Source organism: Eucalyptus grandis, chromosome 8, assembly GCF_016545825.1.
Source record: "Eucalyptus grandis isolate ANBG69807.140 chromosome 8, ASM1654582v1, whole genome shotgun sequence".
Classification (NCBI taxonomy): domain Eukaryota; kingdom Viridiplantae; phylum Streptophyta; class Magnoliopsida; order Myrtales; family Myrtaceae; genus Eucalyptus; species Eucalyptus grandis.
Genome location: NC_052619.1, coordinates 24606883 through 24669197, shown reverse-complemented (window position 1 = coordinate 24669197; position 62315 = coordinate 24606883). Strand labels below are relative to the sequence as shown.

The following is a 62315-nucleotide window of genomic DNA, read 5'->3' as shown; positions in this document are numbered from 1 at the left end:
ATTACTGACGTGGATGGCCAGCGCTGACGTGACACTTTTTTTTAATGAAATTTTCAATTTTTATGAATATATATTATTATTATATATATTTTACTTTTCTTTGCCCTTTTTTCCCCCAAATTTTGGAGCTATGTGAGGGTCAGCCGGCAACCCTTGCCGGCCCTAGCTCCAAAAACTAAAAAAAAGGCAAAGAAAAGTTAAAAAAAAAAAAAAATCATCAAAATTCAAAATATTATTAAAATATTATTTTAAAAATGCCACGTTAGCTCCGACCGTCCATGTTAGTAACTTTCAGCCAAAATTGGCCGGATGGACTCCATTGAAAAATGTGAAAAGGTTAATGACTCAATAGGCAAAATTGAAAAATTTATGACTAAATTGATAAAAGTGTAATAGGTTTAGGATTTTTTTTTGACAATTTTCCCCACATACCATAGACAAATCGATATATAATGGGAGCAAAGAAATCCAAAATAAGACAGAAGGCCTATTGGATAATTCAAGAGGATAGCTTTGACATGTAAAACAATTCTAATATGGTGAAAGCGTTTTGATTTGAGCAGATCTTCACCAAGAATTGTACATTTTCATTTGTAGCTTGGCCACAAAAAATTAGATCAAGCTTCTTTTTCTGAGTTGATTACTTCGTATGCCAATGGCTTACTTCCCATCACTTTGAAGAGAAGGATTTCTCGCTCCGATAGGGCATTTGGCCCTCACTACAGGGCCTTTCCCATTGGATGTTTTTTTTGGAATTCATTTGCTTAGTAATTTCACTCCCTATCAAATCAAAGTGTAAGTCATTATCAAAATAATCAGATATTTCCAACGAAAATTCGTAAGGAAGACTTCGTCTAGGTGTGAACTGAGACATTGCATTCAGATTATGTTGTCCAAAAGGATTGACGCGTTTGGACTTGGAAAAAGAATGGCACTTCAAGAGGGTAAAGTGTCCATAGACCAAAAAGAAAGGAGGTAAAAATGTCCACTAAGGTTGGATGTGACAGGCATTGTGTCTAGAATTTAGCTTATTCTACTACGGTCTCCATTGATGTCGTAGATGGGGTTAAGAATATCACTAATGCTAATCGAGCCTACTAATTACTCCGATTATTACAAATTCCACGTGATATGATCATAAGTCTTATTGATAGGAAAACCGGTAAGTAACTGGATTTAAATCGATCTTACCAAGCCTTGCTTGTCCATGTATCGACAACTTCATATATCTAAAGAATTTCTTAGTTTTTTAGCCTGCTTGGTAGGATTGAACAAAAAAAAAGTGCATTTGGAGAGAGTTGATGAATTAATGAGTTTTGAGTTTTTCTAGTTGAACTATATTAGAAAGTATATTTAACTTTCTTTGTAAAGTGTAGCCAAAAACAAGAAACTCCAATACACACTACATTTGCTTAGTAATTTCATTCCCTATCAAATCAAAGTGTAAGTCATTATCAAAATAATCGGATACTTCTAACGAAATTTCGCAAGGAAGACTTTGTTTAAGTGTGAACTGAGATATTGCATTCAGATTATGTTGTCCAAAAGGATTTACGCGTTTTGACTTTGATAAAGAATGACACTTCAAATGGGTAAAGCGTCCACAAACCAAAAAGAAAGAGGGGGAAGGAGGGAAGAGGGAGTGTCCACTAAGGTTGGATGTGACAGGCATTGTGTCTAGAATTTAGTTTATTCTACTACTATCTCCAGTGACATCACAAATGAGGTTAAGAATATCACTAATGCTAATCGAGCCTACTAATTACTTAGATTATTATGAATTCCATGTGACTTCATCATAAGTCTTATTGATAGGAAAACCAGGAAGTAATTAAATTTAAATCAATCTTACCAAGCCTTGTTCAGCCATGTATCAATGACTTCATATATTTAAAGAATTTCTTAGTTTTTTAGCTTGCTTTGTAGGATTGAAGATTGATTAAAAAATAGTGCATTTGGAGAAATTTGATGAATTGATGAGTTTTGAGTTTTTCTAGTTAAATTATATTAGAAAGTATATTTAAATTTCTTCATAAAGTCTAGTAAAAAATGAGTAACTCCTATAAGCACTACATTTGCTTAGTAATTTCATTCCCTATCAAATCAAAGCGTAAGTGATTATCAAAATAATTAGATATTTCTAACGAAAATTCGTAAGGAAGACTTCATCTAAGTGTGAACTAAGATATTGCATTCAGATTATGTTGTCCAAAAGGATTTATGCATTTGGACTTCAAAAAGGAATGGCACTTCAATAGGAGGGTCCACAAAGAAAGGGGAAAAGTGTCCACTAAGGTTGGATGTGACAGGCATTGCGTCTAGAATTTAGCTTATTCTACTATTGTCTCCATTGATGTCACAAATGAGGTTAAGAATATCACTAAGGCTAATCGAGCCTACTAATTACTCCGATCATTATGAATTCCATATGATTTCATCATAAGTTTTATTGATAGGAAAATCAGTTAGTAATTGAAGTTAAATCAATCTTACCAAGCCTTGGTCAGCAATGTATCGATGACTTCATATATCTAAAGAATTTCTTAGTTTTTCAGCCTGCTTGGTAGGATCAAAGATTGATTAAAAGAAGTGCATCTGGAGAAATTTGATGAATTAATGAGTTTTGAGTTTTTCTAGTTAAACTACATTAGAAAGTATATTTAAATTTCTTCATAAAGTCCGAAAACAAGAAACTCCTATAAGCACTACATTTACTTTAGTAATTTCATTTCTTATCAAATCAAAGTGTAAGTCATTATCAAAACAATTGATATTTCTAAATGAAAATTTCTAAGGAAGACTTCGTCCAAGTGTGAATTGAGACATTGCATTCAAATTATGTTGTCCAAAGGAATTTACACATTTGGACTTCGATAAAGAATGGCACTTCAAAAGGTAAAATGTCCACAGACCAAAAAGAAAGGGGGGAAGTGTCCACTAAGGTTGGATGTGTTAGGCATTGCATGTAGAATTTAACTTGTTCTACAACTATCTCCATTAATGTCAGAGATGAGGTTAAGAATATCACTAATGCTACTCGAGCCTACTAATTACTCCGATCATCATGAATTCCATGTGATTTCATCATAAGTCTTATTGATAAGAAAATTGGTAAATAACTGGATTTATATCAATCTTACCAAGCCTTGCCTGGCCATGTATCGACGATCATCTAAAGAATTTCTTAGTTTTTTAGCCTACATAGTATGATCGAAGATTGATTGAAAAAAAAAAGAGTGCCGGACATCTGGAGTGCCAAAACTTGACACGGAGGGACATTTAAGTGCTAAAAGTTAGGAAAGTGACACATAAGTACCAAAATCGAAGTAAAATAAATCACTTAAGTGCCAACGACGAGAAAATCCAGTCAAAATGCAGATGTAGCAATTTTCCAGCGAGGTAAGTGCAAAATGACATCGTTTTGCACCCTAACGTGGTTAGACAAATGCAAAAATGACGTTGTTTTGCCTCTGACGTGGTAAATAATTAATATAAAAATTAATTAAATTAAATTTAAAACTAAATTTGTTTAAAAATTTTTAAAAAAATTAAAAAAAGGGAGGGAGGAAGAAGGCAGCTGAGGGTTGAGCCCTCGCTACCACCGCCGCCGCCTCCCTTCCTTTATTTATTTAATTTTTTTATAATTTACTTTAATTAATTTTTATATTAAAATTCAAATATGTGTCAAAACGGCATTGTTTTTGCATTTCTTTACTAAGTCAGCTCTTTGACGAGCTACGTAGGCAAGAAAAATAATAAAAATTATCACGTAAGATTTTTAGCGAGGTTCGTCGGAGGTGGCATTTAAGTGTTCTATTTTTCAAAAAAAGTGGCACTTAAGTGTCCCTTCATGCCAAGTTTTGGCATTTGAAATGTACTTCTTCCGGAAAAAAAAAAAAAATGTGCATTTGGAGAAATTTGATGAATTAACAAGTTTTGAGTTTTTCAAGTTAAATTATACTAGAAAGTATATTTAAATTTCTTCATAAAGTCTAGCCGAAAATGAGAAACTCTTGTAAACACCACATTTGCTTAGTAATTTCACTTCCTATCAAATCAAAGTGTAAGTCATTATCAAAATAATCAGATTTTTCTAACAAAAATTCATAAGGAAGACTTCGTCTAAGTGTGAACTAAAACCTTGCATTCAAATTATGTTGTCCAAAAAGATTTACCCATTTGTACTTCAAAAAAGAATGGCATTTCAATAGGATAAAGTGTCCACAGACCAAAAAGAAAGGGGGGAAAAGTGTCCACTAAGGTTGGATGTGACAGGCATTGCATCTAGAATTTAGCTTAGTCTACTATTGTCTTCATTGATGTCACAGATGAGATTAAGAATATCACTAATGCTAATCGAGCCTACTAATTACTCCAATCATTATGAATTACGTGTGATTTGATCATAAGTCTTATTGATAGGAAAACCGGTAAGTAATTGGATTTAAATCAATCTTACCAAGCCTTGGTGGGCCATGTATCAACAACTTCATATATCTAAAGAATTTCTTTGTTTTTTAGCCTGCTTGGTAGGATCAAAGATTGATTTTTTTTTTTTTTTTAAAGTGCATTTGGAGAAATTTGATGAATTAATGAGTTTTGAGTTTTTCAAGTTACATTATATTGGAAAGAATATTTGAATTTCTTTGTAAAGTCTAGCCAAAAATGAGAAACTTTGGTAAACACTACATTTGCTTAGTAATTTCACTCCCTATCATATCAAAGTGTAAGTCATTATTAAAATAATCATATATTTCTAATGAAAATTCGTAATGAATATTTCGTCTAATTGTGAATTGAAACATTGCAGTCAGATTATGTTGTCCAAAAGGATTTACGCATTTGGACTTCAAAGAAGAATGGCACTTCAAAAGGGTAAAGTGTCCACAGACCAAAAAGAAAGGGGGGGGAGTGTCCACTAAGGTTGGATGTGACAGGGCATTGTGTCTAGAACTTAGCTTATTCTACTGTTGTATCCATTGATGTCATAGATGAGGTTAAGAATATTACTAATGCTAATTGAGCCTACTAATTACTCCGATCATTATGAATTCCATGTGATTTGATTGTAAGTCTTATTGATAGGAAAACCGGTAAGTAACTGGATTTAAATCAATCTAGCCAAGCCTTGGCGGGCCATGTATTGATGACTTCATATATCTAAAGAATTTCTTTGTTTTTTTAGCCTGTTTGGTACAATTGAAGATTGATTAAAAAAAAAGTGCATTTGGAGAAATTTGATGAATTAACGAGTTTTGATTTTTTTCTAGTTAAATTATATTAGAAAATATATTTAAATTTCTTCGTAAAGTCTAGCAGAAAACGAGAATCTCCTGGAAACACTACCCCTGATTCCCTTGGATTCAAGAAGAAAGAACCCAATTACAATGCGCAGTGAGGAGGAAGAGGATGGTTCAGAACCTCTGGCTCATTAGGAAATGCATGGAAAAGAGTTTACGCAGGTATGTTCAAGGTCTGGCAGTGACATTGGCCAGCTAAAACTCAAAGCAACAACTCAGATTAGTGTAGAACATGGCATGTTGTCAAAGAAATGCAGCAAGGGAAAAAAAAGTATCCAGTAAATGAGAAGTCAAGAAGATACAACCCCTATGGACTAGCTAGGGTTAATGCAATAAATGAGACTTAGCTACTTGAAATTTCAATGCATGTCCCAAAGGGCTCAGATGAACAGGTTTTGGTGGCTAGCCCTAGGAAGGAACCGGGTGTAAATGAAGATTTTAAGCTGAAATTGTCAACAGTTGGACAAACCTCGACAACTCAAGCTGTGAAAGCTTTAGTGACTAAACAAAGGCCTAATGTTCCTGCTCTTATGGAGAAAAACAATGAGGAACATCTTGTGCAGTGTATAAAGAAACGACTAAATTTTCAGCATTATTTAGTGGTGAATCCAGCGGTAATCGCATGAGTATTAGTAGTTACGTGGATTCATTTGGTATTTCTTAATGTTGAATCGGCCTTAAAAAGTTCATCAACGATATGTGTAGAGAACAAGATCACGAGGATTGCTTTGTTCATGCGTCAATGCATTTCAGGAAATTCTATTGCTGTGGATAGAGTAGAAAAGAATAAAACCACTAACCAGCTTCCTTGAATTTGTCTAGGAGAATTTAGTGAAATTTCTCTACCATTAGGGAAAGATGGGGAGGCGAATTGCGGACCATTAATGATCAGTAGCTTTTGAGATTTTGTAAAAGACTGTTCACTATTGATGTTGAATGTAAGTGCATTTACGTGGGCGAATAACAGAGAGGGATAGGCCTTTGTTAAAGAAAAAAAAAACATATTAGATGGAGTGTGTTGCAATGTGGATTGGTTGGAGAGTATTACTCCCCAACCAATGCATCGAGGCTATGAGGTCAAATCACAGCCCAATTTTGTTGTCTCTCTCATCTGAGCTAGTGAAAAGGACAAATTTAAAATCAAAGCTTTTTAGCTTGAAAATGAAGAATATAGTGGCATTGCGGAGTCTGCATGGCATTCCCCAGACATGAAACATGATGAGAGCAAGAGCTGAATCAATGGGAAGAAATTTTGTAATGCATATCATTAAATTAATTCCTTGAAAAACAAACTCCGGAAAAAAACTAACAACAACATAGTTGAGAATGACAGAGCAAGAGTACAGGAATTGACGAGGTAAATTGAAAAATTATGGCAACAAATAATATAGGGAATGAGATATCTAGTTGGCTGGTTGAAGGAGGGTGATAAGAATACCCAGTATTTTCATGCTACATTAATACAAAGAAGACAAAGCAATAGAATATCAATGCTGAAAGTAGCCAATAAGGAATGGTGCTGAGAGCCCGGTCAACTAAAACAGCCTATTGTTGACCTTTTTAAAGTCTATGGGCCTTGAAATTTTTAGCTGTTTTTAGACCAATGTCCTTAATTGTTCTCAGATGAAATGAATAAATGTCTGACCACTGCAGTAACTTGAAGAAAAGAGAAAGAATCTGTTTTTTCCAGTTAGGAGCTTTCAAAGCTCCAGGATTAGATGGGCTCTATGATCAGTTCTATCAGCATTGTTGGAAGAAATTTAGTCACATGGTTCCAACATGATGAAAAGCTTCTTTGATACATGAAATTTTAGTCCCAGCCTCAACGGAACACATATCTCTCAATCCCTAAAATTCTAAATCCTAAGAGCCTAGATCAGTTTCAACCCATTTGTTTATGTAATTTCATTATAGAATTATTTCCATGGTTATGATTAATTGCCTTAAACCTTGGTTGAACTGATTGTGGTAAACTAAAGTGCATTTGTTAATGGGAGGCAAATTCAAGACAGCATTTGGATAGGGCAATATGTTTTCCATCAACTTAGTGTCAGAAAATAAAAAAGAAATTTCAAGCTATACTCAAGAAGGATAGAAATAAGCCCATGATAAAGTTGATTGAGATATTTTGGAAGCATGCATGATGAAGATCGAATTTGGTGCCAAATGGATTTCTTGGGTAATACATTGTGTTACAATTGTCTCTTTCAATGTCAAATTTAATGGGGAGCCGTTGTCATTTTTCCAACCCTCTCAAGAAATGTGATAAGGAGATCCACTTTCCCCTTATCTTTTCATTATTGTGGCAAATATACTATCTTTCCTCATCAATAAAACAATTGAAGATAGAAACATCACAGGGATACATTTTAACAAAAATTGCCTCACATTATCTCACCTCCTATTATAGATGATCCATTTTTCGTGTAGACGGACAGCTTAAAGAATGCTCAACCCTCAGTGCTATCCTACCACAGCATTGCTCAGCAACGGGTCAGGCTATCAGTTTGAATAAATCTGGATTTATTGCAGAAATGAATGCCCTTTAAGTCGAAGAAGAAACGTGGCTTAAGATTGAGAGTGCATGAAAAATAGAAGCAGGGAAATATTAAGGAATTCCTTCAGATTAGGGTCAAGATGAAAAGCAGATGCTTGCGTGAATTTTGGCAAGAGTCCATATGAACCTAGAAGGTTGGAAAGAGAATTTAATTTTTAAAGCTAGGAAGGAGATCTTAATCTAAGCAGTTATGCAGGCACCTACATCAATATGCCATGTTCATTTTTAAAGTCTCAGTTTCTATTTATTGAGCTATTGAACAGAAAATTGCTTTGCTCTGAGTGGAAAATCAGTGGTCAAAGTCAGGGCTTCATTGGATAGATGGACGTTTCGAAAACAAAACAGAGTTGTGGTGCGCTAGGCTTCAGTGATTTAATTGCCCCCAATAAGGTCATGCAATACCAAGCAAGGTTGGAGAATTTCCCAAAATCCTTCAACGCTATAGAGTGAAATCCTGAAAGGTCTCTATTTTCCTAACAACTTGTGGCGTGCAGGAAAGGGATCCCATCCTTCTTGGGGTTTATCAAAGTTTATTGACGGGAAGAGTCTCCGTCTCCGTGTCTATGTCTAATACCGTGGGATTTGTGAGTAATGGTAAAGATATCAACATTGAGAAGATAGATGGCTCAAGATCAGAGTATTTTTTTTTGGGGGGGGGGTTGGTTGGTTTCACGAATCAGGGTAATCAGAAAGTAGCTGAATTAATCAACAAGAATCCAGATGGGTGGAAAAACGTCATCCAGAATTTGTTTGATGAGCTAATTTTTAATGAAGTTTTAGCAGTTCGTTTGCGGATGAATGATGAGAAAGACAAACTGATGTGGACCAACACCAAGTGGGGACCTATTCGGTGAAGAGTGCATCCAACCATCTCAAAGACACAAGCTATTCAGCAGCAAATGCACGGAGCATCATCATCATACCAGACCCCTAAATCCCTGTGGCATTTGATATGAATGTTGAATAACGCTCCAAAAATCAGGTTTTTCGTTTGGAATTTGTGCCAAAATGCACTTCCCACATAAAAACGAATATGTTCAAAAGGAAAATTTTACCCGCCATCTTGCCTTCTGTGTGAACGAAGCCTAGAAACCTTTGAACGCCTCTTCCTTCACTGCGGATGGACGAATGAAGTCTGGTCGAATCCTGCAATAAAGCTGCAGACATCGGTCAAGGGTCTCGAAGGAATGGAAGAGTGGTTCTTAAACTACCAAAAGATTTGCCAAAATTGTCTTCGGCTGCACAGTGAAAACAGACATGGCAAATCTAGCGTATGTGGGCTGCACAGTGGGAAATCCTAGCATATGTGGCAGCCATTAAACTTATTCGGTACACGAACTAAAACTAGTTTTCGAATTCGATAATTGCGCATTGAGAAGTGCACTTACCGACCACAATCTACCAGCATGGGATGTGGAACCTTTCATCATCTAATGCAAGAGTCTATTAGGATTCGTCACATAATCACAAAGAAAATAAAGAGTAAAAGCAAGAAAGAGAATTTGAGACGTTAAGTTTTATCCCAGTTCATCCTTAAACTAAATCTACGTCCATCTGAAAATTTCACTATAATTAGCACCTTACATCTCTTTATTACGTCTCATAATTACTAGAGAAAAATAATATATATATCAAGTAGTTATTCATGGGCCCAAAACCAAACTACTAATAAAACTAGGGCTACGTGACATTTTATCGATGGAGCATACCAATCACACCCCAATAGAGTCTGACAACCCATTTCCAAGATATTCAAATAGTCCATTGTTTTAGGGAGGCCAATCAAACATCAGATTAGGTCGTAATAACCCAAAGGTGCAAAATACATGTAATTGGCTTGCTAATCCTTCTCAAGTTATATGGGACCTGTTATGCTCTAATGCCCATATAGCTTGTACTCGTAAGATTACTTGAAGAAAGAAAGTGGACTGATTCGGACCAAGAAAACAGAAGGGCGTGAATTGTCGCGTGTTTGTCGGATAGTTTTACTCAGCACTTTTACTATCAGAAAGATTCGAAGCTCTCTTTGCTTTGCTGTGTAATTAATTTTTTCTAGTTGTGCTGCATATTATTGGACTAAGAAAGAGATTATCATACCAGGTTCCAACTTACACTCGCACCATCCCATGATGAAGTGCAATAGAACTCCATTACATCAAATATTCACCAATGTCTCGATCTCTGTTCCTAAATGAAAATAATAGTGTCCAAGGTGGTTGCAAATTGGTGGACTAACTTTTCCAAAACTGGCTTGGCCTGAGTAACAGTGAATAAGCGAAGGCCAATGACATGAACATCTCTCACTAATTCCCCAGGAAATATTTGTATCCTCTATAAATTATACAGACCAAATCCATATCCATCGTCAATCACCTCTGAACTTGGCATACCTCTTAGTTTAGGAAACAGAACAAAGAAGATTGAGAGACAACAATCTCCTCAAATCTCATCTTATTTCACATTAAGAGCATATACTCTATTCATTCTGATTTAATCATGAGGGCTATTTGGCCTGAACTCCGCAGAAGGAGCTGATAAAGGCTCTCACCCTTCATGCGGTTGTCGGCAAAGTCATAGTAGCAAAGGAAATCCATGCGAATAAAGGGCTTGTATTGCCAAGGGTGTGCTTCGTCGATGAACTCCTTTGGCATCTCGATCATCCCTGAGACGTGCGAGAATGTAGCAAGAGAGTATCTCACTTGATTCTCTTCTGTAACCACCACACAAGCCTTGATCCTTCCATTGCTCAATACCTAATCAAGAATGAACCCCACAAAATTACAAATAATTTCAATGAACTAGCGCAAACTAGTACTAAGAAGAATTTTCTAGCAAATGAAAGACTCACCACACATGGTTCACCGGCAATGACCATGAAAATCGGAGCTGAGGGCTCAAAACTGAACCACTCGCCATCTTTGGTCCTCACATCCAAGCCCCCTAATGTTGTTCCGGTGCAAGGAGGAGAAAAATCTCTTGTCCATGTGACCGATCGGGTTCTCACTGACCTTGATGCCTTCAGGTTTCTTGGACTTCAAGAATCGTAGGAGGTACGAGTTAGAATTGATGTAAGGGTCGCAGCATTTCTCAACACCGTAGCTCTCGCAGACTATCCTAAACACTACTTTCTCCATCATAGCTATGAACTTGCCATAGTCGTAAGCAGCTTTGTTGCATACATATATATGTGTATATATACACATACATATAAGAGAAATCAAATTAGAGAAGTCAACTTTAGCACTAACTTTTTATTTATTTTTCTCGATATCCTATAGCCTTAAGTTGACATGCTAAAGTTGGTTGGAGAAACATGTTTATTATGCGGGATCGTTTAAGAAAGTAAGAAAATTCTTAGGTGCACTAGCAAGGCATATAAAAGGTGGCGTGAATAATGAATAACACGGTTCAAATTAGAAAGGTGTTCGAGAAGTGAGCATGGAAGCATGACATATAACAAGCTTGTTTATATATAAACTAGGCACAATCATGGGACTTTATTGCATATACCATTTTTCAAACTTCTTCCTGGTGATGGCTGGCGAATTCATAAACCAGTAGGAGAAAGATCAAGACATTGAAGTGGGACGGGGAGTCGTCAATAAATTCAAAAGTACAGTGAATGTAGATGTGCAAATAGAGGATTAAGAGTGAAGGAAATAGAAGAAGGCACTCATGTGATGTCCCAGAAAACAGGAAAAAAAAAAAAAAAATAGACAATATATATATATATATATATATATATATATATATATATATATATATATATATATAGTACCAGGAGCGGTCGTTCCCAGAGGGTCACATGAGGAGGTGAACTTTTCACACTCTTCAAGCTTCTCGGGGCCAACAATGGCCAGGGCCTCGATAACAGAAGTCCGGGGATCTGTCCGGTATAGCCGAGGTGAGGCTTCAAGTTAATGTTCTTAATCTTGGTTTCATGGGGGAGGTCGAAGAGATCCTCCGCGACGCTAAAGATAGAGTCATGAAGGCCAAGAGGGACACTGGGGTGATCAACAATGAAGCACCCGTGATCCTCAAGAGCCTAAACAATCACTTCGGAAGCTTTGGCCCAGGAACTTGTCCCCGGTTTCCTGCATTCCTCGGAGAACACTATAAGTGGGACCTGGGTTGTTCCTACCGTCTCTCTTAGCTCTCGATCTCTCTCAGAGCACACACACCAGGAGCAAGACTCTGTTTTTAAGCTGGTCTCTCGATCGGGTGCTCTTCGCAGGATGAATTGCCAGGACGTGTTCGCTCTTTTTATAGGCGACTGAGGGAGAACGTTCGTTACGTCTCCTCAATCCACGCTAAGTGAGGCCAAAAAGGGCATACTATATGTCGGTGTGTCCACACCGACAAAGCTGTCCCGAGTGGAGGAACTGCTCCAGTGGACCAGCTGATCAGCTAACCAGATCTAAACCGTTAGATCTGATCAGAACCACGTGAAAAATAGATGGACTTCACTATTTGCAATGATTCAGATTCAGTTTAGTACATATGTTACACTCATGTAACAATTTCTCCTATACTGGACACGTATTTAGAAAGTAGAATATCTATAATGACTTCTCATATTAGTATAATATCCTTTCACCTTATAATTTAGGATGGGCGCTTACGTGTGTTTCCTTGAACACTGTATTGATACAACTTCACAAAAATAAATGGGATATCACGCGGGGGAGACGAGTACCGGTGCCGTCGCACTGGGACTTGCTTCAGATTACGCCAGACCTCTGTAGTATCTCAGGGTGCGCTTATTCTTCGTTTTCATGCTCTTGTCCCACTCGAGATCACAGATTCTTGAAGTACAAAAATTATCTAGCAAGCAGTGCCAAGGTAAGTGGAGAGTATAATATTCAGAATTAAGAAACATTATCATTCGCCAAAGGCTTTCAAGGTCCAATGGGGATATGCATGGAACCTTGTCACTTTGAAAATAAACACTAACTCAAATTAAATCCTTGCCATTATTCGTTATGAAGTTAATATTTGCTCTGTCACTTACAGATAAAAAAAAAAAGAGGAAGAAGGTGAAAAACAAAGGAAGATGGTTCCCAGAGAGCTCACATGCGAAGACAAGTTCATGCTAACTTTGAGACCAAGACATGATAACGGTAGATTTTGATAGCTCTTTCTTTTCACTGTACTCGGAGATGCAAATCTTTGCTTTTCTCCTCCTCTCATGAACATCAGCCTTCAACTGAATCATGTAAATCTTGTGTCGTCTCTTGGTTCTTGATTCTGTTTTTAAGGCATTTTGATAGCACACGATCTTGTTTTAGAAATTCAGTTTGCTGATGTGTAACTAAGCATGTTTGTGCATAATGAGACAATTGGCAATGAGATCATTGATCAGATTGACAAGGAAATATGGAACAACAAGCACTTGCTATAAATTTTCTCGAGTTTAAATATTCATTTACAACGATTTCTCTTGATGGACTTATCACGAATCCATCACTGACTCGTGATTTCACCTTCAAATCAAATGAAGCAGGCAAAAAACAAGTAACAACAGATCAGCTCTTACGTTAAACCCACCTTAACAATAAAATAAAAAAAGAAGAAGTTCCCTTCCCTCAAAAGTCGTGATCAAGCCATCCAACAAAACCAGACTACCATAAAAATTAGTGCGAATTGCATTCCGAGCCGCTGCAGTGATGGTTATCATGGCTTTGCTGAGGAAGAAGACGATCTTCCCTTGCATCTATGTAGTTTAACCATGCCGTCCTTTGTACTCTCAAAGTGTGTGCAACAGTTTGGATCACAAATATGTTCCGCTGGCTTGATGATTGCTTCCTCACGAGGCATTAGCCAACACTGCTGCATTCGTCTCTTCCCATTTAATCTGTTTCACTGTCATTGGCTTCCCATTCCTCTATCCATAGGCGACATTCGCGGACCTCACAGTACAACTGAAACGACTAACTGATGGTCTTCAAGCACAACCTTCAATCCTTTAGGTGCCTACATCTTATCACATATCCAAACTTTTTCATGGTTCCACCCTATACTCTAGGTCTAAGGCTAAATCATAAGAAACTCTTGTCAAATCGACCAAAACCAACTCCTCCCTTTGAAACTCCCCACAGAACATTTGATATAAGATACTGAATCCACACGTGATCTGAATCAAATGAGTCAAGAGTTTCTGATAACACATTCTGCCTTTGGCCATTAACATGGAGCACAATGTGGAAAGATACTTCCCTTATCCATCTTCTACACAGGAAAAAAAAAAAAAACAATCCTAGGAACTTGTCATACAAGTCATGTGAAGCCATGAAAGATACAATACTGTGGTCAACAAGATTGAACTCCTCTAGCATCTCTCTTCAAGGAAGAACATTTCGGTAAATTAGGAAAAATTTGAGAATAGCATACTTCTGTTATAAGGGTAAACTGCTATAAATACTCAAGTTTGTAATTAGTTCAAGCCGAGAGTTTGATTTGAGCATATTCCTCCTGATTCAACCAAACTAGAGTTCTATAATAATCACACATAGTTATCATTGTATAATAATTAGACATATCAATTTTTGCTTATGTTATATATGATACTCATGCCATAAAAACCATTCCCTAGCAAGTGTTGTAGCCATCCCTATGGCAAATACGTGCAGAATCGCTTTATATTAGATTTCTTTGTTTGTCTAGAATTGTTGGCTTTTACAGTATACAGACACAGTGTACCCAACACACTCGCCATCAACACACGCAGACACATACAGGCATGCACAGAGAGAGAGAGAGAGAGAGAGAGACCTCAATTGAAAAGTCCGCCATGTTCCATCCTTTGTGGACAAATTGGCTTGAACTATCTTCCTCTGTGCTCATTTGACTATCTAGTAGATTTTCTGTTTCAGTTGAACTTTCTTCTTCTGTACTCATTTGACTATCTGCATATCAAATCTCGTAAAATAAATTGGGATCCAGCAACTGATTGCCTTGAAACAGAACCTCCAAATCGTTCTTTAGCGGCTGCGCGTTACTCAGAATCCGCACTTCTTCACAATTCCACCGCCCGATGCTCTAATGCTAACTTGGAAATCTACTCCCCACAGCTCCCTTGCTTCGTAATAATGAAGCCACAGATGACACAACTGAAAATCCATGGGCGCGCAGCACTAATGTCTCCATCAACGGATACTTCAATCGCAAAGTTATTCTCTCTTCCTTCTTTCACTGGTAGTACAACGTAGAAAGTTAATCTTAGAAACTTGTGATATAAGTCCTTCGAAGTCATGGGAAATCTCACTTTTCTTAAGAAATATGTATTTCGTATGGGGATCACTTGAGTCCTCCTCCTTCAATGGAAACTTGATTAGTTTTGAGCAGCCATGAAGCATCAGGGTTACAAGATTTCGCAACCTGCAAATTCTGGATGGAAAGATTGAGCAGAGCCATGTTTGGCCCTTTGCCACTAAATTGTTAGAACTATTTTCCTCTGTGCTGGTTTTATTATCTAGTAAATCTTGTGTTTCTCTTTAACTTTCTTCCTCTATGATCACTTGACTATCTTCATGTGAAACCTCGTAGAGTAAAGCTGGATCCAACAATTCATCATCTTGAAGCAAGATCTCCAAATCGTTCTCTAGTGGCTTGCACATTAGTCGGAATCCACACTTTTTGACGATTACACCAGGTGGTGCTCTAATGATAAACTGGAAATGACTCCTGTCATTTGGACCAAAAGGGTCTCCTTTCCACAGCACCTCTGGTACGCAATACACAAGCCATACATGACCCAAATCCAATGAACCGAAAGTGCTTGAGCCTTCCATCGTCTTCTTGCCATTAACGTATGCTTCAAGCTTAAATTCTTCTTTTTTTCCTTCTTGGAATACAACACAAGAAGCTAATCCTATGAACTTCTTATACAATTCTCTTGAAACCATGAAAGAAATAGAACCCTCATTATCAGGAAGCAACCACTTTGGCATCTTTTCTCCAGGTAAAAGAAGTTCGCAAGCAATTTTGGCATGAAATTGCTGTCACAGATATAGATTGTTAGATACCTTATCAAAATTGGCACCTAAAAGGAGGTTTTTCAATGAGTTAAGTGGGTAGTCCTAGAGTTTAGCTATAGTTAACTATAACATTACAAAGATTTTTTTTTTACTTAATTGGTGGAAACAAGACACGTGTTGTTGAAGATTTTGTAATTGGATGTACATCTATTGTTGATATTTTTAATTGGGCGATCCTTATAATTCCACAGCGAACTAGAGCTAAATAAATAGAGAGTATCCTTTGCATAACTCTATAGCCACCTCCACTACATACATGCAGAATCACTTTCAATACTTGCTTTTCTTAATTAGCTCACTGATGCAGGACTTTTAGCCTTTCACAATATAAAACAATCGTGCAACAACAGTACAAGACTCCATATCAAGAGAAATTATTGGGAGACAATCTTTAATCTACAATGAAAATAATAATTTGTTCTAAACCACAAAAAATCAAATAACAAATAATTAAAAATTATTATAGGACACTCTCCTTCAAAAATTTATGACTCACAATATGCTTTTATTTCACAATAACCTAAAAACTGTTATGCTAGCAAAACTACCATATTAATTAGGAGGGGGTGAAAGAGTCTAACCTCAAGCTTGAACAAATCATTCATGGTGAAGCCATTACGTAGCAGTTCATAACATGAAGAGAACTCAACAACATCAACGTCAATGTTGGAGGGAATTTTGCTTAGAGACTCGCAATTACTTGCAGATAGATTATTCAATCGCCGCGGAATCTTGAGGATCTCTTGGAGTTGATGGCAATACGAAACATCCAACCATTCCAACTTATTTAGTCGCTCGCATGCAGGAAGGCTAACAAAATTGTTTCCCCTCAAATACATATTTCTTAAGAAGGGAAAACAGAAATCATTCTCCAGAAACTCTACTTCTGATAGACTGCATTCACTAAGGTCTATAAACCTTAACTTAGGAAATCCAGTCTTCATGTGGGGATCACTTGAATCCTCCTCCTTTGGAAACTTGATTAGTTTTGAGCAGCCTCCAAGCCTTAGGCTTGTAAGATTTTGCAACCTATAAATGCTAGATGGAAGGATTGCCAATTTCTTGCAATAACTTAAATCCATTTCCTCCAAAGAGACAAGATTTTCTATAGATGTAGGAAGTTCTTCAATTGAGGTCCCTTTTAAATCAACTTTTTGCAAGCCCTTGATTTCATCTGGAATATTAGGGAATCTTTGCAATTTTGAGCAATTTTTAAGAATGAGATGTCGAAGATTCTTGGACTGGAGAACTGCAGGGAGATTGTGAAGTTTAGAGCACCCACCTAAATCCAACAATTGTAATTTGTTGTGATATGCAACTGATGTGTGGGCATGCTCTAAGTTTTTGCACCCATGAAGATCCAATTGCTCTAGATTTGGAATACAATCGAGGTTTGGCATACAAATCAGCAGCTGGCATTCACTAAAGTTAATGAACTTCAATTTTTTAAAGTCCTGCAAGAAACATTCCGGACGAAAAAAAGAATGAAAGAACTGTGATAAATATTCAATTCAAAATCTGGCTCTAAGTTTTTAGTTAAAAGAACTAGTGGTATGTCCACATACCAGGAAACTATATACAAAAAGTTTCCACACATGGATGAACTAGTAACAACTTCTTTTTGTTCACAGGCAAATAAATTATCCTTACAATTTTCCTGAATAAATTACGTAGGGGCGATTCTGCTGTTCTGAAGTGCAAAATCGGAACATTGTTCCGTGTGGGTTAAAAGGTGAAAGAGACATATGTAACTGTCAAATTCCATTGCTAACAATATTTTGACTTAACAAGAAAAAGAGATTTACCCATTACCATCCAAAGAGTTCTAAAGACGTGGCTTCTCAATTCTCTCATGGGAAGGGTCTTTGAAAGCACATAGACCATTACCAACTATATAAAAAGCCTACAAATCAAATTAAAAGTCTCATGGTATATCTTAAGCACTCAAATGTTAATTTTACAAGCCAAGAAGCTTTTGTTTCAATTTTCTTCTCAAAATCATGATTGCTTGAGCTCCTTGTTGTCATTTTTTGTGTAAGTAAGGAAAATTTTTATTTCATCTGGTGCGTTTACTTTTTCTAATAAACTTTCTGTACTTTTGATTTCTATAATCAAATCCTTCTATTTACATAAATTATCTAATCATTTCTCTCCAATCCTGAATCTAGCCAAATCTAGTTGGCGTGGCCTTTGGATGACTCCACACTGTAACGTGGATTAAATATCGTACATATGCGGGCAATCATCCACTATCTATGATGGGTGTTCATGTAGGCAATATTCAATCCACATCATACTCCAATGATTGCATTGACTACATTTGGCCAATATGATGTCAGAGAGACTTGATTAGACACTTTGTAAAAGTAGAATGACTAGATCAGTTAGAAAGATTAAAAACGCATGGACTTGATCAGAAAAACAGATGAAGTACAAGGATGAAAAATGAAATCTTTGCTACAGGTGTTTCGAATTGTAACCAACAAGTTGTCAGTTAGAAGGCAGACTATCTTCAACTGGAAGATTTTAACTACATTGGTTTATTTACTAGATTGATAGACTACGTTTGATGTTTTAATATATATAACAAATATAGTAATTGTAGATGTTTTCCTAGGGACAACAACAAACATCATCCAATTATATAAATATAAGCAATGAAAAAAGGACCAAGTAAATACGCACCTTTAATTGTTCCCCCACTACTTTGATCTTGCTTTTTCGCATATCAAGTCCAACTAACTTCTTTGGACCACAGCTAAAATCTGGAATCCATGCACAATTAGGCCATTCAAACCACCTTAACTCATTAGGGAGATGGATGGGACCTTGTAAAGAATTATCTACATTAAGCAGGATGAGCAACCTTAACTTTCTCATCTTTATGAAAGCATTAGGACCGATATACATCTCTTCTGGTTTTGGTAGCTCCAAAACTATAGCTTTAATCGCATCTGTTCCCTGTATATTTATTCGAATATATTAACATTATCCTGTAACAACTAGTAAACAAGGTCAAAGATAAGAATTGAATATGAATTCTTATAACAAGTCTTACCATATCTCCTGATAGAACATCAAGAACATCTTCATAAAGACATAACCTACTGCGTTTTCCGGGGTCATCACGACATTCTTCTTTCACAATATCTAAACCCATTAATTGCACTAAGTCATGCATTTCTAAGGTCCTATACTCTTCACTAATCAAGCAACGATCAATGAGAATCTGTACTCCAATAGTCGTGTCAAAATTACAACTATCTAGAACTTTCTTAATGTACTCTGTACTCCTCCCCTTGAAGAAACAAGCAATGTCCAAAAAGATCTCCTTTGCATAGTCCTCCAATCCATCATAACTTACCTTTAAAACATCGTTGATCTTTTTATCAGGACTTTTGGCAAGTTTTTGTAGGGCACTTTTCCATTCAAGTTCTGTTCTACCACATAAGAAAGCACCCAACACCTCAAGAGCCAAAGGAAGGCCTCTCGCATAATGTAATACCTGATCAACAAGATTACTGCTTATTTCTATTTCTTGATTTCCTCGAAAAGTATGCTTTCTAAAAAGTTCAAGAGCGTCACCATTCTCAAGAGCTTTAACTTCATACATATGGTCGTGATCTATCCCATGAGAAGTTAGTAGATGCTTATTTCTTGTTGTGATAATTATTCTACTTCCTTCACCAAACCACTCACAATCTCCAACTAAAGCATTTAATTGGCACGCATCATCAACATCATCAAGAATGATGAGAACTTTCTTATTACAAAGTCTATCTTGAACTAATTGACTCCCTCCACCAACACTATAGACTGTTAATTTCTTCCCTGATAATACTTGCGATAGCATTTTCTCTTGCAAAGGAACCAAATCAATGGAATTTCTAGAATTTTCTCGAACACGTTCCAAGAAACTAGCACCATGGAACTCTCTAAAAATAGCATTATGAATGGCTTTAGCGAGGGTTGTCTTCCCTACACCTCCTTGTCCCCATAATCCTATCATAAGTACATCATCCTTGGATTGTAGATTTAAGATTGTTTTAAGCTCTTGTACTCGGGAATCTATCCCAACCGGATACTTGGCTACACTTAATGGTGTTTGATCTAGTTGAGTTGAGATCTCTTGTACAATATGTTGTATGAGCCCCGCTTCATATCTGAAATGGGAAAATTAGTTGAAACTACTTTTAGAGCAATCCAAAAAAAATTGATAGTACTTAAAGAGAATTGTTGAATAAGAAACTAGTCTGACATATAATTGGAGATGAATGAACCAGTATGTTCAACCAGCAAAATGCCCGTGTCTACATAGGTCTAGACTATATTTTTCACGTTATTCTAAACGTTATGTGTTCATTTATTTTACATTTATTTAAAATTCAAGTTAATTATCGGATATGCTAAAATGCTGATTGACGCCCTGATCTCTTTCTAAAGTTCATTGAAATTATATTGTTTTCCTTTAATTGTCGGAATGCCTACCAATTTATCTGGTATTACTCTTAGCAACAACGTGATGAAAATTAACAACGTGAAGTCTAAGTTAGCATTGCCATGGGGTAAATCCTAATAAAAATCGAGTATTTTACCCTTTGGGATGACTTAAGTCCCCCTTCTGAGAGTGGACAAACAAAGACACGTACGCCTGTCTTTGGGACAAATATGGCCAACTGTTAGTTCCCGTAGAGAACTGTTTTTTAATCACCTTTTCGCTCTTTAAAGCTTCAAGTGTTTACAAGAATGTCATTACCGCTGTATTTCCTTTCAAAAAACTTGTTTTTCATTCTTTCTTCTTATAAAAACTAAAACAAACATTTCTAATAAATAAATAAAAAGGTGGATAGAGTACCAAATTTGCCTTGTCCTATATATAATGGGTTACATAATGAGGTAAATACTCTCTTGACAAAATATTTTGCTCGAGAAAATGGCTGTGGATACAAAAGAAGGGAGAAATGCTCTTGCAAGAGAGGTTCCCTTAATGGTCAGTGAAAGGCTTTATGTAATTGAAAAAACAAACGAATTTAAAGAAGCCTGAGGGACAAGCTTAGTCCTTGAAGTCCAAAAAATGTAGAAAGAAAAGCTAACATCATTAATTTTATATCCTGTAAAAAGAGCGGCTAACCTTAGTGGCAATGATACCAGAAAGTTAGCCCAAGATCTTAGGCATTCTTTAGGATTGGCTGAAGAAGCTATTGATGATAGTAACAGCGAAAAGGACATTATATAAGCCTGATTATCCACATAGAACAAATTCAGAATTTGTCCCAAGGATAATCCATTAAGGCCTAGGGTCAGTTTTAAATTCTTTCTTATCATCTTTGTATAACTCGAGTTTATTTAATAACTGAATTTAATCATGTAAGGAAATAAGATACATTTTCAGTTAGAAATAACTTGATAAGTAATTCTTTAAGTATTTCGTTTGATTTCCATTCTATTTTATAATTTATACTTTTAATTTTCTTCAAATGATTTCATTGTAATAGTTCAATTAGGCTAAATACCAAATGAAGTTAAATCATATCATCAACTAATCTATATTTCGAATTAGGAGTAGTTTCCTATGATTTATGTGTATTGTTCACATATTTATATCACGATTTATATTCACAGTAACTTGCATTATCTTGTTAAGGACATAATGAGTTGTATTTCTCATACTTTTATAGCGGATATAGATTAGTATACATTAGTTTTTTTATGTATTATGTACGGTCTTTACTATCGTAGACTCTTCTTATAGTTGACATCTGTGCAATTTTCCTTTTAAAGTATATATCAATCTGCAAATTCACAATTTTGGGTTTTGTAGATTCATTTCTCATATTTGTCTGGAATTTTAATATTTAAATTTACTTAAAAGAACGAAAAAGGGTATGAGCTAGCCCTGCCCAGGCCCTCAGCAGGGGAAAATCCCATGCCTGGCCTGGGCAAGGCCCATTGGCCACTACTCATTTTACCCCAAAAGGCAAACACAAATTTCCCCCTCCCCTCGCTGAGCTCCCCTCCGCCTTCGCCACTGCCACGCAGCCGCTTGTCCCCGCAATCGTGGCGTGCCCGTCAAGCCTCAGCCGTCGTAGCCAGCCTCCGGTGACCATCGCCCAACACTACCAACCCCAATATGGGTTCAACGCCCCAGCTCTGGGGTCACGAGTTATCGACTAAGCCCCTTGACCCACAGAGACGAAGATGGGCTGATGTGACACGGTCGTGCGGACGTAGCAATCGGGCGGCGGCGTGGCCATAGATGAGATATGTGCTGTGTGAGTGTGTTCGCTTGGGAGAGGGAGAGAAAGGGCGCAAATTTACCCATAACTTTATAGGATCCTAAATCTCAGAGAAAATTAAGTATCGAAAGATTAAGACTGACTGGAGCAACTTACCCATCAGTAAAATCCCACCCAGATAAGCTACCAGCGTCAAATAGTGCTTTCCTCCATCTCTTTACTTTCTCTGAGTCCTTCCCAAACTTGACTTCATGCTTAGCCATAGCTTCTGCATAACTCTGTCTCTGCCCTCTCACCTCTCTTGGTTCCACTTTGTAAAACACCGGAAAGACCATGAGTTTTCTTTCCTCCCTGCACTCCATGACTTTTGCCACCTCTTCCAAACACCATGGCGAAGAGGCATAGTCCTCAGAGAAAACCACTATGGCGATTCGCGATTCCTCAATCGCCTTCATAAGTGCCGGCGATATCTGTTCTCCCTTCTTGAGTTCTTCGTTGTCGATGTAAGTGTATATCCCTATTTGATCTAGAGCCGTGTAGAGATGACCGAGAAAGTGGTTGCGGACGTCCGGACCTCTGAAACTCAAGAAGACATCGTAACTCCTTCTGAGCTTGGAAGAAGAAGCAGCAGCCATTAGGATCAGGAAACAAACAGGGGAGGTTAAAAATGAGCAATGAGGGACGAACAAGCTTAGGCCCTAGATCTTTAGTCCTTTGTTTTTCTTTTTCTTAGACGGAAAGTAAAGCATCTCATCTCTTTAGAAAAAGTTAGCTTTCTCTATTGGCTTCCCAATAAAAAAACTTCACGTGGCCTGCAGGAAATGGCATTCGCAATCAGTGAGTTTTTTGCCTCTCTTTTTTTTCTTTTGCAAATTATAAATAATCATTGGTGACTACGCACATCAAAGATGTACTAGCAATTGCAGTGTGCTACACAAGACGAGTCAATTGTGCAAGTATGATGATACTTGTGCAGATTTGAGAAAAGGGTTTGATTCATAAGTATGTCTTCTTTTCACAATTGGTACATTATATTTTATATGCATTAGGCATGCTATTTGAAAAATAAATAAGGATTACCATTAAATATAGATCAAGATTTATTTCTCGATTGAAAATAATGCAATCAATTCTAATGTATAAATTAAAAGAAACGAGAAATTTTCCAGAAGAACACCTCTGCGTGATTACTCGGTACACCAATAGCTCTTTTTCATTGGGTGCTTGTTTTTTAAATTCATTTTGCTTTAGTAATTGTTTTCCCAACCAAAGTGTAAGTCATTGTCAAAAGAGTTGGATACATCAAATGAGAATTTGTAAGAAAGACTTCGTCTAAAGTGCAAGAGAACACATTCATTCCATGTAGATTATTTAGTCCAAAAGGATTTCTGCATTTAGACTTTAATAAAGAATGGCACGTCAAAAGTATAAAATATCGGTGACGTAGGATGTGATAGACATTGCCTCTATAGTTTAGGTTATTTTGATACTATCTAAATTCACGTCGAATATATGATCAAAAACATAACTAATGTTAATCGAGTGCACTATGCTACACTTATCATTATGATTTCCGTGCGAATTGATCATAAGTCGCCATTAGGAAAATGGATAAGTAACTTGATTTAAATCAATTCAATCAAGGCTTGGTCGACCACATATCAAGAACTTCCTAAATACAAAAGGAAATCTCCTAGATTCTTAGGCTGCTTGCTAAGATCCAAGATTGATAAGATAACGCGCTTTTGGAAAAGTTTGCTGAATTAACAAGTTTTAATGTTTTCTAGTTAAAGTATAATAGCAAATATTTTTGATTTATTCATAAGCCGTAAATGGGAAGATCGAACTTGAACTTACTTGGAGAATATCCTATGACATGGTACAAATTTTTCACTAAATAAGGACAAAAAAAAAATGAGTTCTACAATGGGAAAAAAATCGCATAGAGAATAGTGCATCAGAAGTATGCAGTTGAGACCTCGATTTTTTTTATTGGTGCAATCAAGTCTGTATTTTATTTTAAAGTTCAAGGAAAATATTCAAGAACTACTCATGTATTCTTAGCTTATGTTTATGAAGTAAGTGCACTTTTAAGCAAAGATTTAGAGTTTGGTTGTATACATTGGAGGTTTTTACCAATCAATTGCATTTTTTTGATACAGATTTGCCACCTAATTGCATCATTTAGCAGTCGATCTCAGGGGACTTATTTTGGATGAAAGCTCTATTCCAACTCAGGCCTCGTGATTTGTTGTCATAAATGCAGTTGATGAGCTCAGAGATCTTGCCAGGGCCCCAAAAATCACCGAGACTCACTTGTGGCAAATATCAAAGCCGCGAGACCAGTTCTTGATTCTTGGTCGGGAACTGATCTACCTAAAATCCATCACGCTTGAGCCATGCCTGTCCATGTACGAATGCCCCCAGGAGAAAATATTTGGTGATTCCGGTTTTCTATGTCACTCATAGGCATCTCCACTCATTATCACCTGTCCAAATGGGGCTCACTTTTCATGGTGATTCCGGTTTTCTATGTCACTCATAAGCATCTCCACTCATTAATTATCACCTGTCCAAATGGGGCTAACTTTTCGTGTTTGTTCTCTCCTCCGTTACCTCACTCACTCTCTCCACCGTTACTCTTTTTCCTTCACCCTTTCACCCTGCTTCCGTTTCTACGCAATGCCTATTTCCCATTGAAGCACCACCCCCCCACGCCAACCTCGCTTCGCTACCATTACAAAGATGCTCTTACCAAGTCCATCCTCTTTTATGAAGACCAGAAATATAGGAAGCTCCCTCCTTGCGAGGGGTCACTTGGAGGAGAGACTTTAGATCTGGAAGTTAAGAGGAAAGGTAGCTGCCGATGGGCACGGCGACCTCGGTGCGACGAGGGGTTTGCAAATGAGATTGCAGCGATCTTAACCTTGCCAGTCTCTGCCGTGGAAGAGCCGGTTGCAGCTAGATCTAAAGTGGATTATGCGTCAAAGTTGGACAGCTTCATTCACGGCGTGGCGCATGGCGTGGCGCATAAGCATGAAAAAGAAAAGAGAAAAAATATGAAAAGTGACTCGTCACGACACATGGCAATAAGTGAGTAGAGCGGTCCATGGCTAACTTCAAAAACTGAGGACTAACTAATATTTTCTCATGCCCCTAGACCTGAAGTCAACCTACCTAGGATAAGCCTCAATGAAGCCCATGTCAAACCCCTACAAAGAAGTATAATTTTCGCAAGTCATTGCGGAATCCAACTCGATGCTTGGAATTCGAAACATAATGTCATGTTACTAGGATGGTCGGATCAAGAAAATCCATACGTCCAACTTGTGGGCATTACAAAACTTCTCCAGCAAGCAAAAATAGGATAATTTTGAATGAAAAAATACAACTAGTCTTGAACGTAAGCTTCCAAGACACTGCTGGTTTTGACCTTTTGCCCAACATGCGCCATCCTTAACCTTCAAGTAGTACTATTGGTCTCCGAAAACTTCTCCGCAATGCACAATTTAAGCAATGTATTACTTTGACGGAGTTGGGTTCGAGAAACAATGAGATGAAAACTCTCATTTCAATAAACTCAATTGGTTTCCATTGAAGCTAAAAACCCATCAGATTCCCATTTAGTTGACAAATTCAGAAATTTGATAAATTCGATCTTTTGCAATCTTCGACATCTATTCTCAAACATATAATGAGGACACACTTCCACAGTAGCTGCCTACCTATTGGATGATATTGATCAAGTGAAAAGTAATATTGCTTGATAAATCTCAATCCTTGGATGACACGATATTATCTAAAAAAGGACACTAATTTTTATTGAAGATTTTGTTGTCAATTTTGAGGGCATTTGTTAGCTAACTAAAGAAATATTAATGTCATTTTTTATTGAGTATCCGCGTTGTGAATCATGAATATTTTGAAAATGATATATTTCCTCGATGAGCTCGACAAAATTCTTGGAGCAAATGTAAAAAAAAAAATAAATAAATAATTGGAAAAGTTAAAATAAAAGAACGCAAAATGGAACGGTCATCATTGACTTTGGACCGACCATACACCATAACCCTGATTACTATAAGCCCCGCGACCCTCTCTCCTTCTCTCTCTCTCCAAAAATATCCGGAGACTTAGCTCGGAAGGAGAGCGCCTCCGCCCCCCGATACCCCCGTTCGACGGGGCAGGGGTCGCGCTCCGCCGTCTCTCCACCATGTCAGATGCCCCCGCTCCACCATCACCACCACCGCCGGACGAGCTGTCGTTCCTAGCCTCGCTGCCGCCGCCGCCGCCTCACCTGGCCGGACGCTCGTCCTCCCTGTACAAGCAGCGATCTTGGTCGCCGGACATGTGCCGCGAGGAGGCGTGGCTCCGCCGCAAGGGGAACAGCAAGAACCACCGCACCCGGAGCAGGAGCGTCACGGACGACGACCTCGACGAGCTGAAGGCGTGCATCGAGCTGGGCTTCGGGTTCGACTCGCCGGCGGCGGATCAGCGCCTTGTCGGACACCTTGCCCGCCCTGGAGCTCTACTACGCCGTCAACAAGCAGTACGCCGACGGCGTCTCGAAGCCGTCGCCGCCGCCGTCGACCGTCCCCCACTGCGACGCTCCTCCTCCTCCTCCTCCTCCTCCGCCCGCCGCCGGCAGCCCGCAGAACAACATATTCAGCCGCGGTAAATTCTCCCTCCTCCTCTCTCGCTCTTCGTCCAAACACCAACCGGCCCGGCGAAAGACTCGCCGGCCGCCATGTGCGTCGCGTGTTGATTAGAAAGTGGCGTGTGTAAAATTTTGGAGTTGCAGGCGACGATCCGCAGGTGGTGAAGACGAGGCTGAGGCAGTGGGCGCAGGTGGTGGCGTGCTCGGTGAGCCTGGGCCGGGACAGCCCTAACCAGGGTTAAGGATTACGAGCTAAAACCCTCGATTCGACCGCCGTCGATCAAGCCGGAGATGCTGCTTAACCAGGGTTTGGTTTCCCACTGCAGCGTGCAAAGTCAACGTCAGGAAGGAGGCGACCGAACATTCTGTTCCCCAAGTTGGTAGAGAAATGATTCCTCCCCCTACCCCCACTTTTGTTTTGTGGTTGGCATTATCATTAACAAAGGATGTAAGAAAAAGAGACGCCGGATTAGCTGGGAACCAACTTTGGGGACTTTTTGGACGTGGGGTGATGACCTTTTTTCTTGTGTCCTAATTATGATCTTAGCAGCGTTTTGAAATGGCTGTTTTTTTTTTTTTTCCAATTTTTCTGAGGATGATTAGGGTCCTCTAAGATGTGTTTGGGGGCTAGATAGAACGAACAATCTTGAAGAAACACCACATCTATGCATGAAATATCGGGTCAGCTCGATATGCCCGCATCGTTAGATTTGATGATTCCCGCGCGATATTCTAAAGATTAATATGCTCAGGATATATGTTGTGCCTGGTGGTATTCTTTTTGCTTTTAGATTTCTGAGGAAAATTGATAGGCGGGCGTGGTAAAAATATATAATAAATAAAATCAATGTGTGTTTATGTGAATCCCTAACTTCAGACAATTGTCGAGCAATCGCAGATCGTTTCATGATTCCACACTCGATAATAAGGGTGTGTGCATACGTTTTGGATGAAGCACAAAGAAAAATAAATTACACTGAAATGGAGAGTACGATGAATAGAGATAGACGAAATTGAAAAGACAACGAAATTGAAAAGACATTGAAACGACAAGAAAATGCGAGGTGCGGTGGTCGGAAGGTGCGTGGAAAAGCAAAAGATGGGACTCCGCGGAGAGTACGTGTTGATTTGATCGTGTCCTCTGCTCTTCGTCCGTCCAAAAAGCCTCACAATTTCCAGGTATTTGCCGATGGTTGCTTCCTCCGCGTCCCCAAGATCTTTCAAGACCAGCTTTCACGAGTTCATGTACTTTTGTAATTTCCTGACATGCGCAAGGAAGCTTCGCACGTTTTCAATTACTTGTCCAGACGTGGATCAGATGTTCCACCCTATCATTCAATCTACCGTTCCTCTTGCGAGATCGAGACATGTGACCCTTTGATTTTAATCCTTACCGCACCCAATCTAAATCTCCCAACGCCCGATCAAAACCTAATCCATCTGTTCCCTCTCTTCTTCTTCCTCCTTCCCCTCGCTCAGACTCCACCATGCCTGATCGCCGTCGCCTTCGCTCGACGTCGCCGCCAGCGAGGCAGCTTTCTTTGTTTCTTAACGCAGTAGCCATGGCCCACTGCGCCAATTCATTTCGACAACTCAAAGACTTTGACAGCACTCAAAATCAGTATTCTATTGTTCCTCTAGAATAGAAGCTCCCATATACGAGAAGTCCATGGTACTCACTTTCTTCCCCTCCTTTACGTTTCTTTGGAAAAAAAAAAAAAATTGACGAATAATGGAGACGAAATTCTAAATTATAACTTTGTCCTTCCATTCTACTAAACCTTTTTTTATTCGTTTTAGAAGGAGAAAATCTCCACTGGAAAAATACCTTCAAAAGAAAATTATGCTGTAGTCTTCTTGTTCTTCAAAAAAAAAAAAAATCAGGTGTGAGGATAATCATAATAAAGAGAAATTACACACTCAAACGACCTGATTCCTCTTATTTATGATTTTTTTCTTTTTTACATGAGAGTCATCTCAAAAAGTAATTTAAATCTAAACAAATATTGCCCCAAAAAATTATCAGAGCGACGAGATACACACTTTGAAAGTTTTGTACTCTCAAACTCATCGAAATAAGACAAATAACGTGAGACACGCTTTAATAACATACCACGCATGCTTATCAGAGGTTTAAAGGCATTGACTCCAATTCATCAAAAAGATTGAATATTCCAATGACACAATGACCACTCATGCTCAAATAAAGACAACTCCCACGCTCAAATGACTTGATTCCTTTTATTTTCAAAATTTTGTTTTTATTCCATGAGATTCATCTCGTAAAGTAATTCTAAATGAAAGCAAATATCGTCCAAAAAAATTATCAGACGGGATATGCACTTTGAAAGTTTTGTACTCTCAAAATCATCGAAAAAAGACAAATAACGTGAGACACATTAATAACATAAAATGCATGCCTAACGGAGGTTTAAAGGCATTGACTCCGATTCATTAAAAAGATTGAATACTCCAATGACACAACGGCCACTCATGTGCATTCTTCAATCCTAGCGGCTCTCTCTCTCTCTCTCTCGTCCAAAAAAAAATTATCAGACGGGATATGCACTTTGAAAGTTTTGTACTCTCAAAATCATTGAAAAAAGACAAATAACGTGAGACACATTAATAACATAAAATGCATGCCTAACGGAGGTTTAAAGACATTGACTCCGATTCATTAAAAATATTGAATACTCCAATGACACAACGGTCACTCATGTGCATTCTTCAATCCTAACAGCTCTCTCTCTCTCTCTCTCTCTCTCTCTCTCTCTCTCTCTCTCTCTCTCATGTGAATACTTCAGGATTTTCTAGGCACATTTTACTAGTTGGTAGAAACTGATGAAGATGGTAGTGCTTATTTCTTGTCTTTTGCCCTCTCGTGTGTTGTGCCACCCCAACCACGAGTTATCATGAATATCACGTGTTCTCCTACCTACAAGTCAACTCATGTATAATTCTAGCTAAAAAAACAAAAAAGACTTAGTATGATATGTTCGTTTTTTGAATCCTGACTGAACCAAAGTATGTATATATAAAAACTTTTGAAGTCACTAACTAATGTATTTACAAATATTTGACATGTTATTCCTAATTCAATGACTAGCTTAATATTTCTTTAGATAAACGGGTATGACTTTAAGTTCTTAGAGCTTATTTTGTTTCTCATTTTATCTTTCTTTGAATGGTGATTTAAAAAAAAAAAAAAAAAAAAAGGTTGTGGAGGCTCCAGATGATACTATCACTATACATAAAGTTGATAAAGATATTGAAATTAGAATTGCTAGGATCTGGAGTGCTAAGAGGACAAAAAGAAAGTGGTAGCAAAGGAATATTGTGAAAATGCAAATTTCTTTATAATTGTCAACAACACTTTCCACCCATTTCATCTCATGAATAATAAAGATTTTTTAGGATAATGAAGAGAGCCAGATATCAAATTCCATTAAATTCAAAATTAAAGATGGAGGCTATGTGAATGCAAAGTTTAGGGATGTTCATAATCATCATTTCATTGATGATAGCTAAAACATCCGATACAATTGTGCCAGCACATAAAATATCCTTGTAAAAGTGTTCTAACTTATATGGGAAAGCCGGTATAAGAGCTATAAAAGCATATTCCTGCTTCAATGCTGAGGTAGGGGACTGGAGAATGTTGGCTTTATATTGCTTGATTGTCAAATTATCCCACCATCAAAGATAAGGAACTCAATTAGTGCAAGTGATAGTCAAAGTCTCATTATTCATTTTGATTGTTTTAAATCAAATGGAAGCAATTTTTATTATCGATTTCAATTAGATAAGGAACAAAGATCAACCAATTGTATAACAATGTATACAAGCCGGATTATGAAAGTTTTGGAGATGTGGTGGTACATGATCATGTTTATTGTAAAAATAAGTACATTATAATATGTGCACCCTTTTTTGGCTTAAATCATCATAGATTATTGTCTTGCATCTTCTTCTTTTTTAACAGAGTCTTGCATCTTCTTGGAAAGCCAAGTTTTTGCAATAAATATTAGCAAAAACTTTGATATCGTTGTGAATTTAAATTCAAAATGGAGAGCACTGGGCAAGTTTCATTCAAGAGTGGAGCTTAGGAGACAACAAATGGTTGGATAATCCGTCACCTATGTCATAAATGATTTCTTGCCTTTGGCCAAGGTATCTTTGCAAAGCAATTTGATCCACACAAAGAAGCGAGAGCACAAATAATGTCTTTCAAAATTTGACGTGTAAGATCATGACTTTTGTTTGAATTTGTCAATCACTATGAGAAGCAAGCATAAAAGAAGCGAAACAATGTAGTTTTTGATAATTTTGAGTGTACTCGATTATGGTTGAAAATAGCAACTATCTAAAACCTTTCATGAAAGTGAATACTCTTGTCATTTATAGGAATCCTAGGCTGATTTCTTCCACGCTTCGGGAAAAGTACCAAAAACATCCAAAATATATTGTATTAGTATCAATTTAGTCTTAAACATTTCAATTATATCAATTTAATCCTAAATCTTTTTACATTGATATCAATTCAGTCCATCCGACCAATTTTGATTGGGCAGTGCTAACATGGACGTTGGCCGGTGGCTAGACACTGATGTGGCCATTTTTAATATTTTAATTTTTATTTTTATTTCTTTTTTTTTTTTTTTACTTTTTCTTTTCTCTCTTCTTCCTCCTTGGGCTTTCCTCACAATGGGCAACGAGTGCTGTGAAGCCCTCACCGGCTATTTAGGGTTGCAACCCTCGCCCATTAGCCTACAGGGCTCTGACACTACGAGGAAGGTCCAAGAAGGAAGAAGAGAGGAAAAAAAGAAGAATAAAAAATTAATAAAAAATTCTATAAAAAATAAAAATTACCACGTTAACATCTAGTTACCGACCAATGTCCACATCAGTGTCAACCAATCAAAATTGACCATATAGACTAAATTGGTACAAATGTGAAAACGTTTATGATTAAATTTATTTAATTGAAAGGTTTAGAATTGAATTAGTACCAATGTAATAGGCTCATGATTTTTTTTCATACTTTTCCTTGCATACTTCTATCTAAACATGTTTTTATATTGAAAACTAATTGGTCATTACACAGTTATGTTGTGGGAACCGAAAGTAGTGAAAGGAAGTATACTATCCATTTTTGTCCAAGTGATTCTATCTTTGCATGTAATTGCAACTTATTTGCAATACAAAGATGGTAGTGTGAGCCTACTTTATGCATCTTGACACATTTGGTAAGTGTTACAAGCATTCAAACACAACATATTGTGAAGAGATGGGCAAAAGCAACAAACAAGTGGCTTATTGTGATGATGTTAAGCAAGAGCTACAAAGTTTAACTAATATAACCAACATCCCTCAAGATAGTAGTAGAATTCAAAATATACAAGAGGAAATTGAAAATCTATGGAGGAGAGAGGAAATGTCTTGGGGTTTAAGGTCTAGGATTAAATGATCAAAATGAGGGAATAAGAATACAAGATAATTTCATGCCACCTTTGTCAAGATGAGGCAATGAAATAGAATTTTGATGCTAAGATTCTCAAAAGATAACTGGATAAATGATAAGTAGCAACTTCAAAACTTGACAATCTCCTTCTTCAAGGACCTATATACCTTGGTAGGGCCAAAAACTTTGAACCTATACTGAACCTATGTCCCATAAGAGTTGGTGATGAAATGAACAATTTTTTGGTGGCAAACTAACCATGGAAGAGGTGAAGACGGCTACGTTTCAACTTAGAAAGAATAAGGCTCTTGGTCCTGATGGTTTAAATGGATTATTCTACCATCATCATTGGGAAGTGATAAAAGAGGATGTTTTTATGGCCGTTAAAGAATTTTTCACATCAAGAATCCTAGATTCAGCTTTGAGCAAAACCCATATAACTCCTGTACCAAAAACCCAACCCAGAAAGAATTGAGTAGTATAAGATAATCTCAAAGATAATGGCAAATAGGGCTTAACTCCTGTCCAATTAGCCTTTGCAATTTTACGTATAAGATAATCTCAAAGATAATGACAAATAGGGCTTAAATCCTTGATGCCAGAGTTGATTTCTAGAGAACAAAGTGCCTTTGTTAATGGCAGGCAAATCCAAGATAAATATATCTATTGTGCAAGAGATGTTGCACCAATTGAGAGTAAGGAAATGAAATGGAAAATTTCAGATTATTCTAAAATTGGATATACAAAAGACTTATGATATGGTGGAATAGGATTTTTCTGAAGGCATGTTTGCTGTAAATGGGTTTTTATGAGAGATGGCTATGTTGGGTTATGTAATGCGATACTAGTATCCTTTAGTGTGAAATTAAATGGAGAGCCTCTCCTTTTTATTTTCTTTTCAACCCAACTAGAGGCATTAGACTAGGAGATCCTATGTCTCCTTACCTCTTTGTCCTGGTTTCAAATTGTTTATCCTCTTTGATAGAGAATGTTATGACTAATTGAGATATAAAAGGAACTGAAATGAACAAGTTCTATCCAACCCTTTCCCACTTATTATTTGAGAACGATTCCATCTTTTTCCCAGATGGAACCATTTAGGAGTGCAAAAATGTTTCGACTATTCTTAACTAGTATTGCTATGCCACTAGACAAGTCGTAAACTTGAATAAATGAAGTATATTTTTCAGCAAGGGTTGCCCTCGACGATAAGAAAAACAACATGGTGAAAGCATTAAGAATACCAAAAATGGTCATACTAGATAGTATCTTGGCATTCCATGTGATTAGGGAAATTCTAAGAGACAAAGGTTTGCTTGGATTTTAGTAGAGTAAATATGAAGTTGGAAGTATGGAAGGAATAAATTGTGTCCAAAGTAAGCAAAGCAAATTTTATTGAAATTAGTGGTTCAATTTTTACCATATTATGCAATGTCAATTTTTAAAATCCCGATGTCTATTTGCAAGGCTATTGAGCAAAAAATTGCAAATTTCTAGTGGAAAAACAGTGAAAAAAATTGGTTTATATCGGAAAAGATGGGAAGTCATGAAAACAACAAAAGACAAAAGAGGGATGGGTTTCGGGGATTTAATTATTATCAACAAAGCCCTCTTGGGAAAACAAGCTTGGAGATTGACGAAAAACCCAGATGCATTATGAAGTAAGTTGGAAGCATGGAAGGAACATATTGTGTCCAAAGCAAGCAAAGCAAATTTTACTGAAATTAGTGGTTCAAGCTTTACCATATCATGCAATGTCAATTTTTAAAATCCCAATGTCTATTTGCAAGGCTATTGAGCAAAAAATTGCAGATTTCTAGTGGAAAAATAGTGAAAAAAATTGGTTTATATCGAAAAAGATGGGAAGTCATGAAAACAACAAAAGCCAAAAGAGGGATGGGTTTCGGGGATTTAATTATTGTCAACAGAGCCCTCTTGGGAAAACAAGCTTGGAGATTGATGAAAAACCTAGATGCATTATGGAGTAAGTTGCTAAAAGGATTGTATATTAATTGTAAATGCTAAGAAAGGGTCAAGACCCTCTTGGGGTTGGCAAAGTCTTTTGATGAGAAAAGAAGCAATCTCGAAGTAATGTGGGCAATAGAAAATGGTGAAATCGTTAAAATCAAAACAAATAAACGGTTGATGAGGGGAATAATTGAAGGTCTAGAGAAAAGAAACAACCCACAATTTGTCTTAGAGTTGATGAATTTTGAAGAGGAATGCTGGAATGAGCAACTTCTGAATAATTCATTTGATGAATATATAGGAGATCCTAGCTATTCCAATCAAGTGTTAAGATTCAAGTGATGAACTAGTGTGAATGGGCACCAGATGTGGAAGTTTCTCATTAAAGAATGGATACAATAACCTCAGACAAGAAACAGGAAACAAGGCACGACAAGTTCAACCATCAACATCTTACCAAACCCCCAGATCCTTATGGAATGCAATACAGAATTTGCAGACATGCACAAAAGTAAAGATCTTTCTATTGAGTATATGTCAAAATGCCATCCTATTCAAGAAAAAATCTGTGGAAGACCAATATTTTACTTGATCCCGTATGTGACTTGTGTAGAAGTGAAGTGGAAACGATCGAACACATATTCTTATGGTGCCATTGGACAGATCTCATATGGTCCAACCCTAGTCTCAAAATCCAAAAGTTTAACACAAGGTATTACACAGATTGATAGTTGGTTGATGAATTTCATGAGTAATTCGATTGACCTACCTAAATTAGAGATGGTGGCGACTGCTCTTTGGCATATTTGGAATGCCCAAAACAACCTGATTTAGGGGCAGCAAACCAAACGCAAGAAACACTATGGAATCAAGTCGGATCATGCAACAAAATGCTAAAAAAAATAAGAAAGGACAGAGGAAATCTCACCTCAGCACAAGTTTGGATAGCTTTGGCAGAGGGGATCCTGAAAATTAATGTAGAAGGGTCTCTCGGCGAAGGGTCGATGAAGGGTGCAATCTCTTTCATCTGTCGAGACTATTCTAGTTGCCTTGTCAATGGCTTTACCTAGTTCGTCCGAGCTATCTCTCTGGCACAGATCGAAGCCCTAGCTTTACTTGCTGCTCTCAAGTACATTGACCAGAATAGGTTAAGTCGTGTGGAGGTAGAGCCAGACTGTGAGGATCTAATAACTACACCACAGAATGAAGGGCAATTTAGTTGGGAAGCAAATGCTCTGATTGACATATGTTCCTCCCTGTTATCAAGATTTTCAAAAGTAGGCCTAGGTTATTGCCCAAGAAATGCGAATTCTGTGGCTGATAGTAAAAATATTTCTAGTTGGTCTTGTTTTTGTAGATGATATAAGCAACGATATTTAGAAAAATATTTATCAAATCATTCATTTTCTACTAAACGAACATAGCCTAAGTTTTGTAAAAACTACAATATTTAATTGTTTCTCTAGGTGTTTGATCTTGTCTTATAACTATATATGAGCATGGTTCCAAAGTAGAACCGAGAACCAAACTAGTTTTAAATTCTATGGCATGCATTGTAAGTTTCAAGTTTCAAAAATTGGAAAATTAGTTCTAGTGACCCACTTGGAATTTGGAACAATTCTTTGTGTTTTTCTTGTTCTACGTTTTTGGTAATCTTATGATATTCCATGAGATCGAGTGATGAATGTGCAATCTAGAACCACTATGAATATCCATTACTAATGATATTTATAACTAAAATTTTTACTTTGTTAATATTTCATATTTTTGGTTTATTTAGATATAAGTCATGATTAATGGATTATAGCAAATTGTGGTGGTTAGAGCTAATGATTCACTACAATCATTCAATTTATAATACAATTGAAACTTAGATAAACCTTGAAATGGACCTTATAACACGTGACAAGGTAGGTTCAAGGTTCTTGAGTATACATACTAAATTTCAAGTTCAATAAAATTAGGGAACCAGTTCCAACAATTAGATTCCGGATTTCAAATGCAACCCAGAACTACTCACCCCTTCTTATAGACAGTTCGTAAACCAAATCCAACGACCGCCATTAAAGCCCAATACACGAATGACTTACGGGCCGATTCATTCGCGTATTGGGCTTTAACGGCCCCGTTCGCTTCCGGATCTGGAAACGGCCGACGCGTTTCCGTCATCGCGCCCATTCAACTCGGCCATTTCTTTTCATCATCGGAATCGACAAGCGCTCCTCTCGAAAGTCTCTTCTTCTCTTCCCATTTCGAGTTTTCGCTTCGCCACGAAGCTTCTCCTCGCGATCTCCGATTCGCGCTTCCGAGCTCGGACCAAGCTTAGCCGGATCAGCCGACCGGAGACACGAAGCCATGGTGAGTCTCTCTTTCCTCGCTGCTAATGGAAACCGAAATCTCGTCCGTTCTCCGATGTCGTTACTTCTGCCGCTCGTCCTTATCCCCTTCGAATCGGTAACCGCCGGGAAACCGTCGGCGACGTCGTCCCGGGGCGGGGGGTTTTGCATCCGGGAAGATCGTTTCGTTCAGCCGGTCGCCGTACTGCGGCGGATCCGTCGTGCGCGGTCGAGGTTATATCTTGATTGGAGTTGTTGTGGCGGAGAGATTGCGAGGTCGATCGTCCGATTTTTCTGATTGTTTCGGCGATTCGTTGATACGGAGCGGTGAGAAAACATGGTGGGCCGATTTAGGCTAGAATTTTGGTCTTGTGAGGTGCGCTGCAGTTCGCTGCTTGCCTCTCGATTTTGAGAGTGATTTGGCTGTAGAGGAGACCTGGTGGGGCGAAGAGATTCGCTTAAGCAATCTGGACATATAGGGAGCTCTCCAAGTCTATGTCGCTCTTTCTTCCATCATTTGGGAGAGTTGAATTTCGTTTGAGTTGAGTTGAGAATTGTTCGTTAAGTTCTTCTCGGTCGAACTCTTTACAAGTTTTGCACGTGTTTCCTGAATCCCTCGTTCGTGATTGAGGGTTTAGTTGGCTTTCGACTACGCATGAACATTACGACTATGGCACCTGGGTGAGCCTGTGCACCTGTTTTAGAGGACATTAGGGGCATGGATGTTCATGCTTACAGAAAAAGCAATGCTTTGCTTTCTTACAAAAAATTCTCTCCCCGTCTTACCTTGGCTTTTCACCTGCTGTTTATTCTGCATACCTGTACTCCTTCAGGATGATTTAGTTACAGGGAGCATTATCCAAATTTATTAGAAACAAATTGTGATAAGATTATATGTTTTTCTACTTGTCATGTTCTTTTATTGTGTAAGTATCAGGTGTTACAGGTTAAGAAAAAGTTCAAAGTGCGTTTGTTGCAAGTTTCAATTAAGTAAAATGTGAAAAGTGAAGTCTGTCCAAACTCGTCCTAAAATTATAAGGAAGTACTAATGGTCCTTGGAAGTAAAAAACTTAGCATCACTTTTCATCCATTTTTCTAGTAAAAGGAGATCTCTCGGTATGCTCTTTGAATTTACTTGATCCCACAAAAAAGCATGAAAACTTGAGTGCATGCCTTAAGCTTACTTGCTGTTTCTTTGATTTCTAATGTTGTCATGACCATAAAACACAGCACGACATGACTGAGGGGCACATGAAGGATTCTTTGAAGATGAGTGAGGGTTCTAGTGTCTAATTACTTGAGTTTAAGATAATTATGCAGCTCAACTAATGATTTAACAGCTATTGTGTCACTTGATGGACGTGTGTTACATTTGTAAATTTAATGATTGTGAGATTCTATTTTGCTGTTTGAACAGGGTCTTCAAAGGGGACCCTCTAGGAAAGACAAGAATAGAGGGAGGCATCATAATTTAACTCAACAGAAGAGACAAGAGATCAGAGAAGCATTTGAACTTTTTGATACTGATGGTTCAGGTATTAAGATAATTTTCTGCTTGAAAACAGTGGATTTGTCTGTTGACTTTTCCACTGGGTAATTATATTTACATTTCTGTCTAGGCACTATCGATGCCAGAGAGTTGAATGTTGCAATGAGGTAATGAACTAAGGTTGCTTTTACAAATACTTCCACCTTTGATATTTAAAATGTCACTAAACTGATCTTTGAACAGGGCGCTTGGATTTGAGATGACAGAGGAGGTAAATTCTATCCTTGCATGCATTTTCTGAAAATCTCTTAGCACATTCTAGATCATGCCACATGCAGAAACTGAATGCAGTTTGGGTGTTATGCATTAGGTTTTGTTTCCCTTGATTGTGACATGGCTGATTCATTTAACTGAACTGTAGCCAAAAAGATGCTCTAGGCCACTGTTTGGCACACTGTATCATAACTTGTCAACCAAGTAGTCAAACCCATTTACTATAGGTGGGAAATTTGGAGAAGAACTTCACTGTGCTAAAGTGTCGATATACTGTATATATGTTGACTTTGATGCATGAAAGAAAGTTGCTTCGAGAAAGAATGACTATTGATTTTTTTAGATACTTTTGTGAGCACACATGTCATATGGCATGAGGTTTAAATGGTGAAGTTAATTCTGAACAATGGAAGCAAAATTAATGTTTTTGTCCTTCTGTTATCCAGGTCTGGTATTTTCAGTACTATTAGAATAATATTCACAATATTTGTGATTCATGTTCTTGAGTACGGGATGTAGGCCCTGTCTATTCCACTGTAGTTTTGCTGCATTTACCATGATTGGATGTGAGTTTACTGGGGTGAGTTTAGATTGCTGCATCGCTAATTTGATGGCTGGAGCTGCTTTTCATGGCTTTGTACCTTATTGCCGTTTCACCTCTGTGTAAACAAACTTCTGGCAGGAAAGAAAACACTAATTTGGCATTGAAGTTAGTCTCTCTCTCTCTTTTGCCTCTCTGCTGTTGCGTTCTGTGGTTTCCTGCACACACTAAGAAGAAGTCCCATGTTACCACAAGTGCCTCTTCTAACTGACATATAATCTGTTAGACAATATCCTTCAAAATGTGTCCCTTCTCTTTTGTGGTTATGATGGGATATTGCTTCTGTGGATCATTGAATGCCTGAATAATTCATTATTTCATGTCATTGCAGCAAATCAGTAAAATGATTGCTGATGTAGATAAGGATGGAAGTGGTTCAATTGATTATGATGAATTTGAACATATGATGACTGCCAAAATTGGAGAAAGGGACACAAAGGAGGAGCTCACGAAAGCTTTCCACCTTATTGACCAAGATAACAATGTGAGCTTCTGTGCTTTTGGATTAAAACATTGTATTGTGATCATCTCTTTGTTCTGATTCCATGTGTTCCCCTGGAGATCAGGGAAAAATATCTTTTGAAGATATTAGGAGAATTTCAAAGGAGCTGGGTGAACACTTCACAGACAGAGATATTCAGGAGATGATTGGGGAGGCAGACCAGGATCGTAAGTTCAATGCCTTCCATAGTTTGTTTTTAACTATCTATTCTACAATTATGCCTGTCGGTTTTGACATTGGATATCAGATTTTCTCCCCGTCTGTGGTTCAAGATTTGGTCCATACTGAATGATTTGAAATGTAAAGCTTTAATCAACTTCACATGCAGTAAAATTACAACTAAATTGTTGTTCGTCTAATGTAGTGCATAAAAATGAATTAAAACATGCTTTAAACAGATACAGGGTAGGCTGGTTCAGTTTTCTCTAAGCTATTATCCTGTAAAGGATCCAGACATATTATGTATTGATTCCTCTTCAAAAACATCCAAAATTGATGTCTAGGGATGAGTGGTGTTTGTTTTCTTTTGTTTTTAACGTTTGAACATTGCTAGGTTTTTCTTCTGGGTGTTGTAATTCTCCACTGACTCCCCACATTTTTGGGGATCGATTAAGGGGTGTAAGAAGATGCAAATAGGTACTAGTCAGATTTGGTACTTTGGCCTTATAGATATGCTTTGATTTGATGTTAGACAAGCCAAATACCCGAGAATGTTGGGTTGGTGGCCCTATACCCTATCAAAACACCGAATAAGAATGCAGCTTTATATGCATCATTCTCCAAACAAGAGACTGTACAGGGGAAATCTCAAGGATTACTTTTGAGTACTGTTTTATCTGATGTGGAGTTTGATGTAACTAGCTGAATGCAGCCGTAGGCTTTTCAGGATAATTAAAAAATTTTGTGCTTGCCACTTGTATACACAAGGTTTTGATATTGGGAATTCCTCAGTACTACTGTCCTTGTAATTCTTCACGGAGTCAAAGCTGTTCCATTCCATCACTTTTTGCTTCTTTTATGCTTGAATTTTTTGCAGTGCAAAAAAGAAACTTAATTCTGACCCGCTCTTTTATTTTCCAAACCATGCAGGTGACGGTGAAGTTGATATGAACGAGTTCATTCAGATGATGGGGAGGACACGATTAGGCTTTTAGTGCTTCCAGTTTGTGAACCTCTACATGAGCTTAAGGTTTCCTACTTAGTGATGGATGTGCGGCATTCTATATGTGTGATCTGTTTGTACATACAGTGCACATAAGAAAGGACTTATGGGTTTGAGACCTGCTAGATTGATACTTCTATCTTGTATTTTTGGCAAAACCTACCTCTTTCACAGCTTTCTTTATGTCGTGCGTTGAAGATTATGCTGTGTCTGGTTTAAGTAGAATAGTTTCCTAGTTATGTATGCTTCATATAATGATCTGGATTCACATCTGCTATTCTACTTGCATGTTGTTTTGATGGTGTTGCAATATTTTCGAGTACTTTTTAGCTGAGGAATACCTTTTATCTGGTATTCCTGAGCCTTTGGGCTACTTTGCTCATTGCTCGTATTTCAGTCCCATCTTTGCTCTTTTACATTGTATGAAACTTTGCTTGCTCTAAATCATTCTTCAGGAAACAACATTATGTAAGCGATTTGAGGTTTGAAAATAAAAGAAAGAAACTAATATGACTGGAAAGAGTGGCAAGCTTGGGGTTTGCACTAGTTACTTCTAGGCAAGCCCTTCCTTTCCATGTTCTTCGTCTCATTTTCAACGTGTTTCCCTCTCTCTCTCTCTCTCTCTCTCTCTCTCTCGCTTGATATTTGCTTGCTAGCCTCCAAATTATTGGCTCTTTCTCAGCTTGTCCCACGGCATTACTCGTGACAATTTATGACGACTTAATTTGTGGTGCTTTCGCGCTAATGCTAATTGTGGTCTTCTGAAAATGAATATAGTTCTTAAGCATCAGGAACTTTTACGATGTTTGCAAGAATGACAATCTGAGACTGTCATTTGTAAGGGTTTGTCCGATTGATGATTTCTGAAATTCAAGAATATTATGCATCTCGTGTGAATTCACTGGTAAAGGGTATGTTTTAATTTTGGAGTGTCAAGATCTCGTGCTTTATTTTTATTTTTATTTTTATTTTTATTTTATTTTTATAATACTACTTTCTTCCGTGAAAAATGTCTTTTGCAGGTATCAATTATAGGTTGATTGCTATCGCAATAGTACATTTTATAAGGCTCGGGGACTTGCTATCGCAATAGTACATTTTATAAGGCTCGGGGACTAATACGTTATGTTAAACAGCTCTAATCGATTTGGTGTATATAAATTTGGGCTTGAGAACTCTTCAAGGTTAGCGCAATTGGTTGGGGAATTCGAGTTGTAGCTTAAGTAACACCGATAGTGACACATGACACAACACAACACGATATGCTAACATATTATTTTGTAAAAATAGACAATTTCGACATGTTGTATATCGAATACATGTTTTTATATATACATAATAAATTATCATTTTTATGACTATTTTAATTAAATTAATTTGATTCAAACTCACAAATAAATAGATAATAAAAAAAGAGTTTAGAATGAATTTGCACTAAAAACATAATCTACGATTTGTTAATATCATTTATTATTTCAATTTGACAAATTCATAAAACTTGAAGTAAAAAAAAAAAAAAAAATTCATGGACTCGCATGTCAAAGCGTGTCAGAAGAGAAGACAAAAAAATAAACTTGGAGGATGAATTGCGTGTCATGAAAAGTGAGAATCAAAAGAGGACAAGAATAAGTTTTTCTTCTTTCCTGTTTTATTATAATTTACATTTTGATTTCTTATTTATTAATTTTTTTAAAATTGACTCTGTATAGATCAAAATTAAAGGTCGGAATTCCAAATTCGCTTGTCAAGAATTCTGGATTAGAGTTTTTAGAGTGTTGAGAAAGTTGATTGAGTGTTGGATTTTTTGACACATGTTAACCGAGTATTAAGAAGTGTCGAATACATGTCAAAGTATTCAGCATGACACAAAGGCTTCCGAAGAGAGTTCGTGGTTTATAGTTCGCAACTAAAGATGTGAAAGTTGCCCATTTAAGGCCCACTCATTATGTGCAAAATTATACTATTTTCTTGTGACTTGCACATATTAAAGACTTGGACTTTATTGGGCAATAATAGTCCAAAAAATCTTATATTCATTATATAACTACTAATTCAATCATAATTTTTTTTTAATTTTATCAATTTATTCCTAAATTTTGTGACAATTTTTCAATATAATTATTTCATCAATTTTGATTGAAAATTATTAATGCGGCAGTCTCATTAGCGAGTTATGTACATGGCATGGCTGGTGCATCCAACATTAACGTGGACATTTTTTGCAATTTTTTAAAAAAGTATATTATTTATTCCTTTTTTGTTTCTTTTCTTTTTTGCACTTTTCCTTTCCATTTCACCTATGGCCAATCTCCACTAGTCTCGACGATGGTAGGTGATTGATTGTGTCACACCCCCACCCCATCTCTGGCATGAGAGCATGACCTGGCAGGTTAGCATTGACACCCAGGCAACGTCAAATATCCCAAAAGTCTTTTATCTTTAGTTAAGCACATATAGAAGCAATCATAAACAATCCCCATACAAACAAACATGGAAGCTGGGCAAGATATATGCAGGCCAAGCAAATAAAAGCAACATATACATATACATATTCACACATCAAAAACTATTTTGATTACATGCCCATCCTAGTCCTGGGTTATTTATTTTTGTTTTCATATATAGTCAATCAAAAGGGCTGGGGCCTAGCTCTTTTACCGATCTGCTCACAAAAGTGGCCCCCATGCTAGATTCCTTCCCTTCTTGGACCCCGATTCACCCATCACACACCTGAAATTGTGAGAATAACAAGAGTAAGTCGATGACTCGGTAAGTAGAAATCCCTAATTCTTCTATAGGAGGACATTTCACTATCGATTGTCGAATACAAGATCACCACCCACTTGTCGATGGCAAATCAATAGCAAGATTTGCATATGAAAGGCTCTCAACTATCTATGTGCTTTCAAGAATCAAAGATGAACAAGCTTTCCAAGGATCCGTGACTTATTATCATTTCGATCATAAAAAGGGATGCTCACATTTTATGAAACCCATTCAAACACTAAATGACTCAATTCAAATATATGCTCAAATTGATGTAAGAACTTAACAATACATATCAAACAAACCCAGCTTTTGCATCCATCACACATGTATTAGTCATGGACCACACATAGACTTTAATTATTCTTTTTTAGTATCATATTAGTTGAAATCAATTGACTCTTCTAGTAATAAACAAGCATCGGTCCCCCCTTGGCAATTGGCATCGTCCCGATTCATTATTAGGACGACATCTAGGGCAACCCCCAGGCATTGATCTCACTTGGGCTGGCATCATCCACGATCTCAATATTAGGATGGTATCTGGGAATTTACCTAGGCAACGACCCGACATCCATTAATGTTAGCATATAAGTCCATTATGTGTCCATACATTTCAAGCATCAACCAATTCATGTTATATTTAACTTTTAGCCGGATGAAAGGCCCGAAGGCGTGCCATGCAAGATGAACAAATGAACGACTCTTGTGTTTTATTAAATCAAACTCATGTCGAATGCGATTCGGGCTTATGACCTTGATTTGGAACTATTCGTAGAATAAATTTGGTCGGCATCGACGCTACCCATCACCAAAGGGTTGGCGATGGTCGCCGATCCGCCGCCACCGCCATCACCGCCATTTTATTTTTTCTTTTTTTAACAGTTTTTTAAATGAATTTTAGTTTTTAAATATAATTTTTTAAAAAATTGAATAAAAATTATTTTAAAAAGCCATGTGGAAAATAAAAAATCATTTAAAATGCTACGTCGCCCATGTCAGCATTTTCCATTAATAAGATTGACGGTGTTAATTTTATGACTCAATTGAACTATTTTGACAAATTTTAGGACTTGATTGTATTTTTTACAAGTTTTAAGACTTAATTGTATTTTCATAATAAGTTTTAGGATTTTATTGTACTTATCTCTAATAAAAAAAGAGAATGATCAATAATGATAAGAATTGGATGGAGACAAGCATAATTTTTTTTTTATTTTTTGCCCCCTTAGTCCAATGTTGTTGACAAAGTAGTTGGCGGTGGAAACGTAACCCGTACCAAAGGACAAAACAGGATTTTGCCATTCTCTCTTCTTGTGAGATCCTTTTCCCGTACTTTCTATCAAAAAGAAAAAGAAAAAAAAAAAGACATTTTCCCGTACACAAGATTTGCAACCAATCCGTCTCTTTCCCGAAGAAGAAGGAAGCCGAACCCGATTTCTCCGAAGCTCGCAACCCCGGTACCTCCTCCCGCCACGTGTCCGCCTGTCACCCGCGGATCGCGGTCACCACGCCCTACGTGGCTGACTATATCATCGCCACATCACACGCCCCACCGTCTCTCCATGTGGCGCGTGGGCCCCCTGCTTTGGACGCCACGTGTAGACTCCTCCTTAGCGCCCTTTTCGCCTTTTTCGTGTATAAAAACCTTCAGACGTCAATCGTACGCCCGAAGTCATTGCAAATTCCCAAGCCTCGCTCGTTCGACATGCAGCAATCGCACGACCTCGGCATGACCCGAGACGACGAACACGGCATCATGGTTAACGCTCTCCAGCACGTGATATCCGGGAGCAGCTCCACGCGGCCCGAGCCGATCCCGGCCTTCCAGTCGTCCACGCCGCCGCCCCTCTCCGCCGACGGGACCGCCGCGGAGCAGCGGGCCCCGGGCCTCCTCTCGCTTCCCGACGTGGCCACTTGCCAGGTGTGCAGGATCGACGGGTGCCTCGGGTGCAACTTCTTCGCGCCGGGCAGAGTCGCCATGGCGGTGCAGGGCGGCGGGGACCCCGCCAAGGCTGCCCAGGCGCTCGGTGTGGGCCAGAGCAACAAGAGCGCCGGCAGGAAGAGGAAGGGCTTCTACCGGGGAGTGCGGCAGAGGCCGTGGGGGAAGTGGGCGGCGGAGATCCGGGACCCGCGGAGGGCGGCGCGGGTGTGGCTCGGGACGTTCGAGACGGCGGAGCAGGCGGCCCGGGCCTACGACAGGGCGGCGCTCGAGTTCCGCGGTGCGCGGGCCAAGCTGAACTTCCCACTGCTGCCGAATGACTGCACGAGCACCGGTGCCGGCAAGAGCAGGGACATGATGGAGGACGGCGAGGCTGAAGAAACGATCAAAGCGAGGGCGGAAGGGGGAGAGAGTAACGATGTCCGTGAAAAAGCTCCGTCTTTCGAGCGTGATGACGAGAGAGGAGCGAGCGAGTTCTGGGAGAAGCTTGAGAAGGAGGAGCTGGAGCAGTGGCCGGTCATGCACTTGCCTCCATGAACGAAGAGAGAGAGAGAGAGAGAGAGAGAGCTGCATGCTTTGCACCGATCACGCGGACAGACGTCACTCGAATCGTAGATTGTCGTGGCGCCGTGTGGGGTCCACGTGATTGAGAATTCGTATGGACTCGGATGTGCATGATCCATGCAATGTAGGACAAATCAGAGTTTGCGTAAGAAATTTAATCTGTACTTTGGTTATTCTTTTCTGTAAGTTTCGAGGGGTAGAGTTTTCGGTTGACTTGAGCACTTTGTAGCACTTCGTGGAGAAATTGGATTCCTCTTTCTCTCACCACATTTACCAGCGAACTTCGATACTTCTAGGTACTATTTAAAATTACACGTGCTGCCCTATCTAATCCGACAATTCTATATTTAGTCAAGGTAAAGAGAAAAAGATCAGCTTGAAGACCTGCGCCAGCGCTTCGGGCTTCTAAAGAAAAATCGGGTCAAACGTGAAGTGGTTAGAACTTAGAACCTGGCCGTCCGATTATAGATTGGACGGCTTCCCTTTCTTTTATCTTTTTGTGTTTTCATGTTGACGAAAGGGACGGCTTCGTGCAGGCAGCGCGCGACATTTGTCTCTTCTCAAAGCGATTTTATTCGTGGATAGATTGTCTGCGTCCACGGGGAAAACACAACAAGAAAACGGTCAAATTCAGATGTCAAATCAAGTTTGGCAAACGTGGGGAGTTCGTCAAGCTAAAATGCTAGCTAGGTTTTCAGTTTGGCGAAAAGGCCAAAAGATAATCACACACCTGTCCGGCGCTTCGTGAATTGTCTTCCTCGCGTTGACAAATTTTGACTCGGAATGTAGCCACCAAAGCGCACTCACAGCAGAGAGAATATTCATGGGGATCCATAGGTAATTTAGAAGATTAGGGGTTGTGATTATCCCAATTGTCTGTGATTGTCCCGATTCATGCGAATTAGAGATCAGGCAAAAATATAGGAAGAGTTAACAACGTAGTTGCACCAGTAAATTGTTAAATGCTTATGGAGCACTATAATAGGTGACTGAAACACACTTACAAAAGCAAATAATAATAATAGTAATATTGGTTGAAAGTACGGCTCTTTTCATTAACTTATACAAAGTTTGTGAACATTTGAGCATAAAATATTCAAAATGGCCTGTGGGGATTTAGACAACCAGTAAGAAAGAAGGCATTCTTTGTTTTTTTTCTACGGACATTATCAATCCAATCAGCCGACACCTCATGAACAATGAGCTACGCGTCAAACTTAAGTTCGGTCAACTACCTTTTCAATCTGGGCCGTATAATGCAAAAAGATTAAAAAAAAAATCTAGGCCGTACATCTGATGGGCTCGGTTTAGCACCCATTACATAGTTGACCAATAAAGTAGTGCATTTTGTCGCTATGTTCTTTTGCTCCTTGAAATAAAAAATAAAAAAATAAAAATTTATTTAATAACATCAGTTAATTTTTCTATTATCTATAATAGAAAAGTAGCCAAATAGATTCGCAACTAAAATAAGAAATTGAAAAAAAGTAACTTCTTACTCAAAAATAATTTTTAGAAATAAATCAATTTTTTTTTTCTTCTTCTTGTTCACCGCCCGCCACCACCCTACCACCGCCCCCTACCCGATGGTGGTGGGCGATGAGTGGGAAGCAAGAAGAAGAAAATAAAAGAAAAAAATTCTTAAAAAGTAAAAAGAAATTCTACGTCACAAAATTTTTTTTTATAGATTATACCAAACACATTCCTATTTTTTTTATTCTTATAATAGGAATTTTGTATAGTTACTAAATGTCATTGTCTTACTCAAAAAACTATTTCTAAAAAGAATTGAAAATAATTTAGGGAAAATCTCAGTTGATGTCCGAACAATTAGACAGTGACCACACATTTCCAAGGGATCCTTCGTTTACTTTTATTTAAAAAAAAAAAATATTAATGAGAATCCTACTAATAAAAAATCACAAGTAAAAAACAAGTGATCAAACTGATAATTTCTTATGTTTGTGCACATAAGACTCAAGGTCATCCTTGAAAAACCCTCCAAAATTTTAACACAATCCAAACATTGTTACTTACAAGTAAAAAAATATTATCACATACTAAAAAAGAAATCGTTAATGTCATTCTATAAATCTATTAAGTTTAAAAGATGAACAAACACAGGAATGTTGATTTCCTCAACCGATTTCATTTTTACCCGATTTTTCTTTTTCTTTTTTTGAGATTTGTATAATTCTTTATTGCATGTTCAAATTAAGAAACAAATCAAAGTAACAATATTCACCCAGTAAGAAACAAATCCTACAATACTATTCAAATAATAAGAAATATATGAAGAATACAGTTGCAACTTTTAGTGAATATTATTCTCTAGCCAAAGAAAAAGATTATGTAGATATTGTTCCCAAATAAAAATAAAAATATTAATAACTCAAAAAATGAGAGTCAATTAACTTCTTCTTTTTCTTTTTTTTTTTTTTGTTGCGGAATGTATAATTACCTTGTACGCTTTGAACTTTGATTGTCGTATGATTTTGTAATTGAATAAGTCATAATTGTGGAGAAAGGTTTGTTAATCTTTACTTTTCTTATTGCAAGAAAGTAAGAGGTATTCATTATTGTTGAATTTCAGTTTGTATCTACATATTTTAGACATAATTCTAAATTTTTTTTCTTGACATCTTGTTCGAGATGGATGGATTCGTATTATTTGAATTTTAGTTTGTATCACCGCCACCGCCTCCCCGCCGTCACCGGCCCTTCTTGGTGGTGGCGGGGAGGCGGCGAGGGCCTGCGACCCTCGCCCCACGCGAGCCCTCCCCCATATCTAGGGCGAGGGTCCCGCCCGCCCGGCGAGGCTCGCGGCCCTCGCCCAGGGCTCGCGGGCCCTCGCCACCTCCCCGCCGCCGCCGGAAGGACCGGCGATGGTGGGAGGCGGCGGCGGTGAGGGCTCAGCCCTCGCCGCCCCGTTCGACCTCCCCCCTTTTCTTAATTTTTTAAATTTTTTGAATATTTTAAATAAAATAATTTTAAAATCTATTTTAATTAATTTTTATATTATTATTTATACGCCAGACACGAAACGACATCGTTTTTGCATTTTTTCTGTCACGTCAACATACAAAACAACGTCGTTTTAGATCAAACTCGCCAGAAAATTGCCACGTTAGCCATTTGGCCGGATTTTTGCCGGAGTGGCACTTAAGTGTCCCATTTTACTCCGATATTGGCACTTAAGTGTTCCATTTTAAAGTTATGGCACTTAAGGGTGCGTTTGTTTGTGTTGTTTAAAAATTGTTCTAGGAACGAAATAGAAAAAAGTGTTTACGTTCCTGAGAACAATTTTTGAACAAAAAACGCATTTGGTAAATTTGTTCTGGAAATAAAAATAAATAGAAACATGTTTGGTAAATTTGGATAATTTTTTTTCTTATTTTTCCTTTTTTCTTTTTTTCTTTTTCATTTTTCTTTTTCTTCTTTTGGCTGGTCGTCGGCCAAGGCCTTGGTCGGCGACCGGCGAGGGTTGGCCTCGCCGGATCTGGTGGTCGAGCTCGCCCGCCCATGGCGAGGCCGACCCTCGCCCGGCTACGGCGAGCTTCGGCCTCGCGGGGACGGGCGAGCCTTGGCCTCGCTGGCCGGCGAGCCTCGCCGTGGCCGGGCGAGGCCGCCGGCCCTCATCGGCCTGATCGCCGGCCATGGCCAAGGCAGCGACCGGCCAAAAGAAAAAAGAAGAAGAAAATAAGAGAAAAAGAAAAAAAAAAAGGTGTTTCTCAAAAGTGTTTCGAAACAAGAAATACAAAATTTGTGTTTTTGTTTCTGTTTCTTTCTAGGAACAAAATAACAAAAGAACGAAACGCGTCCAAACGCGTTTTAAACGCTGTTTTTGTTCCTGGAACAAAAAACAGAAAAAGTGTTTAAAAACAAAAAAAGAATACAAACAAACGCGCCTAAGTGTCCCTCCACGCCAAGTTATGGCACTCCAGGTGTCCCAACCTCGATTTTTGTGTTTAGTTGCATGAGCACTTGATTTGCTCCTCATGTACCAAGTGGAAGTGCTAAGGTCCAGATTCTAGCTCAAGGATACCTTCTCTTGGGTCTTGACTTCCAAGAGTTTAGGAAATCTCTTCTCTAGACTCGGCTCACTTGATCGGGTGAATCAGAATCATTGTAGGTCTCAAATGAGTCCCACAAAATCAACCGCTATGATTAATTTGATCTAAAAGACTTGGTTCCTTGCAAATACTTCCCAAGCTTCGGCCCAAAAAGATGAGCCCAATCTTCGAGGTCTTGTGATCGTCTATAGGACCTTGAGTCCAAAAAACTACGAGAGTTGAGGTGGTGGCTGATTCAAAATTTTTTTAAAACTTGACGCCTCTTTTAAAATTACATATGAATTTTCGTTCATTGTGAAAATATTTTAGATGGGCTTTTAAAATTTAGTAGTGTCAAGTTGTCAACCCATGGGAAAACGAGCTGAGATATACTTCGCCCATATGTTGGATTTTTCCGCGGATCTAAGGAAGTGACTCGGACGCGATCCTGCTTCTAAAGCATAGTCCGGGAGAGAATCGGAAAGGTGGAAAGGGAAGGAACTCGATGGCCATAGATGCAATGGAAGATTCCTCGATTCCTTCCTCCTCTCCTTCACATTCCATTCCCAGGTTCTCTCTCTCTCTCTTCTTCTCTCTCCTTCTCTCTCTCTCTCTCTCTACCCTGAACATCGCTGACGTCGTCTCTCTTTCCTCCTCCATGCACAGTCAACCGCGTCACTTCTACGTCGCCGTCGACCGCCTCCAGTTCAAGATGGTACTCCCATCACCGACCCCGTTGTTGGGTTTTCGTCCATTGCTCGTCTGCTGTTTGTAGAAATGCCAAGCGACGATTTTTTCTTTTGCGCGCGCGGGCGCGTGTGAATTTCGCAGGACACGCTGGTGGATTTGCTGCGCTTGGTGGGTCAGCGGCCGGGCCTGCCGATGGTGGTGTGCTGCAGCTCCCGCGACGAGCTCGACGCCGTCTGCTGCGCCGTCTCCAATCTCCCGTTCATCTCCCTGGCCTCTCTGGTGCTTCGCTCCCCCTAAGTCTGTTTTGATTTTCGGCTAAAAATCCGGGCTTGATATCATTGCTCTGTCATATTCCGAGTTGGTCGATCCATGATTGTCACGAACTTGTAGACTAAGACAAATGAATTGTTTTAGTATGCAAAATATCTAACTCAGGAAATCTTTAGTCCACTTGATTGGAACTTTAATGTTCTACCTTAGTGAATTTTGCTAGCAAATCCATGTCTTCTACTTTAGCGGAACTTATATCTCTAAAGCCATATGTCAACTTCTAGAATCATGTTATCAAGTCATCTTATGATTGCTTAAATTATGAATCTTTAGTTCCTCACATCCTCTAGGGACATTACAACTAGACCACAGTATTTATTTGCGAAAAGGGAAAAAAGATTCAACTATAGGATTTGTTATCATCAACATTGTCCACTCAATGACATCCTAACATGGTTTCCTTGTCAGTTGAAAACTTCTCAGGAAGCATCTTGAACCTTGAGAGATTAGAAACTCACGATTTGTAATTGTTTGTCTTTCTACACTGTAATTAATTGCTGATGAGCCAAAGTGTTGCTGTCCATCTCTTTTCCTTCTACCAGTACAGTGACCTGGCTGAAGCAGATCGTGCTCTTGTTCTGGATGGGTTTCGGCAGTCCACTTTGCATTGGAACCAAAGCATTGCTGTCCAATCTGGAAATGATGTAAAAGCGGTTGAAGATGTTGAGCAAAAGTCTCATATTGTTGTTGTTACAGATGCTTGCCTCCCACTTCTAACTTCTGGGGAGTCGCCACTTACTGCGCGAGTTTTGATCAATTATGAGTTGCCAACAAAAAAGGTGCAGTCTTATGTAATGATACTGAAGTTTATTTCCTGATATCAAATAAAGTTGCTTTTCTTGGCTTGCATTCTCCTTCAGGCATGAAATGCCCTCCCTCTGAACAAAGTTTAAGTGTTCTTTTACTGTTAAAAACATGCCATGGCTACTCCAAGTTATGACCTATCACGCATCTGTGCTGCATCTTCTCTTGGTTTGCTTAATGTACTCATCTGTAACTCTGATGATGCTTCTATTCAGCATCTTTGATCAGGCCTGTGTTTGTATTCACTTGCAAGTAACTCTATCTGGTCTTTGAGAGTCGCATCATGAGCTCTTTCCCTGATTGAATAACTCTGAGCCCGAGCGATAGTTTGATGAGCTTGTAGACATTGAGAGGCTGTCAATCTTGTAAGTGAATTTCCAGCTTGGGTTCCCTCAAAATGAAAGTGGGGCCCATAGGATTTTCAATCATAGATTTCCACCTTGTAGTTGCGTCTCTCATTGTGAGTCTCTTCAGTTATTCACCTCTCCTCTCATGAGGATGAAATTTCCCTCAATATAACCCACTCCAGCCAGTCATTCTTCTGGGTTTACATACATATTGGTGAAAAAGTAAGCAATTTTTTTTTAAAACTTTAACTTGCAAATACTAGGGTCAACAAATACTTCATGTTAGCCAACAAGTTTATCCTTTCTGCTTTTCCTGCTTCCTTCATATTGTCGGACCATTGAAAAGACCCCAACTGGTCTGGAACTGGACTTTTTTTTGATTGAGAATTAATTCCATGGACCACTCTGCTGCATGATTTCTTGGTTTACCTTTTTATATAGATTGAATTATGGCCATCTTTTCTGCAATCTGTCCTTTGAACTGGTTTCATGGTACAGATATGTGTTGTACTTATTCATGCTGATGCAGATGTCAACATTGTTTTAACATATTGAGCTAATAGTAAATACACTCGCAACATGTGTGATCATTGCAATGTGAAGCCTGTCCTTTCAGCGGTTGTAATCAACCCCTCAACCTTTCTGGTATTGCAAAGCACCAAAAACATTCTTGTTCTATCTTAAATTAGATTTTCGTTTACCTTATTACAAGTGACCATAAAGGCATAGATCAATTGGAAACAGCTTCACTATTAAGTGAGATAATAATCTATTATTGTGATGTTGTAGGAAACTAAAGTGATTTTGATCTCATGATTCTTTCTATAAATTTCACATCATTAAGTTCTAAAAGCATCTGTTCACTGTAAGAAACAAGATATTGCTGTGAAATACTCAAAGATTTGAAAGTCTGATTAAGTTGACATTCCAGTGGGAATAAAGTGATTTCAGTCCAGTGGTGGAATTGAAGGTCAAAATTTTTTGTTTGTTAAAAAAGCTGTAATGGCAATTATAATACCTGCCAAGCCTATGCATGTAACTGAAACACATTAATGTGATGTGAAAACTAATTTGTTGGAGCAACTTGCAACAAGTCGAAAGTTTGGGTGGCTCGTGCTTGCATTGATTACTTATTTTTTAATTTTGGCTCTTATTTCACTGATGCTGGTTTATGTGCTTGATTTCAGGAAACATATATGAGGCGAATGGTAGCTTGTTTGGCAGCTGGTTGTTTCTGCAACTACCATTTAAATGATTCATCTTGTGTTGCATTCTTATAGTAAGTGCAAATGTATATTTGCAGATGGGATTGTCATCAACATGATCGTTGGGGGTGAAGTGGTAGCTTTGAAAAGCCTGGAGGAAAGTAGCAATATTCTCATAGCCGAGATGCCTATCAATGTAAGTTCCGCGTTTGGGTTATTTTTTCATTCATTACTAGCAAGCTCTCTGACATGGAAAATAGCAATCCCGTTCTCCATTCAATGCGTTTCTCTGTACGATTATGCAGATTTCGGAAATATTGTGAAGATCTTTTGAGTCATACTGAAACAAATGTGACCTTTGGCTGCAACTGGTTGATGAGGCCCGCATGTTCACAAGCGTCGCTTTATGAGCAGTTGCCATGGAGGGAGCATCTCTCGGATTTGCGCAGTTCTAAATTTTCTGATCAACCAGTTCTTTTTCCAGGGTTACAAAGTAGATAGTATCTAATGACTTCTGAGGCCCAAAGTGTTACATATTCCGGAATCATTGAGGCATAAACTGGTGTAGACTCTGTATCAGATTAAATCATCATGTTTTGGTGGATTCCACGCCTAATTTTTTTTGCTATTCCTCAGCGGATGCACATTGCTTTCTGATGGTGTATAAGCTCCGTTTGTGGTCTCCAACCTAATGGTTGTCAGGAGAAAGCCTCTTACCAGACACTAGCGGTTGCACAAAACTTCAATTTCTCCCTACCAGTTCCTCCTCAGGTCTGTTGGTGCCAGGCTTGTCTTCCTATGTACGAATGCACTCACAAATGAACGAACAAACTTATAAATGCACCGCCAAAGTTCAACACCCACGTAGCTCTCGTGTCTGCCGACACGTACGTATGTACAGATACATGCTCACAGTGCACGAACTGCACATACATCATCTCTCTCAACTTCTAAGATCAAGATTTCTAGTACTCACCATTGAAAGAGTTCTAAATAATAGAGTCGACAAATGCACAACTTGTATTATGGAAGGATCGATAGGCACTTGAAATGAAAATGCCTAATTAGTACAAGGTGATTCTAAATAGTAGAGTTCTAATGCTCGTTCATGGTACTTTTGGAAATGACGAGTCCAATTAGAACAAGGTGATTCTAGCATAATAACATTGACAAAGGATATTTGTTTTGTTTTTGTAATCCAAGTCATTAACATGCCTCATGAAGCATGGCTATAGTTTATTCTAATCAAGATTGAAGGAAATTTTCTCCAACTACCTTTTTGATTGGTGGGTTATAAGTTGTGCACAGCGCCCACATTTAAAACAATAAACCATCGATCAAAAGAATGGTCGGAATAAAATATGGTCGTGTAAATTTATCCCATGTTTTTACTAGTTTTGTTTAGTGACTATAAGGAAATGCAAAAGAATATAAAGAAAGAATCTATCGTATTCGTTTTCTTTTGAACTATAACGCAGATCGAATAACTGGGGGATCAGGCCCAGCCTACTTGGGCCCAGACTTCTTGGGTCATTTCCACGCTCGCCCCAGTTCAAACTTACGGGCTTAGTCTAGTGCCTTGGCCCACCCATAAGGGCTGTGGACATACATATCAATTTAATTTTTTTCGGCAAAAAAAATAGTAGTGTGTAATTTTATTTGGGGTAAAAGTCACATGCAAACTTCAAACTATGCCTATCATGACACATTTATCTTAAATTTTTTTTAGTGATACAAAAAATACTAAACTTATATTTGTGTGATACATCTACCTTCTATCAAAGTTCCGTCAATAAAGACCATTAAAAATTCACCACATTGATGCTATAATACAAATGTTCAAAAATTATCAAATGGAACCTTGATGATGGGTAAATTTGTTAGATAGGTACAAGTTTAGGGTTTTTATATCACAAGAAAATAATTTAGGGTAAATGTGTCACAGTTGGTATAGTTTGGAGATTTCTATGGCTTTTTCCCTTATACTTAAGATTTGTTATGTATGCATTGTTGCCCTTTCACTATATTAAAACTTCCACCTTTAATACCCTTATAATGTTTTTTAATTTTATGTTTTGAGCTAGGATAAAAGGTTTGTTTATAGTGAGCCAAACTCATTAGCCAAGCTTGCCCATTTCTAGGTGGACTGGCTGGCTACCCACCTATTGATTGGGTTTACTATAAAGCACGAGATAATCTTGGGTTTTGCTAGCATAACAATTTTTAGGCTACTAAAGTAATATGTTGTGAGTCACAAATATTGAAACCAGTAATTTGAAATTATGTGTTATTTTGTGGCATGAAATAAACCTTTATTTTCAAAGTGGACTAATGACAATCATATAAGCATTTCTTAGCATTTCTTGATAAGAAATTGTCCACAATTTTCTTGGTCAAAATTGAAAATTGCACATAAAATCTATTGAACACCATGCAGTTTGGTAGACTTCAACATGTACCCTCTAGTTTGAGTCAGTATGGGTGATTGGTTTCTAAATGGGTCAATCCTTGGCCCGGGACTAAGCATACTTGTCCATCTTTTGTTCTCTAAATGGATTAAAAGTAATAAAAGACAGCATGTCTTTTTCCTTGTAGATCAATGTGGGACGCATTTTTAAGATGACTAGAAATGAAAAAAAGAAAAGAAAAATAGAGCTCAAGCGTGAGATCCAACATCGTCCTCCACAAAAGAGACATGCTTACTTTTTAAGAGAAAATAGAGCCCGTGTAAGATCCCATATTGACTTGTGGAAATTTCTTATAGTTTATATATTATTGTAACATACTCAGGGCTGTTTGATAAAAGAAGACAGACAAAGCTAAAGCATTGATATTGCTGGTTCGGCCCGGTGCTACCCCAGATTCAAGAACTGAATGGTACAGGTTTAAAATATTGGAATTAAGAGCCGCTTGGTTCGATCCGGTTCTGGGGCAGAATCAGACTGATGCTCACCTCAGGCAGCATGCTCGTGGCTCTGTATGAGTAAATGCGAGTAAATGTGCGCATAAATGCACTAACAAACTAGCAAACCTGCTAAAGCACAGGAAATAACATTATTTTCACTTTTGTAGGCCGAGAAATACAATTGAGGCATGCTCATATTGTAACAGATGCACGAAAGTCATCTCCTTGTATGATGAGGATCTCCTTGCTTTTTATTTTCTTCTCTTAAGATTTTTAATCTTCCTCAGCATGGAAACTTAATCTTAATCTTATGGGCAATATTTTCTTTCGTCCTCTTCTCACTCAGAAGCATGATTGCCGGTTAGAGAAAATTTTCTCCACCCTGACATGGAGAAAAACGTGGCCGATATGTTATAATGGATTTAACTATCATAAAATGTTTACGGTAATATATTGGTGATGATATTTACACAAGATCAAAACCATGCCATTTATGTTCCGGGCCGTCTTGAATTTCAAAACAGCCTAAAAAATTGCCTATACTTGGATATATAGAACACAAATTTGTAATGTGAGAGTCCTGGCGAAGGTTTTCCTGTTTTATCTAACGTCCAAGTCAAAATGAGCTTCAAATTCAGAAACAAAAAAAGCAGGAGGTAGTAGAAATAGTAAAAATCTGGTTTTTCTGATGCGGAATGAGCCGAGGTTTTTCTTTAATATCTGGGTAAGCTTAGATAATCACAACATATTTCTTAAAACCATTCCTCAATGCGTTCTTTTCTCAAGCACACATACCACCCTTAAAAGAAGATGATATATCAACGCACATTCTACTGCAGGCACCTGCAGGATTGCAAGGAAAAGCATTTACATGAACTGAGTGCTTGAATTGATCATCATGTTGTGTTAGATCACGTGAAACTCCCATATTTCTCGTTTTCCTTTTCATGTGAAACCCATTATCGTCATCAAGCGTTTTCCTCTTGTAGCAAACTCAAGGCAGAAGTCCTTTTTATAAGATGTTGCAGCTGATTCTGTGACGAGCTCGACATCGTCTAACCAGCCATCTCTTATCTCTGTTTCATTGCTTGGCCTCTCTACTGCTTCAATGTCCTTCCTCTTAACGATTTTAAACTTTTCTTCATCTTTCGTGTTGTCATTTATGTCTTATTTCAAGTTAAATAGATCCATACACAACCCTAGCAAATATTTAGAGTTTAGGCAAACGCCAACCCCCTTTGCTCGTACCCTTCATATCCGTAGGTGGTTTTCTTTTGTGCTGTACGCATAAAGACGATAAAATGCATACGAATGTACTAACAAACTTATATATATATAATTGCCTTGCAAAATTATGATTGTCTGTCGGCCGTAATTTCTTCAATAACGGATTGAAAGAACATAATTAAAGTATACAGTATCTTATGGAAAAATGCTTATAGAAACTCATTTTTTTCCTCCCGAATGAGAGCGCGAGGATCTAAATATATGATGAAGAAGTGAGACTTCTTTAGAGTTCTTTTCCATGCATTACCGTTTGCTAAGATTTGTTTCCAAGAAAAAAAAAGTCGATAAGATGACAATAAAAACATCTTATAATGAGGAATTATTACTTCTTTTTTCCTTATGTTATTTTCGTACGTTGAAAACAAGAAATGGGAAAGGATAGAAATGTTTCCATCAATCACACGACATCGTCGCTCGTACTTATGTTCACAAATGAAAAGATTTGTGTCCATTCGTGGTTCTTTCTTTTAACTTGTAGGATTTCCTCTCAACCCTTTATTTTTTATGATACTCAAATTTTGCTTCCTGTCTTTTACGACTGTCATCCACTTCCTTCTTTGACCTCTTTTTTTTGGCTTAACCTTCCCTCTTTGACTTCCCAAAGTGGCACGACCTCATTTGATTAAAACTACACTAAAAACTATATAAGATGAATTTAAGTTGTCGTGTGGAATACACAGGTCAAACTTACATGAGTTTCCTCGTTAGGTTCACACCCTTCTTCTCGTTCATAGTATGGCTAAAGACTGCCTTGTCTCATATAAATTTCTTGTATTAGTTAACTAATTCTAATTGGTGCAAGGTGATTTTACTGTAAGATGGATGACAAATGATGAACCTGTTGCCTTACTAAACACATGCATCAACGTGCACGCCTTAATAAGCTCCTTCTGCATCGTAATTTGTCTATGTAATTTGTCTTCTTAAAATTTTCTGAAATTTCCTCTCACAGAAAAAAAAAAAAAAAACTTTGAAATGCATATTGAAAATTTGTAATGGATAGGCAAAGTTCAGCCCTACCCGGAATATGTTCAAAGGTGACCAAAGGCACCTACAAACATAAAAAAGCTTGTAAATGCGCACTTGACAAATATTCATAACACTTTTTCCTGCATTCACAAAAAGGAGTGAGTGAGGGTGCGTTTGGTTGAACTTTTGGGGAAAGCCTTTGGAAAAATGCAAAGGATTTTAAGTTAAAGGGATTTTCTAAAATGCAAATTGTATTTGTTTAATTGTAATTTGAAAGTCCATTGTGAAGTACCTTTGAACAAAATAGTGTTTGGAGATATTATATTTACTAAAAAATTTTGTGATTAAAAAAAGAAAAAAATAGTCAAAAGAAAAAAAAAAACTTTGGCCGGCGAGGGTAGGCAGCCATTGCTGACCTCAAGCAAGCCTTAGAGACAATCGGTGAGGGCCACCTACGGTTGGGCAACCATTGACGAAAGCTACCTGGGGTCGAGTGATCCCTTGTGACCCTTCATGGAGGTCGTGGCAAGATCTGGGTCACGCCTGAGATCATGTGACCTTTAGTGACATAGATTTGGGTCGTGCCTAAGGTCGTGCGACCTCGGTGAGGGCCGTTTGGTCGCGCGACCTTAGGTGGCCCTTCACAAGGGTCGTGCGATCCAAAGTTAGGTCACGGTGACGCAACTCACGAGCGGTTGCCATGACTCGCAAGCGGTCGCCACGACTCGCCGAGGTCGCGCGATTGGTCGGTAATGATTGCCGAGGTAGCCGTGACCTCACTAGCCCCTCTCCAGCCATCTCAGACTAGCCACATGCAACCATGCTGTTGCGAATGGAGAAGAAGATGAATAGTAATTGTGTGGGTTTCCGAAAATGCTAAAAGCATAAGGTAGCCTATGACCTGTTTTGGGCTTTCAACCTTTCAAAGGCTAACATTTCCTCAACGTGGGTTTCAAAATTTTTATCAAACACCGAATATTTGGCCAAATGGACTTTGGACACCCAAATGCACCCTAAATGGAATAGCCCATTTATAAAGGATGGAAAAGGGGTCCGATGACCACAATAAATGACTAGAACCTATAAGCATAAATAAATAAAAAAAAGACAACAATTGTTTTGCAATTTATTATATCATGATCAATTTAATTATAAACTTTTCAATTGTACCAATTTGACAATTTGCCAATATAATTTCTCCGACCAATTTTGATAGGAAATTATTGTTGTGGTAGTCCACTCAACACTAGTTGTCCTACATAGCTTCAACGGCATTAACATGAACAATTTTTTAAACTTTTTTGAAACTTTTTTGAAACTTTTTTTTTTTCCCTTTTCACTAGTGGTTGGTCTTAAGCCACAGCCATCCAGGGCTGGCCTGACTAGGACAAGGGTCCATCGAACATCACCAACCCATGCTTGCCACAATAAAGAAAAAAGAAAAGAAAAGAAAAGAGAAGAGAGAAAATAAAAAAAATAAAAGATAATAAAATAAAAATTTTAAATTTTAAAAAAAATTGCAAAAATTATTCACATAAACAATTTCTATTCAAAATTAGCCAGGAGAACTATATTGGTATATTGTTAAAAGACTTAGAATTAAATTGACACAATTTAAAAGTTTAGTACTAAATTGGTATTCGTACAATAAATTTAATTTAATTTTTTTTGGGTAATTATCCCCTTTGAAATGCATATAGAAAATCTATGGTAAATAGGAAAAGTTCAACCCCTAACTTTTTTGAGTTGGTGGCATGCTTCTACATTGATATGTTTTTTGTTTTTTTGTCTGACTCCTCTCTTTTATGTATATATATGTATCTGCAATGCTTCTCCGGCCCCACCCCTCAATCACTTTATGAACAGGGCTGCATGCCTGTTGGCTTCTGCATCAATATGTTCAAAGGCAAGCAAATGCGCTTATAAATGCAAAAAATACTCGGAAATGTGCACTCAAATAATGACAAATAACCATCATGTTTTTCTCTGCATGCACAGACAAACGTATTAACTGCATCCTCACAATGTAACAGAAACCCACTCCTCGTGGCGGTATCAATTTCACTTTCCTTTTGAGATTTTAAATTTCATATAGCCGCTAAACGATTTTGATATTACAATAGATTCAACAATCACACAAGTTTTTATATTTATGAAAGGATAATTCCTTGAAATCAAAATGTGTAGACATCCACTTGTAATACGACAGTATGGTGAAGATTTTTTTTATTTATCGGTTTTCCAAGGTGAAATAAGCTTTAAATACGGAAAATAAAAGGCAGGAAGTAATAGAAATAGTACAGATCTGGTTTTCCTGATGCAGAATTAGCCCAGCTTTTCCTCTAACATCTCCTCAAGCTCATATAATTACTAGAATTTCAACTGATATACTTACATCAATGCTCAATGATCTTCTCCTAAGGACAGAGACCACCCTTAAAAGAGCCTGATATCTCCATTCACATTCCACTGCAGGCGCCTGGAGGATTGCAAGGGAAAGCATTTGCTGAACCGAGCCCTTGAATTGGTCATCATCATAATTGTTAGATCATGTGAAAATCGTTTCAGTTTTCATTTTCTTTTTAAAGTGAAACCCATTTTTATCAATGGCCTTACCTAGATTTTGCTCATGACGAACCAGGCGCTGACGAATATTTCATTCAATGAAAAAAATTCTGACCTCAAGCAACCAATTGGCTTATTATAGACCCAAAAACGGCAATTCTTGTAGCACGCGTGATCAATTCTGAGGTATTGAAAACTGATGGAAATGGATTCCTCAAAAAACAAACAAATATGCGAACGATTGAATACTCAAAAAAAAAAAAAAACTAAAAATATCCAATTAGATCGAATTAATTCATAATCATTGGCAACATTCTAAGATAACAAAGATTAAATAGAAATCGAATAAGTAAGTCATGAGAACATTTAATTGATGAAATCTTTTTTTCAAAAGTCTCATATGGCATAAAAGTTGATATAAAAACTTTTGCTACTTTTATTGGTTCTCTTATGTATACGTAATATGAAATACCTATTATGATATTAACTCATTTTCCATTAAGTATATGTCTACAATTTTAATACCATATAAATGATAGTTCAAACATACTTAATATCTAACTTGAATTCACATATCTACTATTTCAAGGAATTTATCAGAACTCGCATCTGACATTAGAGATAGATAAAATAAAATATGTAAGTTATTTCACTTTTAGACATAGTAAATCTTGTATCATTATCTTAACATTTAGTTAAAGCGACATTTATATTTTAAGTTTGAGCTCTCAATTATCACCCAGATAATAAAATTAAATATTGTCTCATTTATATTTATCACACATTAAATAAAGGAGATTATCTGTGTGAGTAGGCCAATATCTTATCTGTCAAAATTACTTTCTCAATTTTATAATACACTAAGTATTAAGATGTATAAATGTCAAACAAAAAACTCATAGACATTAATAATGAAAGATAACTTAATCAAATGTAAACATTTAGGGAAATTACAATATTCAGTACATTAGCTTCTATGCAGTTCTAAAGATTTTACATAACCACCAAAAAAAAAAAAAATCTCTAGGTATTGGCCCCTCATGAAATTTGTTCTTGAGTCAAAGTCCTTATTACTTCTTGGGTTGTAATTGCTATTCTCCATATGATATGCTATCATTCTATACTTAGATACGTACTGCAAGTTCACATCCTTTCGTACAACCATACCCTTGACAAAGTTGTACCTGGTATTTATATGTTTAGTTTTACCATAATATTTCGGATCCTTAGTGTACCCTATCATTACTTGGCTATCACAACTAATCAACAATGAGTTTACAACATTCTTAGCAACAATGACCCAAAAAT

General features: G+C 37.8%; 6 protein-coding genes across 7 annotated transcripts; 4 read left to right on the top strand and 2 right to left on the bottom strand.

Annotated features, from left to right (window-relative positions):
• Nucleotides 1-9959: 9959 nt before the first annotated feature.
• Nucleotides 9960-10986, bottom strand: LOC108957276 (probable inactive 2-oxoglutarate-dependent dioxygenase AOP2). The gene is made up of 2 exons (XM_039298846.1): nt 10706-10986; nt 9960-10610 (listed from the first exon to the last, which is right to left on the bottom strand). Exons 1-2 carry the CDS (start codon nt 10730-10732, stop codon nt 10338-10340), a joined length of 300 nt encoding a protein of 99 aa, XP_039154780.1. The 5' UTR covers nt 10733-10986; the 3' UTR covers nt 9960-10337.
• Nucleotides 10987-13234: 2248 nt separating this feature from the next.
• LOC104430599 (disease resistance protein RUN1) lies at nt 13235-22826 on the bottom strand. The gene is made up of 5 exons (XM_018867178.2): nt 22286-22826; nt 18952-20056; nt 18579-18854; nt 16475-17347; nt 13235-15854 (listed from the first exon to the last, which is right to left on the bottom strand). The coding sequence occupies exons 1-5, from the start codon at nt 22762-22764 to the stop codon at nt 15351-15353; spliced, it is 3237 nt and encodes a 1078-aa protein (XP_018722723.2). The 5' UTR covers nt 22765-22826; the 3' UTR covers nt 13235-15350.
• A 3369-nt stretch (nt 22827-26195) lies between these two features.
• On the top strand, nt 26196-27363 carry LOC104457101 (WASH complex subunit 3). The gene is given in 3 exon segments (XM_010072043.3): nt 26196-26627; nt 26629-26803; nt 26931-27363. Coding segments are annotated over 3 exon segments (558 nt in total). The 5' UTR covers nt 26196-26342; the 3' UTR covers nt 27029-27363.
• An 8975-nt stretch (nt 27364-36338) lies between these two features.
• Nucleotides 36339-40880, top strand: LOC104457100 (caltractin). Its single transcript, XM_010072041.3, has 7 exons — nt 36339-36576; nt 37972-38089; nt 38174-38210; nt 38287-38314; nt 39249-39401; nt 39484-39586; nt 40509-40880. The coding sequence occupies exons 1-7, from the start codon at nt 36574-36576 to the stop codon at nt 40571-40573; spliced, it is 507 nt and encodes a 168-aa protein (XP_010070343.2). The 5' UTR covers nt 36339-36573; the 3' UTR covers nt 40574-40880.
• Nucleotides 40881-45032: 4152 nt separating this feature from the next.
• LOC104416633 (ethylene-responsive transcription factor ERF109) lies at nt 45033-46083 on the top strand. The gene has a single exon (XM_010027995.3). It carries the CDS (start codon nt 45056-45058, stop codon nt 45824-45826), a length of 771 nt encoding a protein of 256 aa, XP_010026297.2. The 5' UTR covers nt 45033-45055; the 3' UTR covers nt 45827-46083.
• Nucleotides 46084-50260: 4177 nt separating this feature from the next.
• LOC104457099 (eukaryotic initiation factor 4A) lies at nt 50261-53938 on the top strand. Of its 2 annotated transcripts, XM_010072040.3 has the most exons (7): nt 50265-50475; nt 50572-50620; nt 50737-50874; nt 51468-51704; nt 53264-53303; nt 53380-53477; nt 53587-53938. In XM_010072040.3, the coding sequence occupies exons 1-7, from the start codon at nt 50411-50413 to the stop codon at nt 53602-53604; spliced, it is 645 nt and encodes a 214-aa protein (XP_010070342.2). In that variant the 5' UTR covers nt 50265-50410; the 3' UTR covers nt 53605-53938. The 2 variants fall into 2 exon arrangements, with proteins under 2 accessions (XP_039154959.1, XP_010070342.2); XM_039299025.1 differs by lacking the exon at nt 53587-53938 and having other exon boundaries at nt 50261-50475; nt 51468-51703; nt 53262-53303; nt 53380-53470.
• The last annotated feature ends 8377 nt before the right edge of the window (nt 53939-62315 follow it).

Excerpts from the sequence above, each read along its gene's own strand:
- LOC104457100 (XM_010072041.3), top strand. Across the intron at positions 38,315-39,248 it reads GATTTGAGATGACAGAGGAG|CAAATCAGTAAAATGATTGC; the intron begins GTAAATTCTATC and ends ATGTCATTGCAG. Across the intron at positions 39,402-39,483 it reads TTATTGACCAAGATAACAAT|GGAAAAATATCTTTTGAAGA; the intron begins GTGAGCTTCTGT and ends CCTGGAGATCAG.
- LOC108957276 (XM_039298846.1), bottom strand. The coding sequence starts at position 10,732 with ATGGTCATTGCCGGTGAACCATGTGTG. Across the intron at positions 10,611-10,705 it reads TTGCCGGTGAACCATGTGTG|GTATTGAGCAATGGAAGGAT; the intron begins GTGAGTCTTTCA and ends ATTCTTGATTAG.
- LOC104457099 (XM_010072040.3), top strand. The coding sequence starts at position 50,411 with ATGGCCATAGATGCAATGGAAGATTCCTCGATTCCTTCCTCCTCTCCT. Across the intron at positions 50,476-50,571 it reads CCTTCACATTCCATTCCCAG|TCAACCGCGTCACTTCTACG; the intron begins GTTCTCTCTCTC and ends CTCCATGCACAG. Across the intron at positions 50,621-50,736 it reads ACCGCCTCCAGTTCAAGATG|GACACGCTGGTGGATTTGCT; the intron begins GTACTCCCATCA and ends TGAATTTCGCAG.
- LOC104416633 (XM_010027995.3), top strand. The coding sequence starts at position 45,056 with ATGCAGCAATCGCACGACCTCGGCATGACCCGAGACGACGAACACGGC.
- LOC104430599 (XM_018867178.2), bottom strand. The coding sequence starts at position 22,764 with ATGGCTGCTGCTTCTTCTTCCAAGCTCAGAAGGAGTTACGATGTCTTC. Across the intron at positions 17,348-18,578 it reads TAGTGGGGGAACAATTAAAG|GACTTTAAAAAATTGAAGTT; the intron begins GTGCGTATTTAC and ends TGTTTCTTGCAG. Across the intron at positions 15,855-16,474 it reads ATGATTTGTTCAAGCTTGAG|CAATTTCATGCCAAAATTGC; the intron begins GTTAGACTCTTT and ends TATCTGTGACAG.